Source organism: Phoca vitulina, unplaced genomic scaffold, assembly GCF_004348235.1.
Source record: "Phoca vitulina isolate PV1807 unplaced genomic scaffold, GSC_HSeal_1.0 scaffold16, whole genome shotgun sequence".
Lineage (NCBI taxonomy): Eukaryota > Metazoa > Chordata > Mammalia > Carnivora > Phocidae > Phoca > Phoca vitulina.
The window spans coordinates 7,822,971-7,895,059 of NW_022589719.1; the positions used below are offsets into that span (position 1 = coordinate 7,822,971).

Sequence of the window (72,089 nt, forward strand, 5' to 3'; positions counted from 1 at the left end):
AGTCTCCTTCATCTGGAACTATTCTTCAATTTTTCTTTGACTTTCATGACCTTTACACTTCTGAAGATTATAGCAGAGTCATTTCATAGAATGTCCCTCAATGCGACAAATTGACATTTATCTGATATTTTCTCATGATTAGATTCAGGTTATGTATCTTTGGCAGGAATATTCTGGAAGCAGTGCTGTGTTCTTTTCATTGCATCCTATCAAGCATATGATTTTGATTTGTCCCATTGCTGATGAAGTTCACTTTGATCCCTTGATTAAGGTGGTGTCTGCCAAGCTTCTCCTCTGTGAAGTCACTCTTTTCCCCTTTAGCAATATAATTTTAGGTAAAAAATAGTAAGTCCAGAAATTATAAACAGTATAATGCCTTTTTATAAAGTTAAAAATAATTGACTTTAAAAAATGCTTATTAGGAATATGTGTAGATGAGATAGAACCACATAAAAAGAAAAGTAAATGAATCATGAGCACAGGAATAAGGTTGGCTATGTTGGATGGAAGCAGGTAGGGAGGTGGGTGGGGGAAGGAAGGCACAGGTATGTGTAAGTTATTGTCAAGGCACTGGCATTGGTGTTGGGTGGTAGGTTCAGAAAGGCTTATTATATTGTTGAAACAAACAAGGTAAGAAGTAAAAGAAGGTCATGCTTGGACCGAAGGTGACAGTGAGTCAAGAACCATTGATTATGATTAATTTAATTCTATGTACTTAAGTTCCAATTTTTAAAATTTAAAGAATGTTTGATAGGTATATAGTGGAGAAATACCAGGAAGTAGAAGAGAGAATTCTAAGGTCACTCCAATTAACTTTGCCCCCAGCCCCAAACACAGTGATTATAGTCATGTGAAGGGAACCAAATACTCCAAATCCTTCTACTCCCTTGGCCATAGTGGATTGGTTTGAGCCCAGAGAATAGATTCTACAGACATAGGAAAGCCATTAAAGCTAGAGCATTTTGATAATAAAATCTAAGAAAATTCATCTCCTTCCTGGAGCAATTTTGCATCCCCAGAACATTTGCATTTTCCAGCTTCATTTCCCATTTGCAAGAATACATATGAACTTCCCAGTCTCCTACCTCACCCAGGCCCTGGCTCTTGCATGTGTGAGTTTGGCACAGTTGACACAGACAAGTCTTTATTAGAAAGAGTCCTGGGTTCTAATCCCAGTTGCATTTTTCTTTTTTTAAAGTAAGCTCTATGCCCAACATGTAGCTCAAACTCACGACTCTGAGATCAAGAGTCACATGTTCTACTGAATCCCAGTTACATTTTTAATTGCTGAGTGACCTGACGCAAATTATTTCCCTTCCATTGGCCTCAATTTATCTAGGTGGGATTACCCACCCTTTTCTTCCCCCCCAGAGATTGGTTCGGTAGGTTTGGGTAGAGTCCAGACAGGTATATTTTTAAAAAGCTACTCAGATAAGAATCAATATACTTGTTGACCATCTCATCCACACTTCTGTGTCCTTACCTTAATGCTTTTGCTTTTCTGGGTGTTCTACTCTGTAGTGGGTGTCCATTGAATTGCAGTTTTTCTCTGGGAAATGACCACACTCTACAGAGGTCGGCAGCCAAATGTCTGCCCTGTGATCCTGCCCTTAACTGTAGTCAATTTGTCTAGGGGTTGTCACCTAACTGAAAATAAGTCAGTTATAGTGTTTTTTTTTTTTTTCCCCTGGGAATTTGAAATTGAGACAAAGAGATTCCAGTCTCAATCTTGACCACTCTCCTGTGTCTCAAAGGAAATTTCTACATTGTGAGATTTGGTAACACAGAAAGTTTTAGAATGAAGCTGATGGATGGTAAGGAGAGAGAGGGAGGGGCCAGTGAGATGTGTACACAATTCTCAAATGTTTCCCATTTCATGGTTCTAGTCCCTCTGGATGCCTGTTTTTTTGTTTTTCTTTTTTTGTTTTTGTTCATTTGTTTGTTTTTCCTCGACTCTTATATGATGGTTAATTGTGTGTGTCAACTTGACTAGGTTAAGGATGCCCAGATAGCTGGTAAAACTTTATTTGTGGGTGTGTCTATGAGGGTGTCGCTGAAAGAAATTAGCATTCATTAGATTGAGTAAAGCTGATCCCTCTTCCCCAATGTGTGTGGGCATCATCCAATTCACTGAAGGCCTGAACAGATCAAAAAGCAGAGGAAAGATGAATTTACCCTCTCTGCTTAAGTTGAGACATCTATTTTTCTTCTGCTCTTGGACTTTAGTGCTCTCAGTTCATGGGCTTTTGGACTTAAACTGGGACTTAAACCATTAGCTCCCAGATGCTCAGCCCTTCAGACTTGGACTGAATTACAACATTGGACTTGCTGGTTCTCCAGCTTGCAGACAGCAGACTGTGGGACTTTTCAGCCTCCATAACCACATGAACTATTTCCTATAATAAATCTCTTTCTCTCTCTATATTTATTATATTCTATTGGTTCTGTTTCACTGGAGAAGTACACTGACTAATATGCCTTGAGTAGGTGAGATGATGAGATATTAAGGTCTCTTTTATTTTGTTTAAGTTTTCTTTTTTGAGATAATTTGCATAATAATTTGTTCTCTCCTGTCCACCGCTCTGCTTGTCTGCTTTCCTACTGGACTCTAAGAACATCACTCTGGGTTGATGGACTATAGACTGAATAACTATAGGTAGAAAATAAACTTCTGAACTTGGTGGTGGAGGTAGGGAAGTCAGATAAATGTAAAAGTAAGCTAAAGTCCTTAGCTTGTCAGAAGGAGAGATATTTATTAATTCTACACATTAGAAAAATACATTTGAATATATGTGTTAAAAGTTTCAGAGTAACCACTGGAAAGGTAAATATAAATATGTATATCTTTCAAATAAGTAGAGTAAAACAAAATGGACAGAAAGAATTTTATACCTTTTGACATTATAGATATCCCCATTAGAAAAATGAAAATAGAAACAGGAAGTTTCCCTCAATAAAAAGAGTAATGATATTAAATCAATAATGAAAATGCTGCTTTTGTCCTATCAAACTGACAAACAAGACAAACACACAAACAAAAATTATAATATCTAATGTTATCTAGGGTATGGAGAAATGAACTCCATGTGAACTTCTGGTGTGAATATATATTGCTATAATCTTTCCAGAAGGAAATCTGGCAACATATACCAGAGCCCTCATTTATTTATCTTGACTTTTGACCCAGAAATTCCACTTCTCAGAATATATCCTAAGGAAACAATTAAGAAGGTAAATAAAAGTATTTATTCTAGCATGGTTTATAATAGTAAAAATATTAAAATAACCTAAATGCTTAAAATTATAGTATTGTTATAATAAATCATGTTATTTCCATACTTCAGAATACTAGGCAGGGATTATCAATTATAATGTAGGTTAATATTTATTAGCATGAAATGGAAGCATATTCACAATAGTTTTTCAAGTAAAAAATAGCAGGATACACAACAATATGGATTGAGTTTTCATAAAATTACTATATATCTCTAAATGCATAGAAAAATGTGGGGAAGCACTCACATCATGTATTAACTGATGTGTTTTTCTTTAAGTAATAAGCTCGATTGTTCATTTTCTTTTTCCATGGCTCACTTGGAAATATGAGTACACAAGCTCTGGGGGCACTCTAAATCACTATTTAAAAAGGTATTATTATTATAAAATGTGCCACGGTAAAGGACAGTCCCTATTGCTTTGTATCCCTCTATTTCTCACTTGACTCTTCAACTTGGTCTACTCCTGCATTGCTGTGTGACCTGGGGCAAGTTCCCTAACCTCTCAGTGCTTCAATTTCCATATCTTTAAAATGGAAATAATCATAATTTTACCTTATAAAGTTGTAATGAGCATCGAATGAGTTAATACTTGTAAATATAATGCCAGATACATGTCACGCTCCCAAATATGAACTGTTGTTATTAATACAATGTAACCCCATCACCTGGAAACAACAGTAGCCCCAGTGGAGTTTGTGGGCATATGCATTTACCTTCTGGGCACTTAAGACATTCTATATTGAAAATGGTCTGATATCTCGTTCCCAAACAAATCATTTCTGATTCTGTTCACATTTCATGTCAACTCTCCACTCTCCCATCCTATCCTGCCAGGAACTTTCTCTGTACTTAAGTCCTTAAACTTCATTCCTTTTTTGTGAAGCTACCTTTCCATCCCTCTCCTGCACCACCTCCAGGGGACATGTTTATATTATTAGCAAGGACCTTCTAAAGACAGAATATCTCAACTTAGAGGCACAAACTTAGAGGTTTGCAAATTATGCTTTCAGACCCTTCCACTCATACTCTAGAACCCTTCACACTTACCTTGTGATGACTAGGAAGAAAGATGAGTCTGGCTTACTTTGCCTGGGACTTGGTCTTCAAGGGGCTGCGAGATGGAGAGCAACCACAACTGGAGTTAAACTTGAATTGGGCAAGTATTTGGCAATTGTAGCCAATGGGGGAGACAGGTCTGAAGGTAGGAAAAGGGTATTAATTTTTGAACTGATCTCTGAGAACAAAAACCACAACTGGTTTTTGATTTTTGGAAATACCCTAACCTCAGTTGTCAATGCTATCACCAGTGGAAAATAAATATGCAAAAACTAAATAGCCATGTGGAATTTGCTATAGAAGTTGGATTGCCTTTGCGGCTACATTGGGGGCATTTCCAGAGAATTTCCCATGAACATTAATGAGATAAATCCTGACAACTGGGAAATACTAATTGCTGGGAATCCTAAAAGCTGGCTAATGCAGGTAGAAAACAGGATGAGATCTTTTTGATTTTACACGATGTTGAAAAAAATTCTACTGAGCATTATTATGAAGGGACATTTCTCTGCATTGCCTTAATCCTCACGATGAGTGTTGGACAGCAATACCTGAAGGCACCTGATTTCCAAAGGGGCTTTCATTCAACCACTAATTCATTCACCAAACATTTATTGAGGCACTGAAACTAAGGAGATGGGGATCGATGAGACACTCTCTTTTCCCTTGAGGAGCTCACAGTCTAATGTGGGAGACAGGTAAGTAAACAGATCATTACCATTAAAATTATATACCAAAGGTCTGGGAGCATACAGGAAGGATGACTGCCATAGACCTGAGGGGGATGGGTGGAGGTTTGAAGGAAAGTTTTTTCAAAGGAGAGAATGTTAACAGCACGTGACTGCAGCCTGAGTAACTGAATAAAGACTGGAGACTTTGGTTGCTAAGAGCAACATGGACAAGGAAAAGCACAGTTTCCACTGATCTGGAAAAAGAGCTTTTGCAGTGCAAGGTATGATTCAGTGCATGGAAGGAGCTGCATTTTGTCACTTCTGTGTCCGGCTCAGTGTTCTATTTGTATTTGATGAATTAAAGTGAAAAAAGGTAGTGATAATGAACTATGAAGAAGGGGATTAGCATGGAGATCCTCTGATTGACAGCTCACTTAAGTGTATAACTACAATTAGACCAATGTTTAGAGCCTCTGCACAATTGACATTTTAGACTGGATAATTCTTAGTCGTGGTGAGCTGTCTCTACATTGCAGGATGTTTAGCAAAGGAGTAGTCCCCTAGTTTTAATAACCAAGAATGTCTCCAGATATTGCCAACTGTCCCCTGGAGGGCAAAATCACTCCTAGATGATAATTACTAATTTAGAAGAAAGTAGCCAAAATTTTTCTATTTTGCTAAGCTAAACTTCCACTGCACTAGGAGGGAGTTGAAGTGAAGATCAATGGGGCTTTTGTGATAATAGGAAAAAATCTACATATCCAATAAAAGATTGGTTAAATTAATCATGATATACCTATATAATGAAATATTATACAGCCATTAAAAATAACAGTATAAAAGTGTATTAACATGGAAATATGCTCCGGATTAATTTTGCTCCAGCATGTGTATATATATGTATGTGTATATATTTGGCCTAGGCAAAAAAGCATGGGAGGACATACACCAAAATATTAGCAATGAAAATCTTGGGAGGGAAGAATTATAAGCTTTTCTTTTCTTCTTTTGTTTCTATATTTTCTACAAGAATCTACTTTTTTTTTTTTTTAAGGTAGATTGGGAGGAAAGGGATATGCCACTTCTAGGCCTAAACAGTGGGGATTTGCTTGATATGTTTGTTTGTTTTTCCTCTTGAAGTTATATGCCAAAGAGGTGCAGCTCCTTTAGGGACCTCGTATATGGATTTTTCTGGAAAAATGGAATAAAGCTTTCTCAAAGGCTGAAGGATGGGTAAACTGTGTTGTTCCTGCAAACCCTCCTTCTAACATGGAAAAGTTCAGATAAGAGATCCACTCAGAAGAAGAGTCTTGAAGAAAGGGTACCCAATATATAGTGGGTATTGGGTACCTCTTCCTGCTGATGACCCAATAAAGGGAAAGGCAGCCCAGGCTTGCTTTAAGAACATCCAATCTTTGGCCTCAGTTGACTGCAGGCCTTTTCTGTGCAACTGCCACTCATTGGGCTGTGTGCATATCTTTAATTATCCACTGGCTGCAGCAAGCATCTCTTTCCCTTCCCCACAGGCCATAACCCTGAGGAGGCAAAGCCTTCAGGCTTTAGTGAGTCAGCCCCAGTAAGGCCAGGGAAGAACAAAATGAAGGGAGGGCAGCTGCTCTGGGGTTACTTGGGTGTCTGAAGCCAGTCAACCTGGGGGCAGCCAGGAGGTGTGTATCTCTTCTGCAGGTCTTTTGTTTGGGGGGCTCAGAGTGAGAACCAGGAGGGGAGGTGGAGGAAATGAAGAACCCTCTCAAAAACAACAGAAGTGATTTCTTCTTGTGTATTTATAAAGGCAAGTTTTTAAAAGTGAGATTTGTTTGATGGTGAGTCATCCCCAACATTTGATGGATATGATTCAGATGACCTTCCCTGACAGCATATTCTGAAAACACAGGCAAAAGTTTCCTGATTGTTCAGAAGCCCTCAAAGAGTTTTAAAGGCAGCATCTTCAGCTTGGTTTTTAATCATCTATATTTCTGGTGGTGGTGTTGATAGTTTGAAAGCAAATAATAACAACTCTTGGCTCTGCTGGGAGGAATGGATGCTTATCTAGCACTGGCAATAATTAGTTTGCCATCACATGTAGAGCATAGAAATAAAGCAGAATTCAAGGGTTCTGAGTTCTAAAACTACCTCAATGACCAGCAAAGTGCCTTGACCTTGATCAAGGCACTTTGCCAACCTCAGATGTAACATGAGGGCAGAGTTAGCCTGGAGACTGTTAAGGTCCCTCTCAGCCTTCCTTGGTAGCCCGATACTCATCCAAGTTAAGTGTCCACCCTCTGTGCAACCTCAGCATCCTATGTTTATCCCTGTAATAACACATCATAGAATATTGTCATTGCTTGACTTGTCTGTAAGTGCTCCTTAGACTACAGAGAGACTCCCTACCTTATTCACCATTGTATTCCCAGAACCTGGAACACTGTATACAGCACATAGTCAACTGACCCTTGTTGAATGAAAGTATGATTGATCTTAGAGTTTTTCAATTCCAGCCTCCAGTCTCATTCTTCTGCCTTCTATTATTTCCCCTGCCTTGCCTTCTCATTGGGTCTAGAATAGAAACTTTTACTCAAACTTTGGGTGACCTTCAAGCCACGTTGGGGAACCAGCTACACTGGACACCTTTCGGGTATTTACTCTGTTCTTAATGACCATTGTGGCCATGGGAATGCACCTCTCAGATATTCAACTATGAGAGTATGATCCACCAAGGGCCTAAGCTCCTGAGCTCTGAAATCCACTGCCATGTTTGCTCTAAGTCCACCACTTCCAAAGGCTACTTCTAGTCAATGGCTGAGTCCAGCAGTGATACTAAGGCATACTTCTTCCTAATTGGCTAGGATCTCCCCTGATGAGCAACTTTGGCTTGAGGACTCCCAATTGGCCTTGCTAAACTCTCCTTGAAGCTTAAAACTTGGATCTAATCCAGTCTAAAACACTTCTACCCTTCCTCTCTCCATCCTTCCCTCCCTCCCTCCTTCCTTCCTTCCTTCCTTCCTTCCTTCCTTCCTTCCTTCCTTCCTTCACTTGGGGTCATATTTACTTCTAATGGCTCTTGTTTGGCTCCTTTGCCATTCTATATCACAAACATTTCCTTTAATACATTTTATCCAATTTAATCTTGTCTTGGCTTTTGCTTCTTGGGGGACCTAGACTAACACAACCACTTTCTCTGAGATTTCCTCTATATCACTGGGTGGGCCCCTAATTATCTTCTTTGTCCTTCATCCCACTTCTAGCAATTTGGACCAGGGGCAGACTAATCACATTTTCTTTCCAAGGAATTTGAAATTGGTAACAAGTTAGTCTCTGTGCATGGCTGTAACTGAGGGAAACAAATGTTAACCATGGGACAGCTATCTTCTGACTATAGTGTACTTGAAGAAGCAGAGAAAGCCAGTCTGGAAAGAAAGAAAATGACACAAATTTCAGAGACCTAAAGATAGTACTGCCTGATACTGTCTCTTGTTTCAGACCTAGCTGTCACTAACTTCTGCAAGATACTTTAGTTAATCTATCCAGTACATTCCATTTTCAGCTTAAGCTATTTAAATTGAATTCTGTTGCTTGCAATCAGAAGAACCTAGATTTAGTCACTACTTGTACCCTAATAAAGTTTCAATAATGAAATTGTAAACATATAATCACAGAAGGTCACTGCCATTACTCTATGCCCTATCGTGAGGGTGATCATACAATTTATTACCCAACCTGTAACAGTTTTAAGAGTGAAAGGGGGAGCTAGTCATAATTGTATTAGAACAACAGGCTTAATCTAGGAGTTTTCTGGACAAACTGGGGCTATTATGGTCACCATACTCCCATAAAGAGAGTCAGTTGATAAAAGAATTAATGAGGTTGGACACAGTTGCAGTGAAACAAATCCCTTATAGGATCATCAAAATCCCAGATGTCTCTGAAAAAGGAATTTTTGAGATTTGTTTTTCATGTTATTACTTTTCAGACAAAGAAACTGAGGTTCAGAAAGAGGTAACTCACTCAAGGCCACTCAGCCAATAAGTAGAAGAGCTAGACTCAAACCCAAGTGTCTCTGTTCCTCTAGTCCGGGGTTCTTTCCTCAATGCAAAAGCCCTCAGAAGTATCAGTTCCCTTTCAGTGTGAGCTCTGGCCTCCTCCCCCTGTCTGAAACACCAAGGTCAGTCAGAGCACATATTCTAAATGAGAATATATTCTTAAAACAATCCTGGAGCATATCCTCCTTATGCCAATGTGACAGATTGTATTTTCCAAAGGTGGTCTTAATAATATCATTCAGCCCCACTGTTCTACAGTGGATTCTTGCCACTCCTTCATCAAAATGTAGTCTATTTTCCCACTATTTTGGAAATGGCTGAGCCCTATGATTGCTTTGAGCAAGAGGATGTGGTGGAAGTAATGCTGATGGAGTGTGGCTTCTTTGCAGTTTTTGCTTGGGCTACTTGGAATGCTTACTCTTAGGAAATTCCCTTTTGGAACCCAGCCACCATTCTGTGAGAAGTCCAAGCCATCTGGAGAGGCTATGGTCAACAGCACAATGGAGATTCCAGCCAACAGCCAGCATCATGTGAGTAAGCCATCTTAGACAACCAGCATTGCTGAGACTTGAGATGCTGCAGCCTAGCCAACGTACAATCTCACAAGCAACACCGAGTGAAGATCACTCAGCTGAGCCAACTCAACCCTTGGAAACATGAAAAGAGCAATAAATTTTTGTTTTAAGTCCCTGAGTTTTGGAGTGGTTTTTTTGGGTGGCAATAGCCAGAACACCCAGAATCTTCTTTCCAAGTCCAAAGCAGTCCAAGCTGGGAATGGACCACCTTCTTGGGGTAAAGTGCTCACCTCATAATTATAGCCACTGTGAATAATCTACTATTTGTCAAGAGAGCTCTTTATGGGGGAGCTTGAGGTACCATTCATCTGTGTTTTTATTACCTGAGATAGAAACTGTGAGTTCCATTGGGATCTTTTCATGTAAAATCCAAGAATACTTGGCACTCCATCCATGACTTGACCTCAACTTACCTGCCTCATCCCCCAAACTCTCTGCTGTGATCTGGCATGCCTCATCGCTTTAGTGATTTACTGACAGCACCATGTTTTATTGTACCATGCTATGCTCATGCCATGGTCTCACCCTGGAATTCCATTCCTATCTCAATTCACCTATTCCCAAGTTACTCATGCTTGATGTAGTTTGAGACTGGACATTCTCCTCCCAATGAGGTCTCCTTAAATTCTCTGCATTTGTTTATCTAAGCAGGTAACACATTTTATTAGAATTACCTGTTAATATGTCCAACTTACCAAGGAGGATATAAGCCTCTGGGTGATGGGACAGTCTTTATCTGTCTATCTATCTGTCTATCTATCTATCTATCTATCTATCTATCTATCATCTCTCTATCATCTATTTATATCTATCATCTATCTATCTATCTATCTATCTATCTATCTATCTATCTATCCATCCATCCATCCATCTATTCATCTTTTAGTTAGTTAGTTAGTTAGTTAGTTAATTTGGGGTCTTATTTTTTTTTTAATCCTCAGTATAATGACACTGATCAAGAAATGTTTAATGACGTAAAACCAAGGAGTCAATGAAAATAAATGGAAGATTTGCAAAGAATCACTTCCCTTTTAACCAGCCTCTCTCACCAACAATTACTCCTTCTACCAGTAACAATCGCAACAGCAAAAGCAAACACTTATGAAGCATTGACATGTGCCGGGAACTCTTCTAAAGTGTCACACATGCATGATGCATACAATCCCCATAGCTTTATGAGGTAGATATTATTATCACCCTCATTTTACAGATGAGAAAAATCAGTAATCCAAGAGCCCACAGTTTTTAAGGGGCAGAACTGGGATTTCAATCTCCACACTCTGGTTCTAAAGTATGGGCTCTTGACCTTTCAAGTCATGGTAACTTGGGACAAGTCACCATGACTTGAAATCCTTGGGAATGATCAGGGTTAACCGACCCAGCTCTGCTACTGTACTCTGTCTGGGGCAAGTTGCTAGTAAATGCTGCATTCCCATAGGAAGACAAGGTTAATGAAAGAGAAAGAAAGGTGGATAAATAATTTACCACCTGAGCACTGGGAAGAGATTTCTTGGATTAAAAGTCAGGAAACTCAAAAGACACAATTTAGACAATAAAGTAATAAATGACATAATTACTATCCAATTGGCTACAGGCTCATTCCGGCTCTGGAGTCTGCATTTCCCCTGACAGGGCACCTGCTTCTGCTCCTCTACCACAATCTCTCTACAAACAGAGGCAGATTACCTCCCACCCACCTTTATCAAAACAAATTTGCTTATAAAGCCTGAATTCTATATTTTTAAAAGAGTGAATCTCCCAAATTATTAGCATGTGTGTTGAGCTATGGGACTGGAGAAGGACCAAGGGAGAGAGAGATGAAAAGCGGGAGAAAGAACAGAAAGCTTAAGGGGGTCAGCAGAGAGAGGGAGAGAAAAAGAGAATTAGAGGTAGAAAGAAACAGAGACATGAGGAGACATCATGCTGCTGTTTAATACAACCTCATGCTGAGCTGGACCCACCCCTCCCCCAGCCCCAAAGGATTCCTGGGAAGTGTGGCTAAGCCAACTATAGATCCATTGGAGAAATGGGTTAACTGACCCACCCAAATTCCAAAACAAAACAAATTCCATTTTCTTCAGTAGTGAGTGAGAGCATGTGCTCTGGGGCCAGATTGCCCAACTTGGACTTCTGGCTGTACCACTCACTGACTGTCAGAGCTAGGGCAGTTTTCTTTATTTCTTTCTGCTTCAGTTCCCTCATCTATAAGAGCAACACCTACTTCAGGGTTGTTGTGATGAATTTTCATGTAAAACACTTGAAGAGTGACTAGCACATTGGAAGTACTCGAATAATAGTAACTTAAAATAATTAGCCATGGCAAAATATGTGAGAGCTAGAGCTTGTCCCTTCTTTATAGGGGTTGTGGAGCTAAGACTCTGCAGGTTACTTCTCTCTGCAGTCAGAGTTATAGGCCAGAGAGAAGGGTCTTGCCTAATGGGGTGGAAGTTAGGCAGAAAGACTGGGATCACCAGTTGGATTCCCAGTTAAGGCTGTGGAGTTACCACCTGGATCATCTTCCACCCATGTATCCAGTTGTTCATTTATGAAACACAAGTAGTTATTACATTCTTCTTAGTAGGTCCTGTGCTAGGAGCAAAAGGTAGAGAAATGTGTAAGAAGAATCTGCCCTTTTGAAATCATCACATTACAGGGAATGATATGGACATGTAGAATTAACATGAATATAATGGGTCTCCAGGAAGATCTGGGTTCAAATCCAATGACTGATGAGCTAAGTGACTTTAGGTTCATGACTTCTCTGAACCTCAAATTCCTTTTCTCTAAAATGCAAATTATAGTAACAGTAATAATAATAAATATGTAATTCAACAGTTTTGTAAAGCATACATGAAAAATTCACATAAGATGGCTTAGCACGTAATGCATACTCAATAATTACAGCTTTTAAAGAGTGTGATGTAATAGACAAAAGAAGAGTAATAGAAAACACAATAAGCTTTAAAAGAAATAGTGATATGAATAAAGACCTCTGAGGTGCCAAAAGAGGAGTTAGGCATTAATCCATTGTGAATTTGGGGAAAATGCTTTGGGTTGGGGGGTGGAGCTAGTGGTTAGCAGGGAGTTTACCAGGGGAGAAAGGAGAGGGCATTCCAGGCAGAGGAAACAGAAGAAGCAAAGGCACAGAGGAAAGAAAGGGGATATAGCAAGTTCAAAGAAGAGAAATTCAGTGAGTCAGGGAAGGGAAAGTATGGTCAGAGATGCTGTGAGGAGGTAAATCAGGTTAGCTCATGAAGGAGAACTTTCTTGACCAAATACGGAGTTTAGACTTTATCCTGCAGGCCAACACCTCTCAGGATCTGTTCTGTACAACACTCACATTGGAAGTTGTGAGCAACCACTGCATGAACATGGTCTGCCCTCAATAAATTCCGGAAGTGCTGGGTAGAACTACAGGGAGCTCTTCACTCCCAGAATCTGCAGTGCCTTTAACGTACTAAGAGTCCTCCTACCCCCAAGATGAAGAAGCATCTACAGCATTTCCCAAAAAGTTTGTCCCATACCCTCTGATATTAGTTCTGGGAAATTCCATTAGGCAAATGCTGCCATAGGCATGACAATAGTAGAGGCTGCATCTTGAGAACTGCCTTTAAGTGGATTAATAAAGAGAGTAGCAATACAGAACATAGACTCTACAGCCAAACCACCTGGGTTGGAGTCCCAGCTTTGTCCCTTACTAGCCTTGGACACAGGATTCCATCTCTCTGTGCCTCAGTCTCCTCCTCTATAAAATGAGAGTGAGAATATGCTCATGGGGGGTATTATGAGGATTGAATGAAATAAGATTTATAAAGCACTTAGAACAGTGTCTGGCATTATTAACACTGCCAGAGCATTTTGTTAATTAAATGGAGAGGACAGGATAGAATTCTCAAAGGAGCTTTGTTGGAGCAAGTCAGAAAAGAGAGTGTGTGCAGTACAAAGCTCTCCTGTCTTATGCAGGGTTCTTTTTTTCTTTCAATTCCCTTGGTTTCCTTTCTCCCTTCCTTGTTTCGTTTGTAGAGCAGAGCAGTCATATCACCTGACAAAGAAGCAAACCAGGACTTTATATAAGCATTCAACTTACATGAATGCAAATAAAACAAAATAAAATATTTTTTAAATCATAAACACATATATTAAAATTGCATACTAATATGATATATAAAAAATGACATTCATATAAACATTTAAGTGGTAGGGGCCATTCATCTGCCCACCTCCATATTCAGAGAGCTACTGGGGGTATAGCTCAGTGGTAGAGCATTTGACTGCATATTCAGAGAGCTAGGACTGCTATGAGCTTAGAGGGTCTCTGCTCCCATGTGCTGCTTAGACAAGGCAGAAACTTGCCAAGCTGAGGATGATTCCAGGGTTTAAGGGTTGCTATTTTTCTTATGACTTGCCTCCTAAATGCAAGCCAACTTAGTCTAGTGCACAACTCAAGAAAGAGACATCTGTTTCTGGAAGAAACACTGTGTTAGTCTAACCGGAGGCACCTTTATAAAGTCTTTGAAAGGTAATTTTGATGATATGTTATTTTTGTCTAATATACTTTAGAACACCCCTGCCATGTAAATTGACACTCTCTTGAAGTGTAGAGGTGAGATTATGACCTGGGTCTTCCTGACTCCAAAGTCCCTGCCTTTTCCACCACATAGACCCTTGTAGTCAAGTGCTTGTGTGTCATCCACTTGTTCATTCAACACCTCTTTACTAGATGTCTGCAACGTGCCAGGAACTATGCCAGGTGCTTGGGGATAGAGTGTGGAACAACTGAGACACAGTTCCTGTTCTCACGGGGCTCCCAGGTTTTAGGGAAGCTACAGAGCAAGAAATGAACTGATGCAGGGCAGTATAGGGAGAAAGACACCCATTTACTTGCACTTACAGCACTGCCCTAACCCACTTGGTAAACCAGAACCTAAGTTAGGGTCCTGGGTGTTATGATTAAATCAAATCAAAACCAAGGCTAACTTTTAAAATGGGAGGGGGAGTTTCAGATAGTGTGACTTCATTCAGGTATCCTCTACCCTCGCTGCCCATTTGAATCATCTAGGAATCATCAGGCCTTATCCAAGATAAATGTAGTAAAAATCTCTAAAGACTAAGAGGCTTAGAACTGATCCAAAGATTGAGAAGATGCTCTGCCTCCACATATCTTCCCATACATGGCAGAAAAAAAATATGTCCTAGATCTTAGAGATAGATGTATGTGGAATGGAGCTTAAGCATACCACCTCTAGAGATGGATCATCAGAACTGGAATTCTAGCTCTGTTACTTGCTAACTGTGTGGCCTTGGACATGTCATTTAACCTCAGGGCCTCAGCTTCAAATTAGGAGGATTAAATAAGTTAGTAGATCTAAACCTCTTTAAAGAGAAAATAAAATATAGCAAATACTTAATAAATGTTAGCTTTTACTGTTTTTCCCATTATGAGAAAATCCCAGAGACCAACATGAAGCTTGGAGGAATAACCCTTCTGCTCTTTCCATGAGCTCTTGGTGTGTTCCTTCTCCTGTGGTTCAAGCCTTCCCAGGTCATTTGGGCCTCCTATTGTCCCAGTTTCTAAATTACACATTCTGTACTCTAATGCCTTTCTCTCTTTTTAATGGAGATATAATTGACATATAGCATTATGTTAGTTTCAGGTATATGACATAATGATTTGATTTGATATTTGTATAGGTTGTAAAATGATCAATATGTCTGGTTAACATCTGCCACCACACATAGCTACAAATTTTTTTTTCTCATGATGAGAACTTTTAAGGCAACTTTTGAATAATATAGTATTATTAACTATAGTCATTATGCTGTATATTACATCCCCATGACTTATTTACTTTATGGCTGGAATTTTGTACTTTTTAACCTCCTTAACCCATTTCTCCCCACCCCCCATCCCCCACTTCTGGCAATCACCAGTCTGTTCTCTGTATCTGCAAACTCAGTTTTTTGTTTGTTGTTTTCTTTAGATTTCATATATAAGGGAGATCATATGGTATTTGTCTTTCTCTGTGTGACTTATTTCACTTAGCATAATGCCATCAAGATCCATCCATGTTGTTGCAAATGTTAAGATTTCTTTCTTTTCCTGATGTTTCTTTTTTTCCTTTTCTTTTTTTAAGATTTCATTTATTTGAGAGAGAGAGAGAGAGCATGACTGGGGGAAGGGCAGAGGGAGAAGGAGAGAGAGAGAATGTCAAGCAGATTCTGAGCTGAGCAGGGAACCTGACTGAGCTCGATCCCAGGACCCTGAGATCATGATCTGAGTTGAAATCAAGAGTCAGACGCTTAACCAACTGACCCCCCAGGTGCCCCTTTGATGTGTCTTTTAATTGATGCTTTACTTATTGTTTGGCTACGACTATTGTGGCAACTTAAAAATGACTGCAAATTCATTGCTATTCATCCTATTAAGAGGTAGAGTCTAATTTCTGTTCTCTTGAATCTGTTTTGAGCTTTGTCTTGATTGATCATTAGAATGCAGCAGAAATGATGTTCTAAAATTCTGAGACAAAGTGATAAGAAGCCTTAGAGCTTCTGTCTGGGCATCTTGGAACACTCACTCTGGAAAGCCAATTGCCATGTAAGAAGTCCAACCACTCTGAGGCTGCCATGTGAGAAAGAGCACATGGAGAGGTCCCGAGACTGTATGAAGATAGAGGCATGCTAGGACAGCACCCATCCGCTTCAACCCCCAGTAATTCTCTCAGCTGGTGCCCCAGACATCACATGAAGCAAGAGGAGTTCTTCCTGCCAACTCTGGCCTCAACTGCAGATTCATGAGCAAAAAAATTAATAAGATTTAGGGTGGTTTGATTTGTAGTGATAGATAAGTGGAAAATAAATTTATAAACTTCTGTGCAGGAGCATCTTCTTTGGGAGAGTAGGGCCAGGTATAAAACATGCTATGGATATCATGATGAAGAAAGAATACACATTCTGTAAAGCTGGGGGATAGTGCCTTCAGTAATTCTGCTGTCCACTTACATGTTTGCAGATCTAACTAGAGCTGAAGCTCGTGATTCCTGCCATTGCTGTAAAGTTTGCTCTTGTGTTCTTTACAAGTGAAAACATAGTCCAGAAGAGGGATGCTGAGGATAACTGGCAGGCAGAACTGATTCACAAAGCTGAGACTAAAAACGGAAACGATTCATATGTTGAGGATATGAATTTCCATTCAACAAAACCTTGTTGAATATCTAGAATATGTCAGCCTATGTACTAGGTATGCACAGATGAAATCTCCATGGGTGTATGAGTAAGGTGTGGGAGCATTAATTCCCTTCCTTTATGTTAAGAATTATCCTAGAGATTTTGTGCATGGTTCAGTGGGGGCACAAGAGAAGATAAATTCAACTCCACCTGAAGAGATCAGGAAAGACTTTATGGAGGAGGTGGTGCTTGAGTGGACTATTGAAGAATAAAGAGGAGTTCACCAGGAAGCCACAGGAGAGGCAGCTGTAACACAATGGTTAAATGTGTACAATCTAGAAGCAACCTCCATGTATCTCATTCCTGGATTTATCACCATTAGTTTTCTAGACTAGGACAAGTTACTTAACCTCTCTGGGCCTCAGTTTCATTTCCAAAGCTTGGCAAGAATGAGGAATGAGATTTTTTAAAGCTGGGGCTGTGAGGAGGTAAGAATGCTTTAGTGGGAAATAGGGAGCCATTGAAGGGATGCAATCAGATGAGAATCATGATTAGCATTGCATTTTAGAAACATGACTTTTACTGCAGTTTGAAGGAAGTATTGGGATGATAGAAGAAGGTCAATGCTGGAAGCAGATAGACGAATAGGAGAATATTGCAATGGTCCAGGCCAAAGATTATTAGGACTTTAATTAAGGGTATGGTAATGAAGATGGAGAGGAAGGGACACAGCCTTTATAGCAGAATAGATGGATGAGGTATGTCATAAAAGCTTCCAAATAACTGAGTACCCTTGGATTCCTATGCCCATGACAGGGCCCTTTGGCATCTCCCTGTCTCTCAGAGCAGCCTAAACAGATTCATTCTATGAACTCTAACTTGTGAGTTCCTACACTGTGGCAGGCCCTATGCTAGGTAATAAAAGTAAAGGTTATGGTTGTTCTCTCCCGGGATTATCTCACTGTATATAGTCGAAAGACCACAAATAATTTTGACCCACTAACTTGTGGGTTTTTTCAGCGGAGAGCCAGAACCACAGAAAGGTCATTTCTTGAAACCCATAATCAGGCGGATTTCCCCTAGGCTGGTTTTGCCACCAGGTGCAGACCTCATTTCTGAATCCTGCCTGACTCAAGATGGCCTTCTCTGTAGAGATGTGAGGGAAGAGGAGGGCAGCCAAAACCATTCTGTCTTCACACCCAAATCCTGGGGATTAGACTCATCATGATATCGTGACTTGGAGGCTTCTGACAGGAAAAGCCAAGACATAAATCCCTTCCATTGTAAAACCGTGCGGGAAATAAGCCAGCCTGTGTTTGAGAGTCTCTTTCTCAAAATCGCTCTGATCTCCAGGAGCTTCACTCAGCATCTTGATGCCTGTGGTTCCCCACCTATAAAGTCATGGGGACCGCCTGCTGGCTGCCGCCCTCTTCTTCCCAGGAGAGGAGAGAGATGCCTGTGTGCATGCTTCTACTGTCTCCAGCTCCAAGCTCACTAGCACAGCGTTCTTCTCGGAAATATGATGTCTTCTGATGCAGTAAGCAATCCTTTTTTTTCAAAACTTCTATTCTTACAATGATTAAGACAACCACATAATTAAACTTTGTATCCTTCATCCACACAGGTCAAAAATAAAAGGGAGGATGAGCAAGGCAGTGCAAGGGGGACAACACAGTAATGATACTGAAATCTCCCTTTGTGAAAAGAAGAGGCTCCTGGCAGGGCCTGGGAATCTGAGCTAGACAAGAGGCTGGGGTGAGATGGGGGGTTCTGGGGCAGGTGGGGGATATCATTTGCCTGTTGCTTCCTTCCAATTCATGGAACTGAGTGGCTGTCTAAGGAGAGACATCTTGGGGACAAACCAAAATCAATACTACCAGGCTATCCCAACCATAGGTCATTTGGATAGGAGTAGACAAAGAGAGAGACTCTAGATGCTGAACCCAGGGAGGGGGGCTTAGGAGACTGGGTAGGAACAAGTGACTTGGAAGGAGGAGATAGGAAGCCTAGATAAAACTTTCTGACCTAAAGAATATGGTGACAAGGGCTTTGAGCATGTCCAGTAAAGCAGTCGTAGAAGTAACCAACCTGACTTGCAAATACCATATCTGATTCTGGGTGCCCTACTCACCTGGGCAATCAAGGAACTGGAGAGTAGGATTTACTTCCTTTTACAGATAAGGAAACTGAGGCTCAGGAAGGTGAAATAAACTCATGTTTGCACATCTAATGAATAACAGAGCCTGAATTAAGCTCAGGACATGTGACTTCAAATATCATGTCCTTTCCACTATACCAAATGTTTTACAAATGTCTGAAGAGGGATGAGAATCTGGGTTCCCAGAGTGAAAGTCGGATGTGAATCAACTGATGTAATCAGACTGGTATTGGGGGCCAGTAACTGGAAATGGGCTGGAGCCAGGGAGGTATTAAAGGTGCAGCGGGGTTACAGAGAGGCAGGTATCTCCAAAGCATGCAGATGAGGTTGGGTGAGCATTCTAGAAAGGAGACTGGATTCAGAGGTGGGTTCATTCCACTCAGAGACATCACAGGACAGGGGGATAAAAGTTGTTCTCCAAAAGGCATTTGCCACCTCAGCTGCTTAAAGAGAACCCACAGTGATGTCTACATAGAGGTTCCCGGTGCAAAATGAAAATGTGGTCCACTTACCCAAGAAGCAGGAAAAAAGTGCTGTTAAAGCTAGTAGATTATAACACTTGTTCCTGTCTTTGGTTCTCTTGCTTTCTTAATCCATCATGGTACTTTATTTGCTATTTAATGTTTCATTCGCTCAGGCATGGGGATTCTCGCCAGCTGAGGGCCAACCTTCACAGGCATTTGAGGTCCCACTCTATAACTTATCAGGTGCTCAAGCAGTGCGCAGCTGCAGGGATCCCTCTCCTGCCACCAAAGCACAGGGCCCAGGCTGGGGGTAGGGGAGTCATTCTCCCCTTTCTACAGGCCCACAGTGCACAGTTGACGCCCAGCAGATCCCAACCTCTGCATCAGACGTGCTCGGTACTAGGATGGGGGCAACCAAGGTAATGCCAACCTTGTCAGGAGTGGGTGTCACTATGCCACCATGTTCACCATAACTGGGATCTTACTATGGTTGTATCCAGGCCCCCTCCAGAGGCAGGGGGCAGAAGATGTCACTGAGCAGGAGTGCAGAAAAGGAGGCCAGGGAAGTAGGCCCACCTGTAGAGGCATGGAGGCAGCCGTGGGCAGGATGAGCTGAGACTCCAACTTCCTGGAGCATGCTCTCTTGCCTTATTGTACTTGACTTAAGAAACACAATGTCAAAAATACAATTGTTAAGAATTTCAAGATGGCAGGTACCTGGGTGGCTCAGTTGGTTGGGTGATTGCCTTCAGCTCAGGTCATGACCCCAGAGTCCTGGGATCGAGTCCCGCATTGGGCTCCCTGCTCAGCAGGGAGTCTGTTTCTCCCTCTGCCCCTCTCCCCCACTCGTGCTCTCTCTCTCTCAAAATAAATAAAATCTTAAAAAAAAAAAAAAGAATTTCAAGATGGCAACTGCAAAACATGAAACCTCAAAAGCAAGGTTCTTCTGAGGGGAGGGTCCTTGTTGCATGCCCATGAAACCAGCCCTGGGAATATGCAAGCTCCAATAGCAATGGTCCCAAACTATAAATAAACCCACTAATCTGGGGGTGCCTCCTAAGCTCCCCAAACTGTTTGACTTCCTACTGCCAACGTTCAGATGGCTTCCATGGTCTCCTTGGAAGTCATGAAAATGTCCTTCTGTTGTCACTGCTACTGTCTTCACTCTGCAGCCTCCAGTGGTGCTAGCAGAACTACTCTTTGCTGCTGTTGGTGTTGCCTCCCTCACCAAGACAGGTAAGGGCTCTCTCCTTGCAGGTGTTTATATGTCACTATGTTCTAGAAAGTGTGGCCTAGTTCCTTCCATTTCTCCCATACCCTGTGTTGAAGAATTTGGGGAAGTCTATTAGAGCTAATGTGACTGTATAACATATCATCCATATTTAACATGAAAGGGGGTTAAATTTAATAACCACACTAGAACAACAGGAGTAAGTGGGACTGTCTCAGGCAAATTAGGACATACAGTCATCCCAGTTGGGACTGAATAGGAAGACATTTGATTGGTCTTATACAGTATCACACACTTAAGAATTCAAATACTGCCACCACCTCAAACCAGTTTCCTAACATGAAATCCAAGCATCTCAATTTTCTCCCTCCTTTGGGCAGCTTTCCAGCACTTCCAAGGGAAAGACCAGCCTTCCCATGCTCTACCACTATTTCCAATCAATGTCCCTAATCTTAGTGTCTGTGAACCTAAATGACAGTTACAAAGTTCCCTATACTCGTTCTCTGCCAGGAAGCCTAGAGGGTCTTTATTCAAATTGGACTCCTAGTGAGCTGTCTAGGGATTTCCAGATTTGGAGTGGGAGTGGGATATCCTTGCTGTGTCTGTCAATGGACTGATTTTTCTCTACTTTCCAGTTGCTGTTGGGAAGCATCAAACACCCACCCTCACACCTCCATGTTTGCTGATGCTCTTTCAAAGGTGCCAGAGGACTGATGTCACTAGCTGAGAAATCTTAATTGGCCTTAAATAGCATATTTCAGAGTTTAGAAGGGATTTTATTAATGATTTCATTTGAAAGGTAGAGCTCACTATTGCTTAACCTTTGCTGTAAAGGTAATTGCTCAGCCCAAACTATTCTTCTAAGAGGGTGAAATCATTCTTACCCTTTCTGAAGTGACTATCAATAAAGAGAGATTTCCTTTATACTGCTATGCCCCATTTTTTTCTCAGATGCTATCTCTCTTCCCACCATGGGAATGTGGTCACAGAAAATCAACTCATTGGGTTTCCCATTTGACATCTGAAATGATTTTTATCCTCATATTATTTCTCTTGAACAAGAACTACGTTTTTGAAGAGTTCTATTTATGCCATGAAATACAAGTATAACCTTTTTGGTTCCTTCTGAAACAAAAAACTTCAAGGGAGTATAACTTCAGTAGTGTCAGCCCTGAGTACTTGGGACATTTATGGTTCACAAAGGTGGGAATCCTCCAGATCTTCCCTTATAATGGGATAATAATGGAAAGTCTAAACTTAAACTCTCAAATTTTCTTTCTTCATTTAGTAATTTTGTTTGAAAGTTTACCATTCAAGCAACTATGTTCTCACCTTTCTCTTCTCCTTTCCCAGGCTCCCTACTTCCTCTTTTTCCCCCTCTTTTTAATTGGAATAGGATCCATAAAGTGAAGGCAAAATTTTTTGATCAATTATTTTTTGAGACTCCTGTGGCATCCTGATCTAGCTCACCAATAGTATAATCACCATAAATTTATTAAATGAAAATAAATGTTTGGTTGTACAAGTATTATGGGCTGATTTCAAAATTCATATGTTGAAATCTTAACCCCTAGTGCCTTAGAATGTGATTGTATTTGGAGATAGCACCTTTAATTAAGTTAAAATGTGATCCTTTAGGATGGATCCTAATCCAATATGAATTAGTATCTTTATATAAAGAGGAGATTATGGAAGATCACATGAAGAGGAGGAGAAGATGACCATCTACAAGCCAAGGAGTGGGGCCTCAGAAGACAGTGACCCTGCCAACACTTCAATCTTAGACTTCTAGCCTCCAGAATCATGGGAAAATAATCATGTTGTTTAAGCCACCACTCTGTGATAGTTTTTCATGTAGCCTTAGCAAATCAATAAAATAAATTTATCTCGTATCAATTTACCACTTTTTAATTCTTTTTGTTTTTTAAAATCAACTTTATTGAAGAATAATCTGTATCTTATTAAATATGTCTTATTTTAAGTGTGTGGTTCAGTGAATTTTTACAAATGTATACACCCAAGCAAACATACCACAATCAAAATGTAAAATATTTCCTGCAACCCAAAAAGTTCTTTCATGCCCCTCTGCAATCAATCCCTACTCTCCAGATAAAGGCAAAAACTGATCTACTTTCTGTTACAATAGATTAATTATGCCTGTTCTAGAACTGCATATGAATAGAATCTGATAATATGAACTCCTTTGTGTCTGGTTTCTTTCACTTAGCATAATGTTATTTTTTTTAAAGATTTATTTATTTATTTGAGAGAGGAAGAGAGAGAGAGAGAACAGGTGGGGGTTGGGGGAGGGGCAAAGGGAGAGAGAATCCTGAAGCACATTCCCCGCTAAGCACAGAGTCCAATGCGGGGCTTGGTCCTAGGACCCTGATATCATGACCTGAGCCAAAATCAAGAGTTGGCCGCTTAACCGACTGAGCCACTCAGGCACCCCACTTAGCATAATGTTTTTGAGATTCATCCATGTTATTGCATATATCAATAGTTTGTTCCTTTTTTTTTTTTTAGATTTATTTATTTTAGAGAGAGAGGGAGAGAGTGTAAGCATGAGCAGGAGGGACAGAGGGAGAAGGAGAGAGAATCTCAAGCAGACTCTGCACTCAGTGCAGAGCCCATTGCAGGGCTCTGTCTCACAACCCTGAGATCACGACCTGAGCTGAAACCAAGAGCTGGCCGCTAAACTGACTGCGCCACCCAGGTACTCCCCTCACTTTTTTTTAAAAGATTTTATTTTTAAATAATCTCTATACCCAATGTGGAGCTCAAATTCACAAACTCACAAAGCTCTACCAACTGAGCCAGCCAGAGGCTCCAAATGGTATGTTCCTTTTTATTGATGACTTGTATTTCATTTTATGTATAACCACAATTTGCTTATTCATTCACCTATTGATGGAAATTTGGGTTATTTCCAGTTATGAGTTTTTATGAGTAAAGCAGCTATGTACACAACATTTGTGTACAAGTCTTTGTGTGGATATCTGTTTTTATTACTCTTGAGTAAATACCTAGGAGTAGAATTGCTGTATTACAGGTTAAGTGTATGCTTAATTTGTTGAGAGAAAGAAAGAGAGAAAGGAAGGAAGGAAGGAAGGAAGGAAGGAAGGAAGGAAGGAAGGAAGGAAGGAAGGAAGGAAGGGTCTTTTAAACTTGTTTTTCAAATTGTTTTACTTTTCCACTGATTTCAGTTTCTTAAATCACAGATTTACCATTTTACTTTCCTACCAACAATGAATGAGTGTTCTATTTGTTCTATATCCTTGTCAACCCTTGATACTGTCAGTTTTTAAAAATTTTAGCCATTCTAATGAGTGCGTAGTGGTCTCTTATTGTGGTTTTAAGTTCAATTTTCCCAGATAATTAATGATGTTGAGCATCTCTTCATGTGCTTACTGAATACTTGTATATCTTCTTTGGAGAAATGTCTGGTCAAATCGTTTGCCCATTTTAATTGGGTTAACATTGAATTGTAACTATTCTTTTATATATCCTGGATATGTCTCTTGTCTGACATATGTACTGAAATTTTTTCCCTCCCTCTATGGCTTATCTTTTCATTTTCTTGGTTGTGTCTTTTGGTGAACATATTTAACTTTAATGATGTCCATATTTATCAACTTTTTCCTTTCAATAATTACTGATTTTTGTGCTCAAGGAAATCCCAAAGTTGCAAAAATATTCTCCCATGTTTTCTTCTGAAAGTTTTGTAGTCGAATTTTTATATTTAGGTATGTGATTAACTTTAAGGTGTGTGTGTGTGTGTGTGTGTGTGTGTGTGTGGTGTGAGGTAAGGGTCAGGGTTCTTGTGGCTGTTCAATTGTTCTAGCACTTTAGTAATAAAGATTATTCTTCCCCCATTGAATTACCTTGGCATCTTTGTCAATAATTTATTGACTATACTTATCGTAGCTTATTTCTGGATACTCCATTGTTCCATTGCTCTATATGTCTATCCATATATCAATACCACCTCATCTTAATTACTGTAACTTATAGTAAGATTTCAGGTCCAACTATCTTCTATTTTAAATTTATTTTGGCTACCCTAGGTCCTTTATATTTCCATATAAATTTTAGAATCAGCTTAACAATTTCCCAAAAATCTGCTAGAATTTTGATTGGGGTTGTGTTAAATGTATGGGTCAATTTGGGGAGAATGGGCATTTTAATAATAATGAGTTTCTCATGCATAAACATATGTTTTCTCTCCAATTATTGAGGTCTTTGATCTCTCAACAATGTATTTGAGTTTTCACCATAAAGTCCTGTACATATTTTAATTTATCTCTAAGTAGTTAATATGTATTGATGCTCTTATAAATGATATTTTAAAATTTTTATTTCCTAATTATTTATTGCTAGTACATAGAATTACAATTGAGCTTTATATATTGACATTGTTTCCTGAGGATCTGTTAAAACCCTTGTTAGTTTTAGTAGCTTTATTATGGATTCTTAGAATTTTCTATGCACACAATTATATTGTCTGCAAATATAGTTTTACTACTTCCTTTCCAATATATATGACCTTATTTCTTTTTATTGCCTTACTGCACATGCTAGGTTTTTAGTCCCATGTTGAACAGAAAGAGTGAGAAGAGACATCTTTACTTTGTTTCTATTCTGAGTGTAAAAGCATTCACTGTTTTGACATTAACTTTGATGTTAGCCTAAGGTTTTCCACAGATGACTTTTATCAAGTTGAAGAAATTCCCATCTATTCCTAGTTTGTTCATGGCTTATCATGAATGAGTGTTGAATTTTGCCAAATACTTAAAAAAAAACTATCTATTAGGATCATCACATTTTTTCCCTTTTAGTTTGCTATTGTGGTGAATAAAATTGATTGATTTTCAAATGTTAAACTAAAATTAATTTTTCTAGATAAACCCAGCACTTATTGGCAGTTTCAGATCAGCCTGATGCTGCCCCATCAGACAACCAGCAATAGCTGAGTGGAGCCTCTTCCTCAGAAGTCTGAGGACCAGCTCTGCGGGAGTATTTCCTCTGAGACTCTGAAGTAGATAGGCCCTTCTCTGAGGACCAACTACTCAGGGTCAGTTCTCTGGGCAACCAATTTCTGGTAATCCAATCTTCTCCTTTTCACCTCCCACCCCCATGACTCATGGAGCTTTCATAAAATCATGGTTTCTCAGAGTTGGAAATACCTTAGAGATCATTTAGTATAAACTTCCAGCCAATGTACAAATCCTTGCTACAGTGTCTCTGTTAAATAGTCCTCCATTGTAGGCTTGAAATCACTTGGGACAAGGAACTCAGTATCTCTTACTTCCTCAGATACGAAGAAATTAAGAAAATCAAGCAGATTAAGAAGAGATGCTCTTACAGTTGGGGTTTAGCTTTCCTGAGCAGTGCCAGAAGGCCATGATCGCAGTTTAATCTGTTTCAATGCTGGTGTTTTAGTTTTTTCTTTTAACTGGGTTCTGCAAACTCCCATGGACATACTCTCAGGATTCCCTGAGTTATTTATGGAAAATTAAAAAAAATCTATTTCTATAGCACTCTAAAAAAAGTTATATAAGTATATATTCTGACTGATTTCCATGGCCACAGAGTACTCATAACAGGGTACTACCACACAATTTCAATGTCCATGTTTACTTTGTGTTTATATTTACAGTCTACTTGAGAGACTATTATTGGTTAAGAACAAAGACACAGGATCTGGGATGCCTGGGTTGTAATTCCAGATCAGCAACTCATTATATGTATGATTTTGGGCAAATTATGTTATCTTTCTGAGCTTCAGTTTCCTCACATATAATATGGAGATAAAGTACCTCACTCAAAGAATTGTTGTGAGGATTACATAAATTAATATATTAGAACAATGCCTAGCACACAGCAAGCGTTGTATAAATGTTTGGTAGTATCATTAGGTAGTACTAGCTTAATTATTGCCAGCTATTAACAGAAGCAGGCAGAATTAACGTGTACCTTAATCACTATGTTAGAAGTGGAGACGAAACAACATCACGGCACATTGCACAAAGGATTCATAATACTTGTAATAGATAAAGTCATAAGAGAATTAAGTAATCATGTGACACATAGTACCATAAACATACTCCACAACACACAGAGAGACAATTTAGTTTTGACAAAATACTATCATTTGTCATATTAAAGATCATTTAAATTTCACTACTTTTATGGTTTGCTTATAGTTAATTGTAAATTAGTTTTCTATTTATATGGGATAAGGACTAGAAGCATATGGAGTTTATATTTAGTTTCATGTTGTATATACTTAAATAACATGCTACTGAAAATAATTTATCAATACCTGAAGTCCATGAGATAATTTTTCCCTTTCAGGTGGGTACATTCATTACTCAAACTTGAGAAGTACTGATATAACCAGGCCAGTTCTTTCCCTAATGAAGCACTGTCCCCAGTGGTAGCTATAAACTGGCAACACTTAAGACAACAAGCTTCTGTTGAAGTTCCTGAATCAGGCGGGGCTCAGTCACCACATTTAGGATCCAAGGTATGAAACTGGGAGAAGGTACATTTAGAAGAAACTAAGTACCTATGATGGAAGAAAAATGAAGGCCAGGAGTGGATAAGGTGGCCCGGAACTAACAAATGTTTGAGTTCTGTTAAGTGCCAGGTACCACTCTCATAACAATTCTGTGAATTGATGGCCTTATTCCCCACTTTTCAGATGAGGAGAATGAGGTTCAGGGAAGTTAATAACTTGCCTACCGTCACAGAGCTAAAAAGTAGCAGAGCCAGGGCTCCCACCTGGCTGCCTGGCTTCAAAACTGATCATTTTGCACCATAGCTTTGTCCCTGAAATCCACCAGCAAACTCTGAAATGAAGACCCATGACCAGGACTGCTGTCTGAAACTCCAGAATGCAAGCTTTTTTTGGAATGGCAAAACCAGAAGGGCCTCTTTGAGTATTCCTTGGCTTCTGATCCACAGAGAGAAGGTTAGTTACTGTGATGGTTAAAGTTTGTGTCAATTTGACTGGGCTATGGAATGCCCAGATAGTTGGTAAACATGATTCCTGAGGGTGTCTGTGAGGGTGTTTCCAGAAGAGATTAGCGTTTTAATTGGGTAAAGTGGATCCAATCCATTGAGAATGTGAATAGATCAAAAAGGCAGAAGTAGGTTACTTGACTCTTGGCTCTTTGAGCTGGGACAGCCATCTTCTCCTGCCTCCAGTGATCCTGGTTCTCAGGCCTTTAGATCCAGACAGGAATCTACATCCTCTTGGGCTTCCAGGCTTTCTAACTACACTACTGGCTTTCCTACATCTCTAGTTTGCAAAAGAGACTGTGGGACTTCTTAGCCTCCATAATTGTGTGAGCCAATACCTCATTATAATAAATCTCTTCCTAGAAATATATAAATATATATCTTATTGGTTCTGTTTCTCTGGAGAACCCTGACTAATACAGTTAGCCCCTGACAGAGGCAGCTAAAGAGGGCTGGCTCTCAGCATCCTGACAGTTCTAGCTATAGCTGATGTTGGGGGTACATTCCTACCAGAAGCTTATTTCTTTTCTTAACCCAACTATGTTAAGGAAGAACCACTGGCCACTTATTTTCACAAGTAGTTTCATGACCTCAAGTAGTTATAGATCCAAATATGCCTGGGAAAAATATGCTTTCCCTTCCTCAGTTTACATGTCATTTTCTGCTAAGGAAGTAGAGGTGTCCATGTCTTACTACTGGGAGAATCCTCTTCTCCCAGAATAGCATGGGGCTGAAAAGAAGACACAGAGACCAATGACCTGCTTTCCCTCTACCCATGGTTTTGCATTTTTCTTGTTTTTCAACACTGGAAAGCTACATGCTAAGCTTCATCCTCAAATATTCATGTGGCAAGTTAGAATTGAAACACCCCCTGGAACTCTGTTTTCAGAAAGCCCAGTCTCCAAATACAGAGAAGACTTCTGTGAAAATGCTGTGGCTCCTCTCCTCCTTTGCTGCTTCAGTGTTCCCCAGGGGCTCCCAGACACTGAAGAGCCTTGTTCCCCCAAATCTAGGCTCCTCTGGCTTCCTCTGCTATGCAGGGTAAGGGGCACTTAACATTTCTCCACTGACTTCACCCTATTGTTAAGGTCAGATGTGGTTTTTGTGGAGTACAGTTAATATAAATATTTTTAAATTATTGATAGTTTAGAAAGCTTTTTTCAGCTTTACAACTCATTTTAGGTAACATCATGTAAATTCTTAGAATTGTCAAATTTATAAAAATTTTATCAAGCTATTAGATTTGGAAGGAGTTTCCACATATCAGCTTCTGGCTCCATACATTCCAGACTTTATTTGTCCTCCACTCTCCACATACCTCTGGTGCTGAGTGCCACAGAAAACATTCATATCATCATATGACCTCTGGCCTTGCACCTTCAAGTCATGACACCAAGTGAGTTAGCACAGAAGGCAATAGGATTATTTCTGGAAGTTACATCAACACCAGCATGGCTAATGATAGTGCATAGAGAAGTGACCTTAATCCACATGAATATGTACTGCCAACCCCAAGTTCACTGCATCCGCAATTCAATTTCCCCTTAGGATGTACAAAATACCTCTGGCCATACCAATGCTACCAGACGTGCAGGTGAGTGCGAGAGAGGGGACATTGACGGGAAAAGGGCAGTCTTAACTAAGTGCAGTAGAGTATGACATATATTGCAAATATTACAAAACATGTGACCACATAAACACATTACTAGAGTTCCCCCCAGAGACTTGGAAGGGACTGATGCAAATGAGCCCTGAAACTCAAGCTTTAGTAGCTTCTCAATCTGTCTCTGCCTTGCATTATGGGTGGATGAACTTCTTACTCTTCACAGTCCATTTTTCTTTAATGTTCATAGTGTCTTTAAAGTTACTTTATTCCTTTACTAGATGGCCTTCCTAGATTGCTAAGATAGATCATTAGCCATTTAATTATTATTTAAATAATTAATCCCTACTCCTCTTTACCCTAATGCACATTACAGAGTTGTCTGTGGGAGAAACAGTGATTTGATGGGTCTTGCAGTTGCAACTTTCAATTTGGGACGTAAAATAAGGTTTGTTTTTTCTGACTATGTCTGGCACCTTAATATTTTTGATTCATCTTTTCTGGTTAGTCAATAACTTAGACCTCATGTACTTTGTTTTCAGCTACTCAGGAAGATAACTGCCCATCTCTTTGAAGTGCCCCCTCATCCCCCCCCAAAGTAAGTTTCATGTACAACACATCACCTGTATAAGACTCATAATCCCAAGCACAGTCTCCAAATTTGGAGAAAATTTGGTCAGCTGTTGTCACATGATCTATTTACAAATAGACTGAAACACACTTTTATTTGTATGGTTTCATGCCCTATAACATTCCCTAAAGGATTTGAGGTACTTTATGATTATACACTTTTTTATGTTTTTCAAAAAGAGAAGAACAAAACAAAAAAAAAAACCCAAAAACAAAACAAAATACTAAAGCAAAACATAAAACTGAGAGGAAAAGAAAACCTGGTACAGAATGGTTGGAGATGAAATTTCAACAAGCACAAATGCAAGTATGATGACCACATCTGGGTTATTAAATCAACTCTGAGTTTCTTTGTGACAAAAACAAAAAGGGAAACCTGATTAGTTATGAGATGCACACTGTTCAACAGATCAAACCATCACTATTTTTCAGAAGCTCAGCTTTTCCTGGCTCTGAGAGGAGTCTCAGGATATATCTCATTCATTGTTTAAACCCCAGAGGGGTACCTGGTACTTAGTAAACACTCATTAAATTTTTTTTTTGGAAAAATGAATAAATGGTTGAGTGAAATCAATGTTTGCTTTCTCTCATAAATAAGTTGAAAATTATTTAAAGGCCCATTTTGTGCCTCATTCATTTTTATGTCCCCCAAAATACTTACTATGGTTCATTTATTCACTCAACAAAAATTTATTGAGGGTCTGTTATATGCCAGGCATTGTTCCAAGCTCTAGGAACATGGTAGTGAACAAAACATTCTAATGAAGAAACAAGCAATAAATGAAGTAATTTTTATGTATGTATATATTTTTATTTATATAGTATATTAGATAGTGATCCTTCACTATAGTGAGCACATGTTTGAATTTTGTATGAATTCCAAAAGGAGCCCCATCCACCAGAAAACCCTAGAGGATCTTCTAACCACAAGGCCTCACAATTGTGATGTAACAACTGGGTCTGTGGAATGACTTCGCTGGAGGCCTTAGAATGGTTCCTGGATTGTGTGTCCCCCAATAATGGCTCGGATGTCTTTTGAAAATTCTAAATCAGAAGGTTATGGGGTGGGTCTGAGACTTGGAGCCCAGAAGCTCTCTTGGGAAACCCTGTCCCTCTCAAATTAAGTAGTGAGAGCCTGAACCGAGGCCATCTTTAGAAACAGGATCTCCTCATGGCCCATATATAACTCTGAGCCATTCTGTTTCCTACTAAGGGAACTCCCAGGATGGAGCCACCCCACCCAGTCAAATGCCCGTGGTCAAACAGGGTCATTGGGCCCCGAAGAATGTTCCTCTCCTCTCCTTTGGCTCTCCTTCTGCATACAAGGACTGTTCCTGCATCCCCCTTATCTGTGGCGCCAAGAAGACTAAAATCCCCTGACAGCAGGGGCTGGTAGGGCACGCACTGGAGGCTGCCTGACGGCCAGGGACCATTAACCTCCTCTTCCAGCTCATTGTTTTACAAGTGGTCATCGCCACCTCGCCGCCCAGTCAGAAGCCAGTAGCAGCTTTATAGCCTACTTACAGAAAATGGCTCAGCACTTAGGCATTTTCTGGTGCCCCAGGGTTCAAAGTGAAATTAATTTCCATTACTTCCCATAATAAATCACCTCACCCAACACATGTATGAAATTCCATTCAAGAGACTCAAGTCATTCTGGGGCTCCACAGAAATGCATACACACTTCAGCTTGCACTTAGTTAATTTCTCTGCTTGGGATAGAGCCCATGGGGCCCTGGAAAACAATTACGTTCCAAGAAAGCCAATGGAACGCAAAGCAGCCTTATAACATCCAGACAGGAAACCAGACCGATGATCCTGGCTATATGTAGAAGAGAAGGGGGGGTTCTTTTTCTCTTGGGGCCCTTTTTGGTGGTCCCTTTCTCTCCCTCCATGGCCTTTCTTATCACAGGCACAGATAAACAGAACCTGATAAAGGAATAGGGACAGAAGTGGCTCCCTCTGTTTGACATCATAATCTGGGTCTGGTTGGAAACATTTTGAGGACTTTTGGGAGCATGTGTGTGGCTAGTCATTCTGATTCTCAATCTTTTTATAAAAGAAACCACTGAATGATCATAAGTGTGGCATACAACTGGATAACGAAGAAACTAAAGAGCAAGGTGTAGCATCATTAAGATCCATGGAGGTTATAAGAATGGTGAGCATGACTCACACATCATGTCTGAGGAATTTGAGGTGAAGGGAGAGGGAAAGAGAGAGGCCCAGAATCTTTGAGCTGGAAGGGATTTTACAGAGCCCTGAGTTCAATCCCCATAGGTTAGAGATGGGGACAGAGAGAAAGAGACAGAAGATAACAATAGTAACCACTACTGTTCATAATAGTAATACCCACTGTGCCTAAAAAGCACTAATTTCTAACATTTATACCAATTAAACCTCATAGAAACCCTATGATCTAGGTTTCTTTCTTTTTTTCTTTTTTTGAGAACAGTTTTATATTTATAGAAAAATTGAGAAGATAGCACAGGGAGTTTCCACATACTCCACACCTTGTGGCCCTTATTAACATTTTACATTAGCATGGTACCTTTATTATAATAAATGGACCAATATTGATATATTGCTATTAATTAAAGTCCATTTTTTACTCAGATTTCAATTTTGGGTAGTTGTGATTATGTATATTTTAGGATGCCCCATTATTGAAATTTGTTTAATCTTTTTTTCTCACAACTATAGACTGGGGTTATAGTTTTTTGTGAGATGAGATAGGTATTTTTATCCTCATTTGGAAATGAGAAAACAAAGACCCAGTGGAATAAGGGGAATGACCCTGAGCCATGTCACCAAGAAGTAATGGAGTCAGGTTTGTAACGCAGGTCTTTCTTATTTTAAAGATCAAGTTCTTAACCATCACACTACCTCCCCATAACCCAATGAGTTGGAAGCCCAACTGAGACTTAAGTCTGAAGCCCAAACTGATGTTCTTTCACAGAGATGGATGGATGGATGGATGGATGGATGGGATGGGTAGAATGATAGAGTGATAGGGAGGGAGGTAAGTCGATAGATGATAGATAGATAGATAGATAGGATAAATAAATGGATGGATGAATAGATAGATGATAGAAAGATGATAGAGAGATAGATAGATAGATGATAGATAGATGATAGAGCTAGATGGATGACTCTTTTTTTTCTTCTCCTCTTTTTTTTTTAATTTTTTAATTGTTATGTTAATCCCCATACATTACATCATTAGTTTTAGATATAGTGTTCCATGATTCATTGTTTGTGCATAACACCCAGTGCTCCATGCAGAACGTGCCCTCCTCAATACCCATCACCAGGCTAACCCATCCTCCCACCCCCCTCCCCTCTAGAACCCTCAGTTTGTTTTTCAGAGTCCATCGTCTCTCATGGTTCATCTCCCCCTCCGATTACCCCCCCTTCATTCTTCCCCTCCTGCTACATTCTTCTTCTTCTTTTTTTCTTTCTTAACATATATTGCATTATTTGTTTCAGAGGTACAGATCTGAGATTCAACAGTCTTGCACAATTCACAGCGCTTACCAGAACACATACCCTCCCCAGTGTCCATCACCCAGTCACCCCATCCCTCCCACCCCACCCCCCACTCCAGCAACCCTCAGTTTGTTTCCTGAGATTAAGAATTCCTCATATCAGTGAGGTCATATGATACATGTCTTTCTCTTAGATGGATGACTCTTTATAATTGCTTTCTGATGATATAAGTAACACAGTCTCACTAAATACTCAAGTATTATAGATATGCAGTAAGTGTAAGTTCTCTGAAATAATTACTACTGTTAGGTATAGCTCCCTCCAATTTTTTCTATGCTTATGCCATAAATTATGCTAACATAATTTTTTTTTGAAATTGGAAACACCTTCCACTCAATTTTGCTGTACACCTAAAACTGCTCTAAAAAAATAAAGACTGTTTAAAAAATGGAAGTATCTTACACATATTGTTCTGTAAGTTTTTTCTTAATATATCAACAACTTTATGAACTATATACATTTTTAGTTTAACATCAAACTTTCTACACACTCTTAATGAATTGATCCCTTATAATAAATATCAAGTCACTCAATTTATTGTTGGTGCTCTTTCCATTAACATGGTGGGTCTGAAACTTCAGCAGGCATGAACGTCATTTGGAGAGCTTAGTAAAAATGCATAGTCCTTAAACATTGTTAAAATGTCTATGCTGCCCAGAGCAATCTACACATTCAAAGCAATCTCTATCAAAATACCATCAACATTTTTCAGAGCTGGAACAAACAATCCTAAAATTTGTATGGAACCAGAAAAGACCCCAAATAGCCAGGGCAATGTTGAAAAAGAAAGCCAAAGCTGGGAGTATCACAACACCTGACTTCAAGTTATATTACAAAGCTGTGATCATCAAGACAGCATTGTACTGTCACAAAGACAGACACATAGATCAATGGAACAGGATAGAGAGCCCAGAAATGGACCCTCAACTCTATGGTCAACTTATTTTTGACAAAGTAGGAAAGAATATCCAATGGAAAAAAGAAAGTATCTTCAATAAATGGTGCTGAGAAAATTGGACAGCCACATGCAGAAGAATGAGACTAGACCATTTCCTTACACCATATACAAAAATAGACTCAAAATGGATGAAAGACCTAAATGTGAGACAGGAATCCATCAAAATCCTAGAGACGAACACAGGCAGCAACCTCTTCAACCTCAGCTGCAGCAACTTTTTGCAAGACACGTCTCTAAAGGCAAGGGAAACAAAAGCAAAAATGAACTATTGGAACTTCATCAAGATAAAAATCTTCTGCACAGCAAGGGAAATAGTCAACAAAACTAAAAGGCAACCTACGGAATGGGAGAAGATATTTGCAAATGACATAACAGACAAAGGGCTGGTATCCAAGATCTATAAAGAATTTATCAAACTCAACACCCAAAAAACAAATTTTCCAGTCAAGAAATGGGCAGAAGACATGAACAGACACTTCTCCGAAGAAGACATACAAATGGCCAACAGACACATGAAAAAATCCTCCATATCACTTGTCATCAGGAAAATACAAATCAAAACCACAATGAGATACTACCTCACACCAGTTAGAATGGCTAAAATTAGGGGAACCCTCTTATACTGTTGGTGGAATGCAAGCTGGTTCAGCTACTCTGGAAAACAGCATGGATATTCCTCAAGAAGTTAAAAATAGAACTACCCTATGACCCAGCAATTGCACTACTGGGTATCTACCCCAAAGACACAGATGTAGTGAAAAGAAGGAGCACCTGAACCCCAATTTTCATAGCAGCAATGTCCACAATAGCCAAACTGTGGAAGGAGCCAAGATGTTCTTCAACAGATGAATGGATAAAGAAGATTCCATATACAATGGGATATTACTTAGCCATCAGAAAGGATGAATACCTACCATTTACATCGACATGTATGGAACTGGAGGGTAGTATGCTAAGTGAAATAAGTCAAGCAGAGAAAGACAATTATTATATGGCTTCACTCATATGTGGAATATAAGAAATAGCACAGAGGATCATAGGGGAACTGAGAGAAAATTGAATGGGAAGAAATCAGAGGGAGCCAAACCATGAGAGACTCTTGACTCTGGAAAACAAACTGAGGGTTGTGGAAAGGGAGGTTGGGTGGGCTGATGGGGTAACTGGGTGATGGGCATTAAGGAGGGCATGTGATGTGATGAGAACTGGGTGTTATATGCAACTAATGAATCATTGAACACTACACCAAAAACTAATGATGTATTATATGTTGACTAATTGAATTTAAACAAAAAAAATGCATATTCTTAGGCACCAAGGCTGGAGATTTTTATTCAAAAAGTCTGGACTAGAACCCATGAATTTAGGTTTTTTTAAAAAATAGACATATCTTCTTCCTCCAGGGGATTATAGATACAAATGATTTTGAGACCATATTTTGCAAAAATATTTAGCTTTCCTCTTTGTATCTTGGCAGTATAGTCCTCCTCAGTTTGGAAAGAAGCAATCTAATTTGGTGTCCAAACTTCAGAAACTCCAATTAATTGACTAGAGTGAAATAAATCTGAATATGTGACTTTGAAAAATAAATGCTAGTTGAGCTCTGAATGGACTTGCTTTAATGGCATAATAGATTTTACAGTATATGTTGGGGGTACTTCATGTATACTGTTTTAGTATATATCTTCACATATACTGTCTCCAACAATCTAACAGGTAAGCAGATCAGATGTCTGTGGCATCTCATGGATGAAACGCTTGAGTCTCAGAGGAGCTTGTGAATGTCACATGGGTAGTGGTCCAGTTTCAAGGACATCAACCTAGGTTGACTGAGTTTTGTATCAGCAACCTTCGGGTTAAATGATTTGACTGGCTCAAGTAACAAGCTCACAAGAGGAGAAATAGTCCAGGGTTACCAAGTCTCTCACTTTGCAGAAGGCATTTTCCACATGGTGGGAAACCTCTCCATTAGTAGCTCAAACCTTACATTCAGCAGTATTGTGGCTTAGAAGGAGGAAAGTTCTTCCACCCAATTTTAGTACAAAAGGAATCCCAGAGGATTCCCTGGATTCTGATTGGCCCACCATGGATGCATACCAACATCCAGACCCACCACTATAGCCAAGTGTATGGGGAGCTACAATTGGCCAGACCTGGGTCACGTGCCTAACTATGAAGCCCTATTAAAATCACAGGCAGAATAGAAGGAGATGTAGATCCTTAAAGCAAGAAGCTGGGGGCTGGACAGTTACTAGAAGAAAGGGAGAGGGTGCTGACCAGACAAAAACAGCCCATGTCTATCACAGGGCTCTCTCCACATAACACTTCCCATTTGTAGAACTATACTATTTTCAGACACTTTTACATGTATTCTCTTCATGATAAAAATCCACTGGTAGGGGTGCCTGGGTGGCTCATTCAGTTAAGTGTCTGCCTTCAGCTCAGGTCCTGATGTCGGGCTCCTGGGATGGAGCCCTATGTCCCACTCCCTGCTCAGCGGGGAGCCTGCTTCTGCCTCTCCTTCTGTCACTCTCTCTGCTTATGCTCTCTCACACTTTCTCTCTCTCTGTCAAATAAATAAAATCTTTAAAAAAAATCCATTGGTAATTAGCAAAAGCTGTTACCATCAAAATAAAAATGTCCTTTAGAAAGTTTTTTTTTTTTTTTTTTTTTTAAGATTTTATTTATTCATTTGAAAGAGAGAGTGAGTGAAAGAGCACAAGCCAGGGGAGGGGACAGAGGAAGGAGAAGCAGACTCCCAGATGAGCCCAGAGACCAACATGTGGCTCCATCCCAGGACCCGGGGATCATGACCTGAGCTGAAGGCAGATGCTTAACCAACTGAACCACTAAGGCAGCCCTAGAAAGTTTGTTTTTTAAAGATTCTACAATTGCATATGTTACATAGTTGAATGAACACAACATGCTAATTTTCTTCTTGGCGATACACACTCCAGAATAGCATATGGAAGGCTCTAAAAAGTCCTGCAGTAAAGAAACCTGTTTAGCTTATTCACCGAACCATTTTCCAAAGTAATTTTACTATGGATTTTTTCCCTTTATATATAACTATCAATTCACTTAGAACTAGAGTTCTCCAAAACTCACTGAAGGAAATGCTATACCGTTCAATTCACCAGCAAATTCTCCTTTATTAGTCATTAGTGGTAAACTTCAGCCAAGTCAAATAATTATAATTTGAAATAGGCATAGCCTGAAATAGTAGTGCTTTACTGCAAAAAATAAGGTTCACAACTAGCTTTACTACATCAGAGTGCTCCAACTCTGTCAAACAGAATTCTTTCTTTCTATGAACAACATTTTGTAATACTCCCTTTATCATTGTAAAATGAAATTCATGGATGATGTTGCCTACCTACATATACATTTTTTAAAAGATCAATGACACCTTAACTGGAATATAATAGAAATAAAAGGAAACCATTTTAAAATAAATTAACATCTATGGCAATATGTAACTGTTTAGCTATGACTACACTAGAACATCTACTGAAGAAAATCAGACCCTTGCCCTTATGCATAGAATCTCCAGGAAATGTGACAGCAACAAATACAGAATGATAAGGAGGTGTTGTATTGCTAACTCAAATATCCTGGGTGGTGTTGCCATCAATAATGTGAGTTTTTCAAAGGGTCAACTACTCTTGGTAGAGTTCTACACCGGAGAAAGGACAGTCCTCTCTATTTATGTGATGTTGCTTTGTGGGAAAAATCAGTCCATACTTTGTGTTTCTATGTAAGATTCAGTTCAATTTTAAGCTCAAATAATTATAAGCAGATTGTTTGATTTATCTACATGAAAGCCTACTTGGACATTCAAAAGTCATGCAGGACAGGGAAAATTTCTTCATACACAGGTTAGCCCACATAAAATGCAAGACATTTAGAATCCCTGGTCCCAGCCCACTGAAAGCCATCCCCCAGTAATTTGACAACCAAAATACCCCCACAAATTTTCAAAATGCTCCTCATGTTGCAGAACTATCTCCACTGAGAACCACGAAGATACAAGTTATCTTTTGGGTGGTAGCCAATTTTGTATTATAATCAAAGTATTCAGTTCTCAAAAAGAAAACTGGAAATAGAAAATTCATTGTCCTAACAATGTTTCCAGAAATTTCACAAGAGAAATATATGGGGCGTCCTTAAGCCATTATTTTCTCTATTTGGAAAATATGTTGATGTATAACTAAATCTAGTGCCCAATGGAAAATGTTACCTCTCTGTTTTTCTCTACAAAATCCTGGTCTCAACAATGAGAAAGAAACACACAAAGAACAGGGCAGGAATCACTAGTTATTGCTAGATTCCCAACCACCAAGCCTGGTGCAAAGTACATTGCATTTATTATCTCTTTAAAAGCAACTTGTAAGGAAGATATAATTTTCCTTTTTGGTGAGGTTATGGAGGCTGCTAGATCTGATAGGTCTGACTGATGCCAAACTCTGTATGGTTTTCCTTTGTCTTGAAGCACAGCAGGGGGGACAACAGCACAACACCAAGGATATGCCCAATGTTCAAATCCTAATTCTATCACTGCTATAGGAAATTGAGCAAGTCACTTAGTCTCTTTGTGCTTCAGTTTACTCACCTGTAAAATGAGAATGATAGTAGTATCTGTTTTCAGAGGATCATTATGAATATTAAATGGATTAAAACACTTAAAACTGTGCCCAGTATATAGGAAAGTCACATAATTATTAACTATAATAATAATTATCATTTCTTTTTCAGCTGCCTTAGCTAGTTTTGCACTTTCTTTCCCTGGGTCTAAGTTTATCTATAGAGGTCCACATTTCCTCCTCTGTTACAGATAATGTCTGTCACCACACCCCATTACACAGATACTGCCTGTCACCACATCCCTGGGGCATTTCACAGTTCTGATGCAGCCTCTGTCTCTCCCATCCCTGCATCCCACTTCAGTACTTCCTTTTCAAAAAGGGTGCTGGCTCCAGACACATGAAAAGATGCTCAACATCACTGATAATCAGGGAAATGTAAATCAGAGCTACAATGAGATATCACCTCACACCTGTCAGAATGGCTAAAATCAACCATACAAGAAACAACAGGTATTGGCGAGGATGTAGAGGAAGGGGAACCCACTTGCACTGTGGTGGGAATGTCAACTGGTGTAGCAGCCACTCTGGGAACCAGTATTGAGGTTCCTCAAAAGGTTAAAAATAGAACTACCCTATGATCCAGTGATTATACTATGAGGTATTTACCCAAAGAATACAAAAACACTAATTCAAAGGGATACATGCACCCTGATGTTTATAGCATCATTATCTACAATAGCCAAATTATGGAAATGGTCCAAGTGTCCATTGACTGACTGATGAATGGATAAAGAAGAAGTGGTATATATATATACAATGGAATATTACTTAGCCATCACAAAAAATGAAATCTTGCCATTTGCAATGATGTGGATGGAGCTAGAGAGTATTATGCTGAGACAAGTCAGAGAAAGACAAATACCATATGATTTACTAGTATGTGGAATTTAAGAAACAAAACAAATGAGCAAAGGGGGGAAAAAGAGAGAGAGAGAGCAAAGCAAACCAAGAAATAGACTCTTAACTACAGAGAACAAACTGATGATCACCAGAGGGCAGGTGGGTAGGGGGATGGGGGAAATAGGTGATGGGGATTAAGGAATGCACTTGTGATGAGCACTGGGTGTTGTATGGAAGTGTTGAATCACTCTATTTGTACACCTGAAACTAATATTATACTGCATGTTCACTAACTGGAATTTAAATTAAAAGTTCTATAAAAAAGTACAAATTTTTAAAAATTAAAAAAAAATTTAAAAAATGGTGCTGGCTCTAGGAGGGTACATGGTATAGAGAAATGAGCTCCCATCTCTTTCTCTAACTTGCTGGGCAACCTTGGGCAAGTCACCTCAGTCCCCCCGGCCTCCACTTGTGCATTCTTAAAGCCCAGTGACCACTAAGATCCCTTTAAGCATCATTCACCTCCTCCCATCCCATCCCTACCTGGATGAGGGAGAATTTGGGAACTAGAGAAACTGACATTTCTCTTGTTAGAAGCCTTTGTGGGGTTCATTCATTCAGTATCTGGTTTTTAAATGGCCTCAGCTACTCCCAGAAGTCAGGGTTTGTCAGTCTATTAATCTGAACCCCAGCCAGGAAAATGACTGCTACAAAGGCAGAGAGGCACCTGCTCAAAGTGGAAACCAGGCTCTCAAACAGTCTGTTGGAAAGTGTGAAGCATTTAATGATTATTATCCTTTTTATTTGCACAGCACTCTGCCTTTTATACACACACACACATGCACACTCACTCGCTCACACAGCTGTCAATCATCATAGCCCTTCTATGAGGAAAAGATTAGCGATCACCATCCAATTTTGCAGTTGAGAAAACTGAGGTACTGGGAGATTATGTAGCGCACACATGATCCCCAAGTCAGGCTCTGCTGGGACCCAGGTGAGCTGACCACTGACCAAATGTTCTTGGCACCACTGATAACAAGCAGTATGTTCAAATATTTCAGACATATCACTCAATCTTCACAACGGCCTTAAGAAATAGGTATTACCACCCCATTTGTAAACAAACTCAGAACCCCACTAGACTTAAAAATCCCCCAGGCATGGGGCCTGTCACATTTTCAGTGAACTCCCCTAAAGTTAGCTAGATTGAAAATGTCAGATTTGGGACCACCGCCAGATTATCTCTCTGTCCAGCACATACCTCCAGAGCCCCTGGGCTGAGACCATGAGGCTCTACCTGTGTGTGCAAAGCAAACAGCCTCCTGGGCAGGAGGCTCTGGGAAGCAGAGGAAGACCTGTGTTTACTGATCACCTTCTTCCCAAGTGCAGGGTCTTTACACCCTTTACTGCATCCACTCCACCAGAATTGACCTCCCTAGAGTTCCTGAAGTAATGGATTCATCCAGTTGTCACATTTTAATTTATGTGTTATGAGTACTCTTGTCAAGATCTGGGGTGAGGACAATATATCAGGGATAACTTTTTGGGAAAAAGGAACGTTAACATATCATCTGAATTCCAAGATCCAGGCTGGATTGAAAGGAGTTCTTGAGACTGGCGGGAGATGGGCCTCAGTTCAGATTGAATGTCATTAAACCTCTACACGGTGCTGTCCCTGCACAGGTGCTGCATTAAGCTCTGCCAACATAGAAATGAGGAAAGACCATCCCTGCCCTCATTCTAATAGGGAAGATGGATGGAAAGAAATATGAAGAAATGGAGGCAGCATGTCTTGTGCGCTCTGGAATCAGACAGCCTGGGTAGAATCCCTGCTCCAGCATTTCCTGTGTGACCTTGGGCACATTTCTGAACCTCTCTGTGCCTTAGTTGTTTCATCTGTAAAAGGGGAGATATGCTATTAGTCCTATGTATGTATTATTTTTGCAAGGATTAAATGACTTAATACACGTGAAGTGCTTAGAACAATCCCTAGCACAGTGACAGAAATAAATCCAAGGCATGGAATAGGGAACGGTGAATTCTTTCCAGGGCAGTGGGGGTCAGGGATGACTTCCTGGATTTGGAAGGATGACTAGGATTTTTTCCAGGAGATGGCAGAATGAGGGCAGCTGGTACTGGTACTACTACTAAGAAAAATAATTACCGTCTCTTGAGCACTTACTGTTTGCAAGCCCTGTGCTAGTGCTTGGCATGGATTATCTCATTTAATTCTTGCAATAGTAGTTCCATGAAACTAGTACTGTTATTACCATTGGAGAGATGAGAAAGTAGAGACCCAGAGAGGTTAAGTAACTCACCCAAGGCCACACAGCTGAGCTGGTATGTGACAGACAGAAGTAGGACTTGAAAATCCAGATGACGTTTGATGTCAGAACAAACATTTTACACCATTAAGCTCTATTTTAGTGGTTCTCTGTCCCACTCATGATTACTAAAAGCAACTTTCCTCATTTCAGAGTTCGACCCTTTAGAACCTACGATTCAGTCATTTGCAGAGCTTGCCTGTCAGTCTGTCTGTACTCGGCCAGCTTGTCTCCTTGGCTGATCACTGTGGTGTGGAGAGCGCTGGGCTGAGAGGGGACACCTAGTGACAGGAGAGCCTTCCAGCTTTCCTCCCAGGCCCTGCTGCAGGCACCACCCACCTTCCACCCTCTCTTTGAGCAACCCTGTGACGCCTGATGAAATAAAACCTGCCCCAACAGGAGCAAACTGTGGGCATCTGCTTCCCTGGCACTTTTAGTCTAATTGCTGCCCAATGAATATAATAGCTTCCCCACTATCTTTTCAGTAACACAAGCTCCTGAAGCCATTCAGAAAGGGCTCAACACCAATAACACTCGTCCTACTGTCTGAAGGCTGAAATCCAGTATCAGCCAGACGGTCCTAGTTTACAACTTGGTTTTCATCTCAACAACATCCCTTGGTCTTGAGTTTACTGCCCAGTTGCTAGACATCTGGAGCAGTCTGTGACATCCCCTTAATCTCTCTCCTGCTTCTCACATCCCAGGGCTGCTAAACTCAGGATAGGATCATATGGCTACTTTTTCGGCTGAACAGCAGTTGCAAACTCTAGTTGAAACCCATTTTGTTGAGCTGCTACCTATTGACCTTGAAGAGGCAATTGGCTACAATTGTTCCAGGTTTGAGTTTGGAGGCCAGATGGAGGGGTTCATCAAATTAGACCTGCTAATGCAGTTGGCAAATGTGGATCCAACACTGGAACGTGCCTGCATGTAGCACGTTGCCTTTATCCTAGGTCTGGCAAGGAGCCAAGAGAAAACCCAGCTCCTGAAAACTAAATCTCAGGTCCCTCAGTGTTTTGGTTATCTATTGCAAGGAAACAAAACAGACCACTCCAGAACTTAGTGGCTTGAAACAACAGATATTTTGTTTCTGTTATTTCTCACATTCTTGTGGGTCCACTGGACTCAACAAAGCAGTTCATCTGCTGTCTCGCTTGGGGTCTCTCATGTGGCTGAGATAGTGAGGATAGTGGCTGGGCTCAAGTCATCTGGAATATCCAAGGTAACACCTCTCATGTCTGGCGCCTTGGCAGGGCACGCTGGAAGATTGGGCTCCACTGGGACCCTGGGGCAGGTAAGGCCCATCTCTCTGTACAGTCTCGGGGCCTTCCTTTCACATGGAGTCTTTATGAAATCTGAGTAGCTGGACTTACTACGTCATGGCCCAGGGGTTCCAAAAGTAGAAGCTGTCAGTCCTTATAGGCTCAGAACTGGCACAATGTCGCTTCTGCTACATTCTACTGGTGAAAGTCATAGGGCCAGCCCATATTCAGGGAGGGAATTTACAAGAGTGAGAATATTGCATGATTGATTCAGTGGAAGCCATCTTTGGAGAGTAGCTATTACACTCTCCAGAGTGTATGCATCCATCAATATAAACAAGTGCAGAACCACAGTCCCTTATGTAAGTATACGTTCATCTTTTTACACAGCTGCCATTTGTTTTGTGTTTACCATAGGTTAGCCACTACGCTAAATGGGTTATATCACAGTCTCTTTCAGGCTCACAAAAACTGAGAGCTGGTCATTAGTACCACTATGTTACAAATGAACAAACTAAGACCAGACAGGTTGAGTAAACCTCTCTAAGTTATCCAGCTAGTAACTGGTAGAGCTAGGGTTAAATCTAAGATCTGTATGCCTGCAAAAATCTGTTTGTTTCTCATATACACAGACACAAGTCACAGTGTTGTCCTTTCTTATCATTCTGGTACAGTAAAAAGCCACACTTGGCCAAGCTGAGGCTGTTGGTGTTTTGCCTGAGAGCCCAAGGATGTGGAGGGTGAATGTGGCTACATGCTCAAAAGATTTCACTCTAGGCTTGTCAGGCTTTCCACACTGGGTTCCTGCCATCCTACACTTGTATGCTTTTGATGAACTCAGGTCCTGGGCAAAAGACCTTTGGTTCTGGTTAGTGTATTCTTGCTGCTGTCCTGAACCTGTGAATTCAGCTCCTTGGCTAGATCCTGACCATTACTGCCTGGCTTTCCCAGTCTTTGACCCCTCTCATCGTTACCTGGGTCCTTAATCCCTACTACTGGCAATTCCAAAGTATAGGATTTTCCTGCCCAGACCTGAGCTACCTGCCTGATTTACCTGACTTTGATGAACTTGATCCATACCCATTTAACCAGATAGACCTCTGTTTCTGGTCTACTTGGATCTGTTCTTTCCTTCCTTCCTTGCTCAGTCAGTAGTTGTTTATTGAGGGCATTTCATGTCTAAGGTCTTATTCCAGGCACTGGAGATGTGGCAGGGACCAAATTGACATGTATCCTGTCCTCATGACCTTTCAATTCAAGTCTGGGGGACAATGAATAAATAAGCAAAATTATGAATGCTTATGAAAAAACAGGAAGAAAAGGAAGTGCAAGAAGATAATTTAGTATGCATGGAAAGAGGGTGTTCTAAACAGGGCTGTTGAGAAGGCCTTCTCTGAGGAGGGGATACTGGAGCAGAGCCAGGATCCTTCTGGATAAGAAGGAACCAGCCTGTGGGAGGCTGAAAAAGTGATCATTTTAGGCAGAGGGAACACTAAGTACAAAGGAAAAGAGGTTGACATATTAGGAGCCATGCCAGTGGGGTTGTAGAGGAGTGCGGGAGGAGAGAATTATCACACTTTGCTGGTTCCAACATGCTGATCTTCCATCCTAAATTTCATTGGGATGAAAGTGGTCTACAACAGAGAACACTCAGGGACAGCTGAGCTCCTCTAGGCTGGGTTGAAGACCCTTCCTATCTGATTTCACTTTCTATAGTTCCCACTTAGTTGCTTTTATAAAATTGTTTTGATTTTTCCTATTTGTCTGTCTCCTTTATTAAATTGTGAATTATTCCCTCTCTTCCTACAAAATGTTCACCACAATGTCTGTTCAGTAAATATTTGTTGACAGAAGGAAAAAAGGCATGAAAGAAGGACAGATGTTTGGTAATTAACCTGTTCCAATCCTGTCATTTGTCATCTCTGGTTTTACAAATCAAGTTTCATAAAATTAACCATCTCATTTCTGAGTATTCGCAAGGTTGTTAGCAAAACTTTCAGATGAGCTGGCAGCTAGTTTCTCTACTTTGTTTTTACTTTTTCTACTTCTTAGAAAGATGCTGAGATTCTGACATGTGATACAGAATGAGAATAATCATTTATTCTTCCTAAACTCCCCAATTGTGGAGAACTTTCATGCAAAGTCCCAGCTCTGTCCATCACTTCTGGAGCCAGTCTATGGTCCTTTACTACTTGCTGAACAGTAGTGGATTTCAATCTTTCCCTCTGGATCTTTCCACCTATATTGAGACTTCCTATCCCTTCCTAAAGGCAGAAGTTTCATGGAGAGGAGAGAAGGAGAATTTGACTAAGGCCAATTTGATTTCAGTTAACTGGATGAGTGAAGATCTAGTTCAAATCAAGGATCAAAGTGGGGCTTTGTATTCTTTACAAATTTCACAGCAATGCTACTTCTTCATAAAACTATGAAAGTCAACTCAACAAATACTTACTGAGCACATTTTGTCCCGAGTACTGAGCATATAATGGTAAACATGATAGACACAACCCATACCCAAATTAGAAAAGAGGTAGTAACTACAAAGAATGGAAAAATTCCACAGTGCTATGGAGAGGCATAGGATGAGCACATAGCCCTGTGAATCAGTCAGGGTAGGCCAGGTTATGCTGTGGCAAAAAAAAAAAAAAAAAAAAAAAATCCACAAATTTCAATGGCTTAAGACAGTAGGGATTTGTTTCTCATTCATAGTACAAGTCCAAAGCAGGCTGGCAAGGGATCCAAGCTAATGGAACAACCAGTAATAACAGAGGGAATACAGCTCAGGAGGGTCTTGAACTACCAATGAAATGCTATAGCCCAGAAATGATACATGTCACTTCTTATCAGAACACATTAGCTAAATCCAGTCACAGTTCTACCTAAACAGAAGGGGTCCAGGACCCCTCCTACGTGCACAGGAAATGATGTCTAAGCTGAAGGATGAGTAGGAGTAAGGTAGAAAGGAAAACATGAGATTTCAGGCAGGGTGAAGAGCAGGAAAAATAGCTTGGGGGCAAAGAAGAGAATATTACTTTGGAGGACATAGTGTGGAGAATGAAGGGTGGGGAAGAAAAAAAGGATCCTTGGTTATTACTGTAGGATTTAAAACATCATAGATATCTCTCATACGAAAGAAACAGCCTTCAATAAATCAGTTGACAACTCATTCATTCACTCACTTAAATCAGGTATGTACCCTTTCCAATCTTATTTTATCTCAAGGACTTTTAGTTGTTCTTCCAGTATTCCTTCAATGGTTTTATCATATTCTCTGTGTGGGCAGATGGCTATAAAAATACTCAGCAATTTCTTCAATGCTAACTCCATGACTTTATTACAATATTTTACTCAACAAAGAACTTTAGAAACAAGTTTTAACCTCCATTAGTCACAAAGAAATTATCAGAATTCAAGAAAGTAAGAGAGGAAAGTGATCTCTCCGAGTGAGTGACCACCTTAAATATCTGCAAACCAAGCCCTCTGCAGATACAAGCAATAGGACTCATCTTCTGAACAGGGATTTAACCGATCTATGATTTTCCTGTTATCAGTTTATGAGGCCACCAGGTAATTTCCATAGGCTTGCATCAGAAGAACAAGAAGTTCCAGAAAATAATATCTCACTGAAGAATTTCAGTATATTTATTCAGTCTTTCTTTTATCAAATACTTACTGAGAACATGCTGTATACCAGACCTAGGCACTTAAAATACAGGCGTGAACAAAACAAAGTCCCTGCCCCCACATGGAACTGACAATCTAGTGAGGGAGACAGATAATGAACAAATAAATATGTATTGCATCAGATGGCGGTAAGTGCCAGGGATAAAAATAAAGTAGGGTAAGGAACATAGGGACTCCAAGAATGGTTAGGGAAGGCCTCTAACATGATCTTAAGGGAATGAAGAAGGATATCTGAGAGAACAGCTAAGAGAAGGCAAAGGAAAAGACAAGAGCAAAAAGCTTTGGAAGAGAATCATCCTTGGAATGTTCACAGAACCACAGGAGGGCCAATATGGCTAGAGCAGTGTAAGCCATGAGGAAAGAAGTAAGATATTTCTAAGAGATAGGAGAGGGAGACAGATAATGTCTCTTCACTGTAAGGATTTTTGCTATAAGTCAGAGTGAAGTAGAAAGCTGGTGAAGGATTTTGAGCAAAGAGTGGTATGACGTGATTTGGGTTTCAAAAGTATGACTCTTGCTGCTGTGTTGAGAACAGAATTGGGGGCCTTCAAGGATGAAAACAAAGATCAACAAAACTAAAAGGCAACCTACAGAATGGAAGAAGATATTTGCAAATAACATACGATGAAGGGCTAGTAACCAAAATATATAAAGAAATCCTACAACTCGATATACAAAACCCAAATTATCCAATTAAAAAATGGGCAGAAGACATGAAGAGACATTTCTTAAAAGAAGACATCCAGACGGCCAACAGACAAATGAAAAGATGCTCAACATCACTCATCATCAGGGAAATGCAAATCAAAACTAATATGAGATATCACCTCATACCTGTTAGAATGGCAAAATCAACAACATGAGAAACAACAGATGCTGGTGAGGATATGGAGAAAGGGGAACCTTCTTACACTGTTGGTGGGAAATCAACTTGATGGAGCCACTGTGGAAGACAGTATGTAGCTCCCTCAAAAAATTAAAATAGAACTACCCTATGATCTAGGAATTGCACAACTGGGTATTTATCTCCCCCCCCAATACAAAAACACTAATTCAAATGTATACATGCAACTCTATGTTTATAGCAGCATTATTTACAATAGCCAAATTATGGAAGCAGCCCAAGTGTTCACTGATAGATGAATGGATAAAGAAGAGTGGCATATATATACAATGGAATATTATTTAGCCATCGAAAAGAATGAAATTGTGCCATTTGCAACAACATGGATAGAGCTAGAGAATATAATGCTAAGCAAAATAAGTCCGTCAAAGACAAATACCATATGATCTCACTCATATGTGGAATTTAAGAAACAAAACAACGGAACAAAGGGAAAAAAAGAGAGAGAGAGGCAAACCAAGAATCAGACTCTTAACTATAGAGAACAAACTGATGGTTACCAGAGGGGAGGTGGGTGGGGGGGATGAGTGAAATAGGTGATGGTGATAAAAGAGTACACTTATCATGATGAAAAACAAAGTAAAATTATTTTTAAAAAGAGAATGAAAACAAAGAGATTCCTTGGGTCTATTTTAGATGAGAAATAATTGCAATTGGCCTAGGGTAGTAGCAGTGGGTGTAGGGATGAGTGGTCAGATTCTGGTTCTATTCTGAAGGAAAAGCAGAGTATCTGATACGGGATTATATATGGTGTGTGAGGGAAAGAGTAACGTATGACCCCAAGGTTTCCATCCTGAGCAACTGGAAGGATGGAATTGTCATTTACTGAAATGGGAAAAGATAAGAGCCCAATTTTTGACATGTGAAATTTAAAATGTCTATTAGACAATCAAGTCAAAATATTAGGTAGGTAGCTGGATATATGAGTCTAGATGTCTGGGATGTGAACAGTCTGGAAATGTGTATGTAGCTAAAGGAAAAGCATTGTGTAACTCTTAGGTGAACTAGTTATACTTTAGATTTTATACTGTTCTTTACTAGATTAGAGTTTATGAGAAGGAAGCAGAATGTTGCAGGGGAACAAAGTTCTCCAAAAGAGTTAAAAGTAGTTCTTATACTACAACACTGGGAACACTGAGATATTGATTTCTTGAGGTCAGTGAGTGAAGACTGGTATTTGAATAGCTCAAAATTAACTGAAATATATTTTTCTAAACTTGGTCAAGACCAGCACAGCCCAAACCATTCCGTTTTATTCCATTCCACAACTTGTCAAGCACTATCAGTACCTCTATAAAGATGAAGTTTATAAATTTTTGCTTCAAGAAACTCAGGATTAGAGGGGATCCACAGCAGACCTTGAAGTAGGTGCAAGATGAAGCAAGAGGGCGACCATAGCCAACTCTTCTTCCGCGGTCTCCAGAGCCACTCCCATGAGAAGATGAAGCTGCGAAAGAGAAAATCAACTTTGTACCTCAGCCCCCAGAAGAGCACTGAGTGCCGCAGAGATTTGGATTCCTAGATTTGCCCAAGCACTTCTGTCTGCTGTAGAAGACATCAGACTCTACTCATTAATGAAGCAACTAGAAAATCAGCAAATGGCAAGATGGGTATTTTTTTGCCAGTTATGCTCTTGGTTCACATGGTATTGCTTGGTATTGCTTGTAAGAACTCTTACAAACACCATGGAAACTGTTCTCACTATAATTGCTCTTTTTTACTATCCTTTGGAAGGTTCAAAGTCTATGAACAGTGTCAAATACTTGTCCCTGGTGGCACTTACCTTCATAATTCGTCCCACAGCTATCATTCCATGGATACCTTTGGTCTTCAGACATTTCTGGCAAGAACAGAAAAAGCTTGACCTTATTCTGCATCAGTTTTTACCTATAGGATTTGTCACTTTGAGTTTGTCTCTGATAATTGATTGTATTTTTTTTTTTTTTTTTTTTTGGTCAATGGACCCTGTTTCACTATAACTTTTTGAAATTTACTGTGCTTCAGAATTTGGGAACATTTTATGGTTCTCATCCATGGCATTGGTACTTCAGTCAAGGATTTCCAGCTGTCTGGGGTACTCACCCTTCTTTTTCTTTTTAAAATTTTTTATTGTTATGTTAATCACCATATATTACATCATTAGTTTTTGATGTAGTGTTCCATGATTCATTGTTTGTGCATAACACCCAGTGCTCCATGCAGAACGTGCCCTCTTTAATACCCATCACCAGGCTAACCCATTCTCCCACCCCCCCTCCCCTCTAGAACCCTCAGTTTGTTTTTCAGAGTCCATCGTCTCTCATGGTTCATCTCCCCCTCCAATTCCCCCCCCTTCATTCTTCCCCTCCTGCTATCTTCTTCTTTTTTTATTTTTATTTTTTCCTTAACATATATTGCATTATTTGTTTCAGAGGTACAGATCTGTGATTCAACAGTCTTGCACAATTCACAGCACTCACCATAGAACATACCCTCCCCAATGTCTATCACCCAGCCACACCATCCCTCCGACCCCCCACCACTCCAGCAACCCTCAGTTTGTTTCCTGAGATTAAGAATTCCTCATATCAGTGAGGTCATATGATACATGTCTTTCTCTGATTGACTTATTTCACTCAGCATAATACCCTCCAGTTCCATCCACGTCATTGCAAATGGCAAGATTTCATTCCTTTTGATGGCTGCATAATATTCCATTATATATATACACCACATCTTCTTTATCCATTCATCTGTCGATGGACATCTTGGCTCTTTCCACAGTTTGGCTATTGTGGACATTGCTGCTATAAACATTGGGGTGCACGTACCCCTTCGGATCCCTACATTTGTATCTTTGGGTACTCACCCTTCTTTTTTTTTTTTTAATTTTTTATTGTTATGTTAATCACCATACATTACATCATTAGTTTTTGATGTAGTGTTCCATGTTCCAGTAGTGCAATTGCTGGATCGTATGATAGCTCTATTTTCAACTTTTTGAGGAACCTCCATACTGTTTTCCAGAGTAGTTGCACCAGCTTGCATTCCCACCAACAGTGTAGGAGGGTTCCCCTTTCTCTGCATCCCCACCAACATCTGTCGTTTCTTGACTTGTTAATTTTAGCCATTCTGACTGGTGTGAGGTGGTATCTCATTGAGGTTTTGATTTGGATTTCCCTGATGCCGAGCGATGTTTAGCACTTTTTCATGTGTCTGTTGATCCTCTGCATGTCTTCTTTGGAAAAATGTCTATTCATGTCTTCTGCCCATTTCTTGATTGGATTCTTTGTTCTATGGGTATTGAGTTTGATAAGTTCTTTATAGATATTGGATACTAACCCTTTATCTGATACGTCATTTGCAAATATCTTCTCCCATTCTGTCGGTTATCTTTTGGTTTTGTTGACTGTTTCGTTTGCTATGCAAAAGCTTTTTATCTTCCCAATAGTTCATTTTTGCCCTTGCTTCCCTTGCCTTTGGTGATGTTTCTAGGAAGAAGTTGCTGTGGCTGAGGATGAAGAGGTTGTTGCCTGTGTTCTCCTTTAGGATTTTGATGGACTCATGTCTCACATTGAGGTCTTTCAACCATTTGGAGTCCATTTTTGTGTGTGGTGTAAGGAAATGGTCCAGTTTCATTCTTCTGCATGTGGCTGTCCAATTTTCCCAACACCATTTGTTGAAGAGACTGTCTTTTTTCCATTGGACATTCTTTCCTGCTTTGTCAAAGATTAGTTGACCGTAGAGTTGAGGGCCCATTTCTGGGCTCTCTATTCTGTTCCATTGATCTATGTGTCTGTTTTTGTGCCAGTACCATACTGTCTTGATGATGACAGTTTTGTAATAGATCTGGAAGTCCGGAATTGTGATGCCGCCAGCTTTGCTTTTCTTTTTTAACATTCCTCTGGCTATTCGGGGTCTTTTCTGGTTCCATACAAATTTTAGCATTATTTGTTCCATTTCTTTGAAAAAAGCGGATGGTATTTTGATGGGGATTGCATTGAATGTGTAGATTGCTCTAGGTAGCATTGACATCTTCACAATATTTGTTCTTCCAATCCATGAGCATGGAATGTTTTTCCATTTCTTTGTGTCTTCCTCAATTTCTTTCATGAGTATTTTATAGTTTTCTGAGTACAGATTCTTTGCCTCTTTGGTTAGATTTATTCCTAGGTATCTTATGGTTTTGGGTATAATTGTAAATGGGATCGACTCCTTAATTTCTCTTTCTTCTGTCTTGTTGTTGGTGTATAGGAATGCCACTGATTTCTGTGCATTGATTTTATATCTTGCCACTTTACTGGATTCCCGTATGAGTTCTAGCAGTTTTGGGGTGGAGTCTTTTGGGTTTTCCACATAAAGTATCATATCATCTGCAGAGAGTGAGAGTTTGACTTCTTTGCTGATTTGGATGCCTTTTATTTCTTTTTGTTGTCTGATTGCTGTGGCTAGGACTTCTAATACTATGTTGAATAGTAGTGGTGATAGTGGACATCCCTGCCGTGTTCCTGACCTTAGGGGGAAAGCTCTCAGTTTTTCCCCATTGAGTATGATATTCGCTGTGGGTTTTTCATAGATGGCTTTTATGATATTGAGATATGTACCCTCTATCCCTATACTCTGAAGAGTTTTGATCAAGAAAGGATGCTGTACTTTGTCAAATGCTTTTTCTGTATCTATTGAGAGGATCATACGATTCTTGTTCTTTCTTTTGTTAATGTATTGTATCACGTTGATTGATTTGTGGATGTTGAACCAACCTTGCAGGCCAGGAATAAATCCCACTTGGTCACGGTGAATAATCCTTTTAATGTACTGTTGGATCCTATTGGCTAGTATTTTGGTGAGAATTTTTGCATCCATGTTCATCAAGGATATTGGTCTGTAATTCTTTTTGATGGGGTCTTTGTCTGGTTTGGGGATCAAGGTAATGGTGGCCTCATAAAACAAGTTTGGAAGTTTTCCTTCCATTTCTATTTTTTGGAGCAGTTTCAGAAGAATAGGTATTAATTCTTCTTTAAATGTTTGGTAGAATTCCCCTAGGAAGCCATCTGGCCCTGGGTTTTTGTTTTTTGGGAGATTTTTGATGACTGCTTCAATTTCCTTAGTGGTTATAGGTCTGTTCAGGTTTTCTATTTCTCCTTGGTTCAGTTTTGGTAGTTGAACATCTCTAGGAATGCATCCATTTCTTCCCGATTATCTAATTTGCTGGCATATAGTTGCTCATAATATGTTCTTATAATTGTTTGTATTTCTTTGGTAATGGCTGTGATTTCTCCTCTTTCATTCATGATTTTGTTGATTTGGGTTATTTCTCTTTTCTTTTTGATAAGTCTGGCCAGGGGTTTATCAATCTTGTTAATTCTTTCAGAGAACCAGCTCCTAGTTTCGTTGATCTGTTCTACTGTTCTTTTGGTTTCTATTTCACTGATTTCTGCTCTGATCTTTATTATTTCTCTTCTCCTGCTGGGTTTAGACTTTATTTGCTGTTTTTTCTCTAGCTCCTTTAGGTGTAGGGTTAGGTTGTGTATTTGAGACCTTTCTTGTTTCTTGAGAAAGGCTTGTATTGCTATACACTTTCCTCTTAGGACCGCCTTTGCTCCATCCCAAAGATTTTGAACAGTTGTGGTTTCATTTTCATTGGTTTCCATGAATTTTTTAAATTCTTCTTTAATTTCCTGGCTGACCCATTCATTCTTTAGTAGGATGCTCTTTAGCCTCCATGTATTTGAGTTCTTTCCGAATTTCCTCTTCTGATTGAGTTCTAGTTTCAAAGCATTGTGGTCTGAAAATATGCAGGGAATAATCCCAATCTTTTGGTACTGGTTGAGACCTGATTTGTGACCTAGGATGTGATCGATTCTGGAGAAAGTTCCATGGGCACTAGAGAAGAATGTGTATTCCGTTGCTTTGGGATGGAATGTTCTGAATATATCTGTGAAGTATTTGGTCCAGTGTGTCATTTAAAGTCTTTATTTCCTTGTTGATCTTTTGCTTAGATGATCTGTCCATTTCAGTGAGGGGGGTGTTAAAGTCCCCCACTATTATTGTATTGTTGTCAATGTGTTTCTTTGCTTTTGTTATTAATTGGCTTATATAATTGGCTGCTCCCATGTTAGGGGCATAGATATTTACAATTGTTAGATCTTCTTGTTGGATAGACCCTTTAAGTAGGATATAGTGTCCTTCCTCGTCTCTTATTACAGTCTTTGGTTTAAAATCTAATTTGTTTGATAGAAGGATTGCCACCCCAGCTTTCTTTTGATGTCTGTTAGCATGGTAAATGGTTTTCCACCCACTTACTTTCAATCTGGGGGTGTCTTTGGGTCTAGAATGAGTCTCTTGCAGACAGCATATCGATGGGTCTTGTTTTTTTAATCCAATCTGATATCCTGTGTCTTTTGATTGGGGCATTTAGCCCATTTACATTCAGGGTAACTATTGAAAGATAGGAATTTAGTGCCATTGTATTGCCTGTAAGGTGACTGTTACTGTATATTGTCTGTGTTCCTTTCTGGCCTATGTTGCTTTTAGGCTCTCTCTTTGCTTAGAGGACCCCTTTTAATATTTCTTGTAGGGCTGGTTTCATGTTTGCAAATTCCTTTAGTTTGTGTTTGTCCTGGAAGCTTTTTATCTCTCCTTCTATTTTCAATGACAGCCTAGCTGGATATAGTATTCTTGGCTGCATATTCTTCTCATTTAGTGCTCTGAATATATCATGCCAATCCTTTCTGGCCTGCCAGGTCTCTGTGGATAGGTCTCTTGCCAATCTAATGTTTCTACCATTGTAGGTTACATATCTCTTGTCCTGAGCTGCTTTCAGGATTTTCTCTTTGTCTCTGAGACTTGTAAGTTTCACTATTAGATGTTGAGGTGTTGACGTATTTTTATTGATTTTGAGAGGGGTTCTCTGTGCCTCCTGGATTTTGATGCCTGTTTCCTTCCTCAAATTAGGGAAGTTCTCCACTATAATTTGCTCCAATATACCTTCTGCCCCCCTCTCTCTTTCTTCTTCTTCTGGGATCCCAGTTATTCTAATGTTGTTTTGTCTTATGGTATTGCTTATCTCTCGAATTCTGCCCTCATGATTCAGTAGTTATTTCTCTTTTTCTCAGCTTCTTTATTTTCCATCATTTTGTCTTCTATATCACTGATTCTCTCTTCTGCCTCATTTATCCTAGCAGTCAGCGCCCCCATTTTTTGATTGCACCTCATTAATAGCCTTTTTGATTTCAACTTGGTTAGATTTTTAGTTCTTTTATTTCTCCAGAAAGGGTTTCTCTAATAACTTCCATGCTTTTTTCAAGCCCAGCTAGTATCTTTAAAATCATGATTCTGAACTCTAGCTCCGACATCCTACTAATGTCCATATTGAGTATGTCCCTGGCAGTTGGTACTACCTCTTGTTCTTTTTGTTGAGGTGATTTTTTCCATCTTGTCATTTTGTCCAGAGGAGAATAGATGAATGAGAGAACAAAATGCTAACAGGGTAACAATGTCTCCAGAAAATATACTCTAAACAAATCAGAAAAGACCTGAAACCAGGGAAAAGAAAGGGAAAGAAAGAAAAAAGAAAAAGAGAAAAAAAAAAGAAAAAGAAAAAGATAAAAACAAACAAAAACAGAACAAAACAAAAAAAAAACAGAATATGATCAAATATGATCAGGCTGGTGCATAGATCAGTGTCACACACTAGATTTTGGGTGTATTTTGGTCTGTTAGAAGAAAGTGCATCCCAAAATTTTAAAGAAAGAAAAACTTATATACGTACAAAAATAAGGGTTGATACGATGAAGGGATGGAATATGACTGTAAAGATGAAAATTATAAAAAATTTTATAAAAGGAATTGATAAGAAGTTGTTTGAAAAAAGAAAGAAGAGGATTTAAAAAAGAAAAAGAAAAAAAAAGGGAGAGAATGTGATCAGGCAGGAGACTAGAACAAAGCCATACACTAGAGATTTAGGGTATTTTGATCTGTTAGAAGAAACTGTATCTCAAAATTTTATAGAGAGAACAACTTATATATATATATATATATACATATATGCCAAAAATAAGGGTAAGTACTATGAAGGGATAGAATATGACTCTAAAAATGAAAAATAAAAAAAAAATTTTAAAGGGATTGATAAGATGTTGGTTGAAAAGGGGAAAAAGAAAAATTCAAAAAAAAAAGAAGACAGTTAAAAAAAATTAACTTTGAAAGACTAAAGAATCATGGTAAAAAAGCCATGGATTCTATGTGCAGTATTCCCCTAGCTCTGGAGTTCTGCCGTTCTCACTGATCGGGAAACTTGGTCTTGGCTGGCTGTTCTTGCTGATCTTCTGTGGGAGGGGCCTGTTGCCGTGGTTCCCAAATGTCTTTGCCGGAGGCGGAATTGCCCTGCCCTTGCCGGTCCGGGCTAAGTAATCTGCTCGGGTTTGCTCTCCAGAGCTTTTGTTCCCTGCAAGCTTTCCGTACAGCTTTGGAGACAGAGAGTGTAAATGGCGGCCTCCCAATCTCCGCCTGGAGGAGCCGAGAACTCGGGGTCCCGCTCCTCAGTGAGCCCCCAGAGAAAAGCCGTCAGTCACTCCCGTCTCTCCGGTCTCCGGCCGCACTCCGTGCTCACCCGGCCTATGACCGAGCATTTCTATCTCTGGCACCCGACCCCGTGTGGAGTCTCCAAACCCAGCAGATCCCTGCGGTGCGCTCCCGCGCCGCTCCTCCCGGGGGAGGAAGGGGAGTCTCCCCGATCTGCCACTTGTTGGGTCCCTGCTGGAGGAGCAGGGGCCCGACTGTGCCGCGGATCATGGTTTATGGCAACCCCGAGCTGAGAGCCCGCGCCTCGGCTCTGTCTCTGCAGCCGGCTTCCCTGCTCCAATCCCTGGGAGCTCTGCCGCATTCAGGCACCCCTGGTCTTTCTGTGACCCCGAGGGTCCTGAGACCACACTGTCCCACAAGGGTTCCACCCACCGCTCAGCCACCGGAGTGACGTCCCTCAGCAGAGCCGACTCCTAAAAGTTCCGATTTTGTGCTCCGCTGCTCTCTCACTTGCCAGAAGTGGCCGACGGAGGCCCCCTCCCCCTCCCATCTATCCTCCCAAATATCGCCTCGGATTCACTTCTCCGCACGTCCTACCTTCCAGAAAGTGGTTGCTTTTCTGTTCAGAGAGTTGCTGCTATTCTTTTCTTCGATCTCCTGTTGAGTTCGTAGGTGTTCAGAATGGTTTGATCCCCATCCAGCTGAATTCCTGGGACCAGACGAAATCCAGGTCTCCTACTCCTCCACCATCTTGCTCCACCCCCCTCACCCTTCTTTATTCATGGCTGCTTTCTGGCCCCAAATAGGTACCGAATTACTTTTGGTAACTGTGCTGTGGACACTGCTAGTTTATAGCATGTTGAGCCACAAAGAATTCAGGTTTAGCTATCCAGTCTTACCATTTTGTATGGTGTTTTGTGGGTACTTACTAAACCACCTGAAAACATTGAAGAAACCAGCTCTCAGTTTCCTGTTTTTATCGAATATGCTCCTCACCCTCTATACTGGTTTAGTTCATCAGTGAGGTACTCTTGATGTCATGACTCATATTCAAGAACTCTGTTACAATAATCCCAATAAATCTTCAGCTTCCATATTTATAATGATGCCTTGGCACTCTACTCCTTATTATAGCCATGTCCACTACCCACTTCCAGTGAGATTTCTCCAATGTCCCCCAGAGCTGACTGGAAAAAGTCAGTACCTTAATGAAGCAGATATCTTCTATCTGAATCCCTTAAACTGGTTAAAGAGTTTCACAATGACTCAACATTGCCTACTCACTTGATCATCTTCAGCATTTCAGAGGAGGAAACAAGTGCTTTTCCTAATTTCAAGCAACTATGAGAGAACAGCTGTGTTCTTCCACACTCACTTGTCAGAAGGTTGAACTGGAAGTCACATATATGTCTATGAATGGAAATTAAAAGGGACACTCAACAGAAGATAAACTGCGTTTAAATCTTTCCTAAAGAAATAGACATTGCTGGGCACAAATATTCAGATGCTGCATAAATATGCCCGTAAAACCTGGGTAAGATTCGTGGAACTAGCAAAAAGCCACTGAACTTCTTTACCAAATATCACTACTGAGGAAATGTATGAAAAATATCACAAAGTATAAAATATATTAATACAAATGCCAGATTTTAAATAAAGACCTTTAGTTTTCCTCAGAAAAAGAAAAAAGAAACTCAGGATTAAGTGGCCATTCTTGGTGAAATATCCCACCTAGAGGGTACTTCTTGGTCAGGTCAGTTCTTAAGGAGTTCAAAGGAGTCTTCAAACAAGATTTGTGTCCACAGATGAGTCCAGCAATAAGAAAAGCTGCAATCTTCCCACTGGATAACTGTAACATTTGAAACATCCTGCTATAATGACAACATTTTAAAAAGAAAGTGGCACTTTTTCATTCCAGAACTGTCCCCATTGAAGTACAAATGAAGTATCCCAATGCACAGGGAAAGTGATTCTCATTGCTAATTAAATAAATAAAAAGTAAAGTAACACAGAAATACTATTTTACACCCATTAAATGAGCATGAAGAAAACATCAGTGATAACATTTACAGATACTAAAATTGTAGGAATATTCCAGGCTTATGGAAACAGTAGAAAAGTGATTTGGTACTATCTTTGGTTAAGTACTATGTCATTACATATTTTGGTAGTTTGGATGATCAGACCCAATTTTTCTCCTTTCTCCTTGGTCCCTCTCTCCAAAGGTGGAGTGCATGTCCCTGACCCTCACTTTAGCGTCAGCCTTGTGAATTGTTTTCACTAATGGGGTATTAGCAAGGGTGATAGGAATTGGGGTTTGCCATGAACATGCTTGTGTAGTTGGGTATGACCTATGATGCTTTTTTTTTTTTTTTAGCTGATGTTACTTTTTGTTGATTAAGAGAGAGAGGAGAACACCTGCACTACATACTGGTGCATCTGGAAAGCAATTAAAAGAAAGGAATTACAGTCATTTGGCTGTTCAAAAAATGCCCCAGAACGCTTCTCTATTTGTCTACTGGACCAGCATACTGAGGGGACATCCACCTGGGCAAGGCCACACTTCCAAGGCTTAGGAGCTCTACAAGGGGGAGGGAGGTAGGAGAAGGGGCCAGAGGGGGCCAGCCTGTCACAGGTCCTCCATGCATTCTGGAAACTGGGCTTCACCATGGAGGTCTTGCCCAGCCAGGGGACAGTGTATATCTGGAAAGAGCAGAGTGTTTTTCTCATCAGATGTGGCTAGTCATAGAAGAGACAGCTGTCCAAGTTGGGCTGGAACTTGGTACATCTGGTTTGGTCAATCTCCATGTCTAAGAAGTAGGTCATCCCAGTCATCATCTGCTTACAGGTGTTCACCACCTGCAGTCTGTGGTATGGGTGAAGTTCCGTGCCTGCTGCATGCCCTCCTTGTTGACTTCGGCATCCCATGGGGTGCCCACCATTGGAGATTTGCTCCCACCAATTCTGGGGCTCACATCCAGGCCCAGGGCCAGGAAGGCCAGCAGGAGCAGTGGAGTGCACAGGGGTCCGGCTATGGTGTGCTCAGAAGTGGATGAAGCTCAGAGGGGAGTGATTTATTGGCAGTGAGCCTGACCTATGAGGCTTTTTACCATCTTCAGAAAAACATGCCTAGGTTAACCTACTGTTGTTGGGAAGAGCATGAGAAATGTGTAGAGTCAGCCAAGTTGAACCCAGCTTGGATGTACCCAAGAGCAGATCCGTGAGATTAAATGATCATTGTGTTAAGTCACTGGGTTTTGGAAAGTTTTTACACAGCATGTTTGAAGCACTAGCCAGCCAGTACACATATCAAGTGTCATTAACAATGTTAATACTCTATTCCTCCAAATATACTTTGAGAGTTTGTTCAGGCAAATTTGCATGTATATCACCATAGGCTAGGTTATTCAAATGTAACACATGAGACTTAACAACAATGTATCTCTCACTCACCCAAACCAGATATGGGAAAACATTAATAACATGTATTCAGTGGCACACATTTTGAACCCAAGTAATGTCTACCCATAGCATACAAAGAGAGCAGTGCAAGAGAGACAGATGAGCCAGATGAGCCTAGATAGCCAGATGAGCAGAATAACATTAGCAATCAGAGGACTATAAAATTTCAAATCTTTCTCATCTGGCATAGCAATTCCTCCTCTGTATATTTAGCTTTTGGAAATAATTTAACAGAATAATTTTGTTTAACTTTAAATTAACATGCTCTTTCCACTTTCACCTTCGTAGCAGAAGAATTAGAAATAACCTACTTGGGGGTACCTAGCTGGTTCAGTCAGTAGAGCATGTGACTCTTAATCTTGGGGTCATGAGTTTGAGCCCCACATTGGGGGTACAGATTATATAAAAAAATAAAATTAAAATTAAAAAAAGGACCTATTTGTCCAATACAGGAGGAATAGGAAGTAAATTAAGGTACACATAAGATCATAAAAGATATTTATAGCATAAGATTAGGGAGAAAAGAGAAATAAAATTTATAACTATGATTTTTAATTATATTAAATACTCATGTAGATGAACAAATTTTAGAAAGAAACATGACATAAGAAAAAACATAGTCTGGGAATTATCAGTGGGTTATTTTTCCTTTAAAGACCTTTTAACCACAGTTTATGTTAGTGTTAAAATAAAAATAAATGACTCTTATTAAATATTTTTCTAATGTTGCTTATCTGGGAGGCAACTAGCTAGAAAATACATTTGCTATGGAATGCTAGCCCCCTTGAGAAATGAGATAGTGCCTATTTAAACATCTTAAGGGTATCAGATGCTAAGGTGTAGTAACTTGCAATCAATACCTGTAATTTGATGAATTGGTAACCAAATCCAACCATCTGAATCCAATCTTTTTTTTTTTTTTATCATAGACTAGACTAAAAACAAATAGCAAGGTTTTAAACTATCAATTCAGATGAAACACATAATTTGATCTTCAGTAAACCCTAAAATAGAATCTGCACAAAAGGAAGATAGTTTGAAGGCCCAGTAAGAGGGGTAGTCCAACTGTTGAGCCAGGATACTTCCCTCAGGCTGGAGCTGACAGACACACTGGCATTCTTACATGGTGAACAATGTTCAACTCTCCTCCCCTGGGAGCCATGGCCCTGGAGCCAAGGTCTAAGTCTCTGCCTTCCAGATGGCACATCCACAAGCACATTTCTGATATGGGTCAGGGCCAAAGTTTTGGAGACAATTTCAAAAAACTTAGTATCTCTGGATGTTATCTGGACGTAGTTCCTTAAACTCCCAAAAAGAGTATAAAAATTCAACATACACTTTTGGGAACTGTAAATAGGGAAATTTCAACTGCTATGGTTCCAAGAGGTCTCTTGATTTCTTAATACATTTTTTTCAAGATAAGTTTTTCATTCATTTACCACAAAGAAATCCATATCAAGGGTCTATTATGAGCTAGAAGCTGAAATATGGTAGGAAACAATAAAGAAAAAGGTCCTTGTCCTTGTGAAGCTTATATTCTCCTGGGAAAATATAGATTAGCTCTGTTCTTCCTTCAACTCTTTTTTTTTTTTTTTTAAAGGTTTTATTTATTTGACAGAGAGGGAACACAAGCAGGAGGAGTGGGAGAGGGAGAAGCGGGCTCCCCGCTCGGCAGAGAGCCCGATGCGGGGCTCGATCCCAGGACCCTGGGATCACGACCTGAGCCGAAGGCAGACGCTTAACGACTGAGCCACCCAGGCGCCCCTTCCTTCAACTCTTGACTAGGAAAAGATTAAGAGGTAAACATCCAAAGATTGCTGTTGGCTTTAAAGAATAATGATAAAAGACTATATTAACTAACCCAAATGTATGCCCAGACTCTAGCACCTAGAAGACTTTTATTGCTTAGCCTCAAATACCTGAGTATCAGTTAAGTAATACCAACCCACTCTGTCCATGTGAGAGGCCATTCACATACTAAAATTGAAGAACTGATCTTGTTTTGACTGAAAGAAGTTTTGGATATATTTCCTCTTCCTAACATTTGCGCCAAGGGCTGTTACTAGATGCAAGGTGCTTCACCATCTTTTGTTGGTTTTCCTAAATCCTGTCAAACCTTTGTAATAATCCCCTCATTAAACCCTCCTAAATTACTCCATTCGAGTGGCCATCTGTTTTGTATTGGACTCTGATTGCTACAGCTTGGGAACTGGAACCTAAGAACTAGGTGAGCAAAGTTTTTCCCTCTAAAACAAAATTAAGTGGCACAGAGCAACCCTAAATGGAGCCCTTCATATATGCAGTGCAGAAAAATCTCTTTAACACTTCTCCTTTTATCTCTCCCTGAAGATAGAATTTATCTCCCATTCTCTTCCAGAATTTCCGAGGAGACAAAGTTATTTTATTCATTCAGGGTCTTTCAATTTATTTTGGTATTTCTTCATCTGAAAGTTTGGAAAGTTCAATAAAGCCTGAGACCAAAACAGTTTTAATTTTAACAATTTTAATATCAAACTTTAATATAATCCCTTTTGGTCTTCTTAATGATGCCTGATTGCTTTAAGTTTCATAGTAAAATAAAATCATTTTGACTTTATTTTAGAATGAGTGAACATATTGTAGTCACATACTATTATTATTTCAAAAGAGGCTACCAGAAGGAGAGACACAGACAGAAGTTAGTAAGATGGGATCTATTACCACTGGTTTCCCTGGTCAACAATCTTAATAATAAAAATTGGTCTACTCAGGAAGCCGATTAAAGCCTCCTTCATTCTTCTTCATTGACCGGAATAATGATGGTTTTAAAGCAGTCCAGTTGGGAAAAGGAAATGTTTCCCCCATAAATTTCCCCCAGAAATAATATACCAAAATTTCTCTTACAGAGGTATAATTCAAAGGCAGCATTAGTCTTTCCAGTCTAGTTTATCCAGTCTTCCCTGACTCCACTCCTTCCCACACCATGGCCCTAGTTCAACGGCTTCCTAGTGGGTCTCTCTGCCTCTACTACAGCTCCTTTCCCTTCCGTCCTCCATGCTCCAACTAGAAAATTCTCTCTACAAAGTGAGTCTGATCATGTTTTTTCCCTGTGTCAAACCTTTGGATGACATCCCATTGTCTACAGAATAAAGCAAACTCCTGAGGAATGCAAACTAGTCTTGGCTACCTTTCTGGTTCTCCCTACTCCCTTCAATTACTGCAGGATCTATAACTCAAATGCCTATCATTCTATTTTCTGGAAGTAGCTTGCTTCCCTTCCAGGGTCTTGCCCATGCTGTCCCTCTGCTTAGAATGTTCACTGCTATCACCCCACAGTTAAGCCTGCCCAGTGTCATCTCGTGCTCAAGAGACTAGGTTAAATTTCACCTCCTGGCTAAAGCTTTCCCTAACTGCCTCCCCACAACAGTCTCCTACTACTTTTCATTTCCTTCTGAGTTGTTTGTTTGTTTTTTTAATCTACTAAATCCCTTTTTTTTTTTTTTTACTTTGTTCAACATCATATCCTTTCAGAATAGGGAAAGTTACTAACGAACAATTCTCTTTTATAATGCAGTGCCTTCATGAGGCAGTGAATTCTAATTATATATTTAGAAAGGAAATAACGTTTATCAGGCACCCACTGATATTCTATGTGCATTATTTACATACGCAGTTCATTTAATCCTTACAAAGGCATTATATAGAGAAACACTATTATCCCATTTTGTCGAGAAAATTGAGCTTCAAAACAGAGAAATATTGCTCAAGACAGTATGACTGGTGGTGGGATATCCAGCATTTGAACCCATGTTTTATCTGACTCAAAATCTGTGCTTTTTCCATTGTATCCCCATTTTCTCATATAAAAAGTTGATTCCCAGATTTTTAAGGCTCCGTTTTGTTTGCATAACATGTTACAGATTACCAAGTAGATTCACAGCATTATCTGATTTGATCTCCAATAAACCTGTGAGGCAATTAAGGCAGGATGAAGGGCTTCATTTTTTTAAAGTTTTTATAGTTTTATTATTTATATATATATATTTTTTTAGCGAAGGAAGGGGGGAGGCTAAGGGAGAGGGAGAGAGAGAATCTTAAGCTACCTGGGGCTCGATCTCACAACTCTGAGATCATGGCCTGAACCAAAATCAAGAGTTGGAGGCTTAATTGACTGAGCCACCCAGGCGCCCCTGAAGGGCCTGACTTTATGGATTGGAGGGTCAGAGAGGGGAATGATGTACCGAAGGTCATGAAGCAATACCTGGAGACATTAAGACCATTACTCCTGTCTCTTGAACTAGGGCCCCTTCTGTATAACAGCACCGTCTCCAGCACAGATACTATATTTTCAAGGTAAGTCTTTCGTTCATTTACCTTACTGAGAAAGAAGAGTTGGATCTTCAAAACAGTTTGTCTGTCTATGGAGGCTCCAAGTGAACTTCCCATACATCTTGCTCTTTTGTCCTAGCTTAGCCCCCCAGGACTCAACCTCTGCTCTGGTTGGTCAGCTCAGCTAAGCTCTAAAACTGAGATTCAAAGATGGTAAGCCAGCAGCCAACTCTGACCTCAGATATGGGATTTCATTTTGGTTTTTGCCCTATGCTGCATTTTTTAAAAATGTAATTAGTCCCTAATTTTTAAAAATCAGGTGTTTAGCTTCTCTTGAAAAAAAAAAAAGAGAGAAAGAAAAGCTGATAGTGCTAAAATCACTGGATCTGACAATGGGATAAGACAAACACCCTCTCTTTCCCTCTTTTTAATACCTGCTGGCCCCATGGGCTCCTGAGTTTCCAGTACAGGTCTCACTATTCAAGATTCCCAGTTGACCATTTTACAATGCAGAGGGCTTGCAGGAACACTTGCTACAAATTTGCCTCCTTTTCTAATTTTCTTCTCAACGTGTAGCTCAAGGCTCTGCCTTCCTGGAATGATTACCTTCTCTTAAGCATTGAAGAACATCCTCTATGAGGACAAACTCTTTGCCCCTTCATGCAGGAACAAAGATACTGGGCATCATCTACTCCTGCTAGCATCCCTTTAGGAAAATTTGCTCCATCTGTGCTGGTGATTACTCTTCCCTAAATGCTCCAGAAGAAAAGGGCATTGGTGAGTAAGAAGGGAGGGATTCATTGCAGGGGATGAGGAGTAGCTTCTGTCTACCAGGCTTCTGTTCTTTGTCTTACCTTCTCTAGTTTCTGAATGACATTGAAGAACCATAATGTAAATGACAAAAATATTCCTCATTAATTCCAAAACTAATCTCAGTTTCCTCATCTGTAATATGAGGGTGGCAGATCTTGTGCTCTCTAAAGGCCCTTCCAGATCTAACATTCTCTGATGCTATGAAGGAACCATCTTTAATATAAATCCAACTTTCGGGTTAACAGTAATTTACTTCCCCGGTTGTAATAAAAAAATGTATCCTGATTTATCGGTAGAAAAGCAGCCGAATGAATTCTCACAGAGTTTTGACTGCCCTCAAAGTCAGGGTACTCCCTGGGTATATATGAGACCCCATGATTAATAGAAAGAGCCCTAGGCTGTGATCCAGGAAGCCTGGCTGTGCTACTTACCTCCTATATGACCCTGGGCAAGCCCCTTTCCTTCTCTGGGCCTTGGTTTCCCCATTGTAAAATGAAAGCGATGGATTAAATTCAACAGATCTGTGATAGTGGATGGAAGAATACATATCTGTGAGCTTAAATAGCAGCGGTAATGGAAAAAAAACACTGGATAGAAGGTCAGGAGATCCAGGTGCTATTAATAGTTCTGCTACGCATTAGGTTTGTGACTTTGGGAAGTCACATACATACTCTCTGGTACTTCGTCCCTATTAGCATTTTCACTTTGCACTATTTGTTTGTCTTTAATCTGGCCAGCATCATTCACTTTCATAACCACTTGGACCCTGTGGTCGTCTGAGTTTGTTACTCCGCCCTCCACCCAGGAGTTTCGTTTATTTGACTAATATCTATTGAGCATCTCTTGGAATCCCAGGACTTTTCTGAGACAGAAGTGTGCTGCCCCAGTGAAGAAGCCTTTCTGGGGAAGCTTATGGTTCAGTCTTGCACACACGACACCAAGCCTAGTTGCTGGTACAACCGATTTTCTTCATCCCGCATTACCTTCTCCTTGAAAGCTTCATCCTCATCCTTTCCTCCAGTTCCCAACCAGTGCTCACCAGCACCTGCATGTCCTCTCAATGTGATCCCTGCCCCCACCCACACCAGTCTTTTGACCCTACCCAACCTTCAGGCAGCCAAGGAAAGTAAGCACGTGAGTAAATATTAAAAACAAATGTGCACAGGTGGATAACCCTCCATCCCAAAGCATAGTGTGAGCAAGGGCTCTGGGCTCAAGAGAATGTGGATTCAAATGCCTATGAAGCTAATTACCGGCTGTGGGACTTTGATCAACTTGCTTAACCTTTTGGAACCTCAGCCTCCCCAACTGTAAAATGAGAATAACAATAGTACCTACCCTTCAAGATAATGCAGGTCAATGTTCAGCACAGTGCTTGGCCTGGCAGATGTTAAACACTCAACACAGAGTTGTTGTTATGGCCAGTATGAGGTCCAGACAATGGCATTTGTGGGCGCTGATACCAGAGATGTTCTGGGAGAGGAGAGACCCTCCCATCATCCCCAAACTCATGCTAATTAACCTGTATTAAGGATGGCACATACAAAGCCTTAGTTCAAAATCACCCTCAGTGAGGCTGCCCTGGGTGAGGGCATCAGCCCCAAGATGGCAATTTGACCCTTTTGCTCCTCAGTGTGGGAAGTAAACCTTTGCCAGCTCCAGAGACAATGACGTAACAGTCCCCCTACACGTGGTTTTGACTTCCAGTGCCAAAACTCTACGAAGTGGTTGTCAGGGGCCTTGTTTTGCAGATAATGGATTTACAAAGAGGCCTGTTCTTCCTTTCTGGCATCTTGAAAGGGAAAAAAAACCCTGAATGAGAAGGATCAAGCGGCTACTTTGCATGTACCGTGTCTCTTGCCTACGGATCGTGTCACAGTGTTGGATGCTAGGTTTCATAATTACACAGTGCCGGCACACAATTACCCACAATTAGGCTAATTATATAAATACACTATGATTATCTGAAAGATAATGTGAAATAACACACAAAGAGGACTGGATGGCCCTGAGGTAAACCTGAGGGGAGTGGGGGAGGGGGATCGAAGAGCGCTGGATCCCAGCACCAGGTGCTAGAGGCAAGGAACTGGCTCCCAGCTTTCCGCTCAGCCTCCCCTCCTCCCTGCTCAGAAACAGGTCCTTTCCGCAGCCTCAGTGGGCTGGTCGCCCCTCAGGTGACTCCACGATGTTCCCCTTACGGTTTCTGTCTGTTAACACAATGAATTATAAAAGACAATTGGGTTGGAACCATATCTAAATTTCAGGCCAACACCACAGATTCGCTGCTGACATTTAAAGGCAAGCTGTGGGTTCAATCTCTATTTCCACATGTTACTGATGGGCTTGTCATTCTCAGATGGTCAGGCCAGAGCAATTAAGCAAAGGTTTATAGTGGCAGAAAAACTACGCTGACTGACAGAGGGCTTTCTGTGGAACCTCTGGCCTGCTCTAAATCCTGGCTGCCAGCTTCCCATTTTGATAAATGTTGTTGAAGTTTGAAGGAAAAGACATAGCTTCACAAACACATACAAATAACATTTCGGGTTAATAGTCCTGCTTTTGTTTCCTGGACCAGAATTCTCTATCTTCATTCAACAAATAGTCAATACCATTTTTCCCCCCAATCTCCAAATTTGATGGAAATAGAACAAGGAACAAAACAATTATGGTCCTTGCCCACCAGGAGTTTACACTCGAGCCGTAGGGACAAGGGGTCTATGTTCTGCTTTCCAATGGATTTGCCCTTGCTACGATGAGGGAGGACTGCACTGTTGTTCCCCACTGTTCACTCCTCCCTCTGGCCATGCTGTTTGCCCTGTGACTTGGTAGCTCCTTTCTCTAGGGATGGAGTTACTATCCTTCCTACTTTTGGTGGGGTTGGCCAGGTGACTTGCTTTGGCTAATGGAATTTGTGCCAGAGTAAAAGTGAGCCCATTGCGAACTTTGTTCTCGGGAGACATGGCTTGTTTCCACTCCTCTCTCAGAGACCTTCCAACTTCTGCCATGAGAAGAACGTGCCCCATGTGCCCTGATGGTCTCAAGAAGAATGAGAAACCCATGCAGCAGACCCGAACTGAAACCACAGCCAACCCCCCACCTGTAGAGCAGGCTTGAGCAGGAACTTCCCGCCAAGAGCCCAGCCGGGCAAATGTGCCTATCATCAGCAGAACCACACAGCTGATCCTCAGATGTAGGAGTAAGAAATAAATACTAATGGTTGCATGCCACTGAGATTTTGTGGTTGTTCTGTTACACAGCATTTTTATGGCAAAAGACTGATACAAAGACTCTTAGAAGTTTCTCAAAATGATGGTAGTATAGGATGTGCTTCACCTAAAAAGATGGTGAAAAAAAAATCTGGAAGGATACAAAGCAAACCAGACTGTTAAAGATGCTTTCCTTTAGAAAGAGGTTTGAGGAAAGGAGCTTGGGGTATGGGAAAAGAACCATTTTATTTTTATCCTATATTCTTTAACTTTCTTTAAATTTTAATAACAAGCATTATGACCTTTACAATTTTAAAATAAATGTATTTTTAAAAAACAGGTCATTTGAAAAAATCCAAAAAATGGAAATGAGAAAACAAACATTCATCCAGCTTTTGTTGTGTTCTAGGCACTATGTTATCCCTTTATATACATTACCTAATTTAATTTTTACAACAACCCTTCAAGGTGGGTAATACCATCTCTGTCTTAAAGATGAGGAAACTAGGCTAGGCAAGTTCTGATAGCTTGCTCGAAACCAAACAACTAGTAGCCTGGGAAGAGAACATTTGAATTCAAGGATGCCAAACTTAAACTGTTATTCTTTCCTTCATATATTTTTGCATGCTGGCACAGATGAATAAACACTCAGGGCCTCAGTTTCCTCTTCTGCAAGAAAGAGAGGCTTGGACTGCATCATCTGTAATGTTCCTGATAGTCTAAGATTCCATGAGTGAAAATTCACATCATGAAATAAAGATTCTTTACTTTCAGAGGAATACAATGACATTTCCTTTAAGTATAGTGCTCCCCTAGCTCACATAAGTGCTTATTATTTCCAGATCATTAACTGTTTGACATAAGAGATTTGGCTGAGAAACCTGAAGCCCAAGTGTGAGGCCTCTGCCAATTGAAGGTCAGTCAAATGTGGATAATGGCTTCTGTTACTATAATGCAAGTCTACAGGAAAATATGATTTAATTTATAAAGATTCTATCAAATGCAGCTTTTCAGGAATTCATCTGTTGAGTACAACAAGGTACATCTGTGCTCTATTATCCAATAAGTTCCACCTGGCAGGCAGATGATGGTAATGCTTATAAAGGGGGAGGAAAGCAGGAAAAAAAGAGGAGTTTTTAGAAAGTATTTCCTCATCTCATTCTATTTTAACTTGTTTTATTCTATCACATCCTCATTTCTAGATAATGCAGAGACATTAAATTTGGCCAACCAATGGATGATGCACTTTCATTAACAGGTGGAAATGGATTAGCCATGAGAAATTCCTTTCAAATGTCGTTCCACAGTATGGAAAATTGGGAAGGGGGGACATGGAAAAACAAAAAGACCCCATTCTTTGCCCAACTAGCTTTGCTTATGATGAAATTCATAAAATGGTCATGGAACCTGTGTAATGTGAACCCCCAGAGGCTTGCTCTAGTTCCTGCTAAAATCAAGGGTCCTAAGGAAGCCAAAGGAAAACAAGCCATTAGGAAAACACAATCATCTGGGGGCATTAAGAAGATCAAGGCAGGTGCTCACTTCGGCAGCACATATACTAAAAAAAAGATCAAGGCAGGTTATTTGGATGTCTGGGAAAGCTGGACTTGAAGAATGCTTTCCAGGTCAATATGATTTAACACAACAGGATTCTTATTATAGTCACTATTCTGCCATAGGTGTCATTTTAACTTTCAGCAGGAGATCTCCTTACCCTCTCCCCATCCCCTGCTCATTTTTCCTCCTAGTCTCTATGGCTTCACCCAAGACAATGTCATCCATTCTTATTTGGGCCTTTGTAAACCAAAATACCTCCAGTCTAAGAAGTTAACTTCAAGAGCCAGACATCTATTTCATTATGAATATCTGTCTAGACATAAAAGGGATCACTCAACACTGCCTCCCATGGTCCTGTGAGCACCACAACAATAACAGGCCAACACAAGACAGATACATGTACCCCACCTACTCCACCCCCAGGGCTCTGACTAACTTTAATAGATTCTACCTGCAATAGAAGCAAATGAGAAGTAGGGAGGCTTCTCAGTTGGTAGAACTAATTGTGCTGTATGCAAAGACTGATTTTATTTTCTGAATTCGTGGTTTTTCCTTCTAAAGGCAGAGGTGGTATCCTGGTTTTGGGGGAAGTCTAACATGTTCAGCCTTATTAGTCCTTGGGTTCATTATGAAACCAAAAAGATCAAAAGGAAGAGGTTGGTTGATTGATTATTTTGTCTACAATTGGAAATCTTGTGCAGAATTGCTGATCTATAATCAACAGGTGAAGTATAAAATGCAACTTCTTTTTTTTTAAGTTGTTTTTATTTATTTGAGAGAGAGACAGAGATAGCAAGAGAGAGCACATGAGTGGGGAGGAGAGGGAGAAGCAAGCTCCCTGCTAAGCAGAGAGCCTGACGTGGGGCTCCATCCCAGGACCCCAGGATCATGACCTGAGCTGAAGGCAGATGCCCAACCAACTGAGCCACCCAAGTGCCCCAAAATACAACTTTCTTAGGAATCATGTTAAGTCTTAATTGCTTCCTTTTGTCATCCCTTCTGCAAAATGGTTATATTGAATTGTCTCATATAATGTTGATAAATTTATAATGGGGTCAGGGTAGGGGATCAAGACTTTTGTCTCAAGTCAAAGGTTTTTCCAAGTATTCTCCATCTGGATTATTATTTGAAATCTCCAGAGCAATTTTTTTAATGTACACATTCTCTGAAACAGCCTCCTTAGAGTATATTCTTCTCATTTCATCTCTGGGGAGACCAAGGCACCAATATGGACACTCAAACTAGATTTTACATGTGATATTAACAAAACAAGACTTGGAAAAAATATAAAACAACCAAATTAACATTTCTATCCTCAAAATTATGTCATTAGGAGGCCACATGCTTATTCTATTGAGGCATCCTTTGCTCCTAATCTTCTTCTATCTCCTTGGGAAAAATGTTCAGAGTCACTTCAGTCACAGGGAAAAATTAATCTAAATACCTCAAAATTCTTTCTTTTTTTTAACCAAGAAAAAAAACGACATTTGTCAGGTTCTATGATTTATATGAGATTTGGTACCTAAAGATTTTTAATATTTCCAAATGTCAAGTCCACCATTGAAGGATTATTTGCAGTTATTAAGGATATTCCAAAGAATGTAACACAGACCTTTAAGGTAATTCCAAAGTTTAACAAGGCAATATTTTGGGATTAAGACTTTCTATGGGAGTGGCTACTTAGAGGAAGCCTCTGCTCATTTGCTTGCATACATTCAGGTCTCCATGTTGTACAAACTATGGAAGGTTTCATTGTATTCTATGTAAATAGCACCCCTTGGGATTTTGTAACCAAGGACTCTGTATATCCTACTCTGTTTGGGAAAAAGTGATAGTATGACTTGAATTGCTCTCCCAGTCTTCATGGCATCCATCCTTTATAGCATCTTTTACCAGTCTAAGTCAGAATATCAGACCCTTGAGGGTTACAATTTTTTTCTCCTTAGGTATATTTTTGTCCTGTGGAATCACTGAGTGATAATCCTATTTTATTGCTAATTATTCTTTGTCATATGTGAGACTTTCAATGAAATGGGCACTTCTTTCTGGAGATGTTTAGGTGTTATATGTTTTCACATTACTCTGTAATTTTTATAGGGCAAAAGTGGCAAGGTTAGAAACATTTTTATCTTAAATTTAGTAAGATAGTCTGGGTTAATATTGGTCAAAAGGCTTGGA

General features: G+C 40.1%; 1 pseudogene; it reads left to right on the top strand.

The window, feature by feature from the left end:
* The first annotated feature begins 4,970 nt into the window (after positions 1–4,970).
* On the top strand, positions 4,971–58,015 carry LOC116638603 (annotated as a pseudogene).
* Positions 58,016–72,089: the final 14,074 nt, after the last annotated feature.